Here is a 72,089-nt window from a genome sequence, read left to right on the forward strand (position 1 = left end):
TGGAAGATGATGGTTTTAAGAACTTGTGTAGACAATTATAACCTATGTTTGTTGTCCATTAAGGTTGACAATAACTAGAGATTTTTTTCAACTGTATATGGATGAAAAATTTAGGTTAAATGCATTCTTTAAGTCAGATTTTGTTAAAGTAACACTCACTATCAATTGTGGAACATCAATTCATATCTTAAATTACCCAACACTCATTGCACATTTCATAAACAATGATTAAGGGTATAAAAAGGATAATCATTTTTTCAGCCATACCTAATCATAAAAGGAAAACAATAGGTCAAAAAGTTGAATAAATATTAAAGGAATGTGAACTTTGGAATGTGTTCCCACTCACAATTGATAATGTATCATCTAACAACATGGTTGTTACATGTTAAAAAAAAGAATGAAGAATATAAGTGGACTAGTAATGGATGAACAATTTTTCTATATGAGGTGTTGTACTCATATACTAAACTGAGTTGTGAGTGATGACTTAAAAGAGTTTATCAATTCAATAACGAGTGTTAGGAATGTTGTTAGATTTGTGCAGTTTTCACCATAAAGATTGACCAAGTTTAAAGAGTATATAGAGTTTTTAAAAATTGATTGAAAAAAAACTATTGGCCCTTGATGTTATCACAAGATGGAATTTCATATATGTATATATACATACATATATGTATGTATACATATATATATATATATATATATATATATATATATATATATATATATATATGTATGTATATACATACATATATGTATGTATATATACATATATACATATATATATATATATATATATATATATATATATGGCTTAAATAGTCATTTGGTCCTAGTTTTGGTCGACTTTTTTTACTTTGGTCCTACTTTTGAAATTGTTTTCAATATATATATATATATATATATATATATATATATATATATATATATATATATATATATATATATTTATAAATATGTATATATAATTATATATATGCATATACATATACATGTATATACATGTATATATATGTATAGATGGAATTTCATATATGTATATATACATACATATATGTATGTATATATACATACATATATGTATGTATATATACATACATATATATATATATATATGTATATATACATACATATATATATATATGTATATATACATACATATATATATATATATATGGCTTAAATAGTCATTTGGTCCTAGTTTTGGTCGACTTTTTTTACTTTGGTCCTACTTTTGAAATTGTTTTCAACACTAACACAAAAAATCGTTATAACGTCACCCCTATAACGTCTGCCCAAAAAAAGTCCAACGTTAAAAATGATCGGTGGCATTTTTGTAAATTATCAAACTTTTTTAACGTCTGTCTATTCCAGGTCAGACGTAATTTAACGTCTGTCCGTTCCATATTAGACGTAATTTAACGTCTGCCAAAAAAACCCCGACGTCATTTAAAAAAGGACGTCAGACTATTGTTCCCCCGACGTCACTTAACGTCGGACTCCTTCACCACCGACGTTAAGTTTTACTTATCTCTACGCGAAACACAGAAACCCTACGCTGTTTCCGCGAGCGTTTTCCACCGGCGACTCCCATTTCGACTTTATCTAGGTGAGTTTCGAACGTTTTTCACCACCAAACTTGTTGGGATTTGATTATGAATTGATTTTAGGCATTTTGAACCGAATATTTTGCGTTTTCATTCCCATTTGCAGCGTTTTGAGATTCGTCCCACTTGCTCTTCATCCCCATTTGGCTAACAGCATGCAGAGACCTTAAAGCCACCCTCTCCAAGTTCGTCTTTCATTTGCTAGAAAGGGTTAGTTTTCCATTTCTAAATTTAGGGTTATTACTAAATTGAGCGTTAATTGTGATTACAATGGCATGATGCATACTGTAGGTAATTCTTTTCATATGTGTATGATTATAAGAAGTGTACCAAACACTCTCATGTGGATTGCCTCCTTTTAGACTTTTAATTATGCATGCCGTTTGAAATTGAATTAATAACCCGTGTATCTAATTTGGAGGGTAAATGTGTGATGTGCTGATCAATGTTGTGAACTCCATATGAAAATGAGTCATAATGAATTTAGGGTGGAGTGAATAATGAAGGATGACTCATTCCATGAACTATAAAGTTTATGTTTTCATTACATGAGAGTTCTTAGTATTTTTCTTTTTTATGAATAATGTTGAAGTGTTTACATTTCTTTAAACTGACCTCTAAGTTGCCTTGGAGTAATATTTAGGTGGTCACTCCTTGATCTTTAATTCTCCATTAAGAGGGGTGAGTGAGTTTTGTTATGAGACATCTCTTGTAATCTGCTAGAGTTATTTTCTTCTCTCGACATAAGATTAAGGTGATGGCATGAGGATAACAAATACCTAACAGATTTATGTAGTATAAACTATAGCTATGCAATATTGTTGTTACTCATTTTTTTTAAACTACAAGACATTTGATTCAATGGCTTTTTCTAGTTATTGATTAACTAGTAGTTATGGAATATAGAAGTTAATACTCTTAAGAAAAGCGTTTAGAAACTATTATGGATTTTTTCTGATTTTCAGGTGTGAGAATGTTGTAAAAACAACAAAACTTAAAAAAAACAGCACTGTTTGATGTTTGGTAGAACCTTGACAGACGTTATTTGACGTCTGACTTTCCTGGACCCGACGTTAATTAACGTCTGACTCTCATGGCCCCGACTTTAATTAACGTCTGACTCTCCTGGCCCTGACGTTAATTAACGTCTGCTCTGCTTTCCGACGTCAATTTTGACGTCACCCAATACGACGTCGGTGTTTGGACAGACGTCAAAGACCGAAAATATCAGACGTTAAAAGCCTTTTTTGTATTAGTGCAATATATATATATATATATATATATATATATATATATATATATATATATATATATATATATATATATATATACATATATATATATGTATATGTATATGCATATATATAATTATATATGCATATACATATACATATATATATGTATATATATATATATATATATATATATATACATATATATGTATATGTATATGTGTATATGTATATGTGTATGTGTATATATATATGTGTATATGTATATATATATATATATACATATATATATATATACACATACACATATACATATACACATATACATATACATATATATGTATATATATATATATATATATATATATATATATATATATATATACATATATATATATATATATATATATATATATATATATATACATACATATACACATACATACATACATATATATATATATATATACATATACACATATACATATACACATATACATATACATATACATATATATATATATATATATATATATATATATATATATATATATATATATATATATATATATATATATATATATTTTGAAAACAATTTCAAAAGTAGGACCAAAGTGAAAAAAGTCGATCAAAACTATGACCAAATGACTATTTAAGCCATATATATATATATATATATATATATATATATATATATATATATATATATATATAACGTTTGCATTTAAAAAACTTAACAATGAATACTCTAGCTATATTGATCTTTTTTTGGTGATGAGGGTCTCAACTTCTAATTATTGGAAACATGTCCAAGCTTTTGTTAACTTTTAAGAAATTTCTATGAAGCCATTAGAGTGTTTTCTACATCATTTTGCACTTAACAAGACAACCATAAATTTGAACCACATATTAACCCCAAGTGGTTGTAACATGAGGATGAAACATCACAAGTATTGGGGTAATGTTAAAACATCAATCATTTGTGGTGTTTTGGTGTCATTTTTTATCTTCGTTACAAGTTTGAGTATGTGATTTGGAGTTTAAAGAAATATATAAACATGATTCAAAAAAAGTTGTATAATTAACTAATTATATCAAGACAATTTGAAAAAAAAAATGTATCATTGGTACAAATTAATTTATAATGAACATCAACATAGACATGAGCAGCCACACGTTGATCCAACTAAATTTTATTTCTCAATGTAATACATCAATCGTTGTTGAAATTCATAAATATTTGGCAAGGGTTGGTGTTTTTATGAAGCATTTGAGAGAAAAATACTCCATAGATAAAAAGAATGACTCTTCGTATATGTGTATTTTTGTGAAATTTGTATACAATGAGGACATTGTCCAAACTTTGAAAATATGGTAGTATCATAGTACCAATGATTGCTATTATGAATTTATATACATTAACTATCAAACCGAAATGTATATCATCTTTTTATAATAATCAATTTGCCTTATTCCCATCTTTCACCCTTTTTCATACAAAGTAATATTGTTATGTTATTATTATGTATAACTTGACTTGAACAACAAATGGATTGATAATCAAATTCAAATACATGTCATTCATTATATTTCTTCAAGATTACAACTTGAATGTTGAAGGAAAATATTTCAAAGAAACTAGTTAAACTTGTAAATTTTTAGTCTCTTGTTATAAATAAATTGTTGGGTATCAGAGTACTAGCACAAGTACTCACAACTAAAATAAAAGATGAAAATAAAGGAAAAAAAATAGATAATAGGCAATGAATATAATTTATTCAATGAAAGGAAAAATTACATACCATTCTCTCTAATCCCAAGGAGAAAACAATGACAACCCCTCTCCCCTCTCTTGAAAATAGGAAAAACTAATATAAGGAGAACCTTAAAGGAGAAACTAACATTCTCTTAGAGAAGGAGAAACTAATATTCTCTCTTAGAGAAGAAAAAAACTAATATTCTCTCTTAATTCTTCTCTCAAGCAAATAAAGCAAAAAGGAATAGAAAGGGAGAGACTTTGGGATGATTTTATAAGAAAACATTTATAACATTAAAAGTAAGCTCCAAAGTAAGTTCTCATCGATGTGAGACTTCTTTTCTCACATAAAATTATGATGGTTGATAACCTTATTTGAATTATTAAATTTTACAAATTCAAATATTAAAAATATTTAAATATTTAATTTTAATTTTAGTATGATAGTTTGTTTTTGAAACTTTTTATTAAATCACATTAAATTATTTTATTTGTTTAAAATAAAAATAAAAATATTATTTTTTTAAAAATAATTTTATAAAAATCAAATCCAAATAATCCATCCACATTTACCGAAATTATTCATATCCGTTAAATCTGACAAATTAAACTATCGGGGTGAGTGACTTCGCTATCCTACTAGTTGCATAAATGAAAATAATCAAAACTCAAAAAATATAGCGAGATAAGTAGCCAACTCAGCTCAAAAAGTGTCCACATAAATTTACACTTTCCCTTTAAAGAAAAAAATGTGGATGTGGTATGTGTTTGGTTCTGCCACGTGGACCACACAACTCGCAAAGTGTTTTTGTTCTCTTCTTCGCAACACCACATTCTCTTGCTACATGCGTATTTCAGAGCTCAATTTGGTTCTTCATTGACTCTGAAATCTCAACTCTCTGATCACTTGCAAATGCTCCAAATTTAAGGCTTTCAGATTCGATTTAGGGTTTCGGCTTCGGTTTCCCCATCCATGGATTCCATCTACGCGAGCTCCTCGTGCACGGTTCCCCACCTTCTCCGTCGCGACACTCTGCTCTTGCCGCCGCGAACCTCTAATTTGACTGCTCCATCTTCGCTTCAGCGGACGAAAAGGGCGCGGCGCGTGCGGATTTCGAGTTCCGCGGCGACGAACGGCGCCGTTTCGAGGGCGCTGCAGGGAGTGAGCAGCACTGCGCTGGAGCAGCTCGATATCGAGCGTGGCGTCTGCATCCCTTTCCGCAAGTACTCGCCCGAGATCGTACGTACGCATTAGCCTCTTTCTCTCTGCGTTTTTAGTGCCTCGTCGTCGTTGTAGTGTGTTTGGATATCAGTTAGGATGAACTAAACCCGTGCCCTCGCTGGAAAGTGTAGGTGCATGTTTGGATTAAAGTCGGGAGACTGCAATCGTATTTTATTTACTCTCAAATTAACAAATTTCTCCTTCATTTGGTGCATTTGGATTTGTAAAAGTATTTTCCAAATTTTAATCCAAACATAGCCTAAAACTTCCGTTTAACATGATCAAATTGGTCTCCAGACATGCCTTTAGTTTTGAAGCATCTGTATCACGCGTAGCTGATTCTGCCTTTTTTGTTTCATTTGCAACTTGAGTTGTATCTTGTCTATTCATTAAACTAGTCTTTTATAATTTGGGTTTGACCTGATTCAGCTTCAAAACCTAGTCCATGAGTTGAACTGGTTAATGTGGGATTCGCATGCTCGGTACCGGACATTTTGATCGTGAAGTTTGCAAGACTAGATATGTGCATGTGGTCCAATTATGAGTTAATAACGGTTGTTCTGATAGGCCTAACATTAACTACTTACTGACACTATCTTAACATTTTAATTTTAGTGTAACTCAATTCCAAAAGTTGCTCCCTATACATTATTTGCCTAACTGAGCAGATGTTAAAGTAATTTATTTTAAACTATACTGTATGGTGTATGATGTTAAACTTCAGATTGTCTACATGACAACTGACAAGTATGTTACGCATGCTACTATAAAATGGACATAATTTGTCATAAATGGGGTTCAGTATCCCGTTTTGTGAGGGATGGTAGGTTTTCGAAGCCAGAGAAAAAAAAGGCATATCAATATGCTGGATTGTTATTTCTAATTTGAAGTTACTTAAATTTGATGACATTTTCCTTGTGGTTATTAGGTGAGGAATAAAGTGTTAGAATCAAGAGGATCCATTTTGTCACTTATGTTGCGGGGAGTGGAGATAGTTTGGAATCTGGGCTTGTACTGGTCTAACTTGGTGTATGATTTCTTGGTTGGAAGGGATGAAGAGGTTGTTCCATATCGTGCTCGACAGCTTAGGAACCTCTTGTGTGATCTGGGGCCTTCCTTTATTAAAGCTGGTCAGGTGTGTTTTATAGTTTTGTTCTCGTGGCAGCAAGGTTTAGTTTAGGGAGTTGATATCGTTTGTTTGACAGGTCCTTGCAAACAGGCCAGATATTATTCGAGAAGATTATATGAATGAACTCTGCATCCTTCAAGATGATGTTCCTTCATTTCCAAATCAAGTAAAAGTTACCACTTTGCATCAACTGTATATTTTAATTTTATTTATGCTAAGCATTTAGCACACTATAGTCACTTGGACATTATAATTCTGATGAATGACCTAAAAATGTCCTAGATTGCCTTCAGAATCATAGAGGAGGATCTGGGTCAACCCCTTGAAGCTGTTTTCAGCAAAATCTCATCAGAGACAATAGCAGCTGCAAGTTTAGGTCAAGTTTACCGGGCAACATTGCGTGCCACCGGCGAGGATGTTGCTATCAAGGTTTGTTTTTCTCATCTTGCATTATAGCTCAGTTTTAATTAAAATTGTTTGATCAGCTAATAGTTTTCAAATTATCCGCTAAATTATTTTGCTTAATCTTCTTTTTGCTGCATCTAAGCGATTGCCTTTACGTTATAACACTTTAATATCCTGCTGTGACCTGAATTCCGTGCTAAAAACATTGTGTTTACAACAGTTTTACATGTTTATTTTATTGGGTTGATTCATTGTTATTGTCCATACTTTTCCAAACCTGTAGACTTTATTTCTTTCTTTTTCATTTTCAATTGTATTTGACTCTTTGTCCATATTTAGCGATTAGTGATATATGATTTATGACTTTTTCCTTCTTTCAAGTTTCTGCATGTTTTCGCGTTTTACTTAATTTCTGTTGTCAAATTTGGCTTTAACTGAAATATTTATATGGTTTTATAATTAAAGTGCTGAAATGTATTGCTAAAATATAAACGAAGGGGAAAACATGAAGTTTTAGATATTAAATCAACTTCTGAAGACATTTGTGTTCTTGCAGGTTCAGAGGCCGGGGATAGAGCCTATTATATATCGGGATCTTTTCCTATTCCGCACTCTGGCTTCATTCTTAAATGGCATCAGTATGCAGAAGCTGGGATGTAATGCTGAGCTGATTGTTGATGAATTTGGTGAAAAGCTTTTGGAAGAGCTTGATTATACCCTGGTAACTTTAAGTACTGCCTTGAGTTTGTCATGGTAGTTTAATGGGGTGCTTTGAACTAATTAATGCACCCAATTGTGCTTATTGGCATTTTTAGTGTCTTTCACTTTATATTTGTTGTAAACAAATTTACGGATTTCCCTATCTATCTCAGGAAGCCCGAAATCTTGAAGATTTCCTTGAGAATTTTAAAAATGACCCTACAGTCAAAATTCCCAGGGTTTACAAACAATTTTCTGGTCCTCGTGTGCTGGTAATGGAATGGATTGATGGTATCAGGTGCACCAATCCACAGGTTTGTTTATTTGGATTAGGGATGATAGTACTATATGTTGTATCTTTTTGAAGCATCTTCGTTTGTTGTCTCGTGGATAATAATCCTCTCATGAATCAGGCTATCAAAGAAGCTGGTCTTGATGTAGATGGATTTTTAACAATTGGGGTGAGTGCTGCCCTACGACAATTGTTGGAATTTGGATTATTTCATGGAGACCCTCACCCTGGAAATATTTTTGCCATGCGTGATGGGCGAATTGCATATGTGGACTTTGGCAATGTTGCTGTTCTCAGTCAGGTAATTCTTCATATGGCAAGCATGTGGGGCAATGACCATTACTTTTTCACTCTCTGACCAATCAATTATTGTTTTGGTGTGCTACAAAATAATGGCATATAATGAAATGTTTAGTTGCAACTTGAATTCATTCATAAGTCGAATGTGGATTTAGGTCACACAAGTAGGTGGAGTAATAAACCATGCCGTTGTTTATTGTTCATCTCTGATAATATTTGCCATTGCATTATATGCCTAAATCTGTCATACATGTTAGTTTAAACCCACATGTTTCCGGTACATGTTATTTTTTGTAATGCATATGATCTCCCTTACCTTTCTTTGATGTGAGAGAAGAATATCATTTGTCTTGATGCAAAACTGCTATGAAATCGTGTTAATATTTTCTTTTCTCTATACTTCACCCATTCCCCCACAGTGACCCCCAAACATTCCTTTTTGAATATTTTTTTTCTTGTCTTTGAATATTGAGTTAAAAATACTAATTTAGCATCATGTGCTATATTTTCTGATTTTGGAGCAGAGTAAAAGACCTTTAAGGTGAAGTATAATGGTATAATTGCCAAATGTTTTAAAAGATTTTCATACTGCCATTGCCTTTTCGTTTGATTTTATTCCATTATATTTTGGAGGATTAGGGGGTTTTATGCTGCATTGTTTAAAGGTCTAACTTGACTCGGTACCAATAATGGATTTATTATCTTTGAAAGAAACTAATATTTCTCAAATTTATCCTGATTTAACTTTCTTCAAGTAGAACAGATTTTATTGCAGATTTCTTTTTTTTTAATAAATGTAAAATGTATATTAGAGAGAGAAAGATGTCAAGGGATTATATATTATTCTATTAAGTCAGAAGAAAATACAAAGAATGCTCTACCAATGAAATACATCATTATATTTAATAATTCCTGTTGAATGTACGACAGGGGTACTTCTTTGAAATGATCATAGGTCAAAGTATCACGCAGAACAGGAAAAGTAAAATAGGCAATTTTATTTCATAAAAGAAAAATATGCAATAATTTCGGCTCTAATATCTGCTGTTGCATTATGTAAGAACAGGACTAATTGATTGGTTTCTGTCTTGTGAGTGCTTCAAAATCAAATGAATTAACCCCTGAAGCATAAGTTGCAATCAATTGAAGATCCTTGCCTAGCAAGACCCTAGACCTTAACCAAGTACAAATACAAGTATAAACTACGTGCATTTACCCTGTGGTCTTTGACATGTGTAGTTCATATATTTTTGACAAGTTTCAATGCTTCTGTTATTGGTTACATGAGAAGGGTTTGTGTGGATATGTTTATGGGACCCAACTGAAATGTCGCACATACCCCCAGTGGATACACATTTTACCTTATGTTTTGCTTCGGTTGATTTTCTGTTCACTAAGATGTATTTAAAGGGAAAGTGCAAACAAAACACAAAAACCGAAAAGAATATTAAACATTAAACTTTCTGCGCTGTATTTTTTTTATTATATTATTGTTATATTTTTATATTATAATAAAATAAAATAAAATAATTTAATATTTTATTAACAAACACATATATATTTATATTACAGTAAAATAAATAATTAAAATAAAAATAATAAAATTATAAATAAAACTAATTAATTTAAATTTTGATATTTTCTGAAATAATTTCTTTTAATATATGTTTGTTTTGAAATATAACTTTTGATTTGATAATGATTTTTTATTTATTTTAATTTAAAATTTATTTTATGTCTAATTGATATTTTTTTAAAATTATCTTACAAATTATTATTTTAAATATATACCAAAAATTTATTTTATTACATTAATCGTGTCACGTCTACAACCATTTCACTCAATTTAAATAACCTCACTTCCTACTTCTTTCATTTTCTTTTCCACTTCCCCTTTAAGGATCTATTGTGCGGGAAAATATTTTTCTTTTAGGATGGCTTCCATTATAGTCTTGAGCATGGAATTTCCTTTGATTCGTTCTTCATGCTTGTTTTTTTGGCTGACATGTTGATCTGCTTCCATTTCTTCAGCAAAATAAACAGATCTTAATTGATGCTGTTGTCCACGCTGTGAATGAGGACTATGCTGAAATGGCTAATGATTTCACCAGATTAGGCTTCCTGTCACCAGGGACTGATGTCACTCCCATAATTCCTGCTTTGGAAGCAATTTGGCAGAACTCAGCCGGAAAAGGACTGTCAGATTTTAATTTTCGTAGTGTCACTGGTAGGCATTTTCCTTTATTATTTAATATAAATAGCCATTACTATAATGTGACCATTCAACCTAACTTCCAATGCTTAATGGAATAAATTTTCTAATTTGATATTGAATTGTCTTCTGTTGTTAAATGGGGTAGTTAAAGTAAAAAGCCACAATGAATACTTTCGGAACATGACGTATGGACTCGTAGTTACAAGTTGTTTGGCTATGCCGTTCCATCTTATTCTTATCATTTTCCCTCTGTGGAATTGATGGAGGTTGTCAACATATTTGTGGAGGACTAAATCTGTTTCTTATACAGGAATGACAAACTAATTACTTTTTATTTATTCTGAAGTACATGTTTGGTTTGGCAATTTAGCTTCGTATCGATTTTGGATGTAGAAAAAGGAAGTTCCTCAAAGTGGTTTTAATTCACACACACGCGCACACACACACATATCATGGATCCACATTTAGTTTGTTTCAACGTTAAACCAAACATGAACTCAAAAACACTTGTATCTCTATTGTGATTTAGTTTGGTGTTTCGAATTTCTTGTAATCTAGGAACACGTTATTTGCATTTAGACTTCAATTTTTTTCACGCCCTGATCAAATTTTAATGAAATATACTGCAGGAAAGTTTAACCAGTTGGTTTACAATTATCCCATTCGAATTCCAGAAAGGTTTTCACTTGTAATTCGATCCTTATTGACCCAAGAAGGCATCTGTTTTACGCTGAAACCTGACTTCAAATTTCTTGAGGTAAAGACTCCATTTTTCTGACTTGTCCAGATTTGAAGTTCATTTGATAACTGCATGCTATTTATTTTTAGAAGGCAACTTTTTTTTAAGTTGCATTAGAAGAAAGAAAACTGTATTATATGGTATCAAAAGTAATAAAGTTCTAAATACTTTTGTAGTTCATTATTGTAAATGAATCAGTTTGAGAAACTGTCAAAACTGTCGTCCTTTATCATTCCTTATTTTCCAGTCTAATATGATCACCAGTATTTTAAATAGGTTGCGTATCCTTATGTGGCTAAGCGACTATTGACAGACCCAAATCCAGCTCTGCGTGAACGCCTCATACAGGTTAGTAATTATGTTCAAAATTATGCACATAAATTTTATTCTGAATAATTTACAATCCTCAAATTAAAAGAGACTTATTTGTGCCAATTTATATTTAAAATTTTGAAACAATTTCAAGTATCATGAGGTAAGAAGGTTGGAGATGAAAGATGAAAAAGGGGTCCCATAGTGACATACTTCCATGAAGTAAAACCATTTTAATTTCTATATTTGAATTCATAAGCTAACGATATTGCCTTATAACGGCCATTGGAGAAAAGGGTAGTAGACACGACGAATTCAATTTTGAAGCAGATAGCTAGATTTGTACACTGTAGCATAATGTCTTTTGGTGTCTTTAGTCTGTTATCTTACATCATCTGTGTTATAGTGGTGAAAGGTGACTTTGTTATATTGGCTTATGGAATAGTGAGTCTTTTGGTATTGTATTCTCTGTTACACATACTTTATCTGTGGGCTAGGGCCCAATCTCTAGCTGCTATGATGAACTACCTAGATGAATGGAATGAAATAGGTTAGCTAGCCACGTATGATGCCCGCTGATCTACTGGAAGATATTTTACCTTGATCACTAGTCAAATTAAAGGGAGGTATAAGAGTCTTGATTTGAAGTAATAGCCTTATCGTGAGTATCTAGACTCTGTGGTATCCCGATTCAAAGACGTTGAGTTCCACTACACTACCTATAAAAAACTGTTTTTAAGTCGCTTTAGCTACTCTAGCCTCTATTGTGGATATGCTTCTGGGCACTGATTTGCAATCCTTTCCTTGATAGTGCAGAAAAGAGAAATACCAACTTTATCATTTTTATGGATCTATTGGCATAATTTATTGGAACAGAATCAATAAATCTTTCTTTCTTTCACCCTTCTCATTAAATTTTAATACAATTGAGTCAACTATTCTAGAAGCTTGATTTGCTGTAAAGTTCTGTCCATTTTCTCTCTTCTCTTTGCTACCTGGGTCAAAGCACAGTAGACCCCTATGTGAAATTTTCAGTCAGTATATGAGAGATAGAAAAATACCAACTGTATCCCTTTTATGAATTTTACCGCATAATATATTTGAACAGAATAAAAAAATCTTTCTTTTTCCACCTTTTTCTTTAAATGTCAATACAATTCAGTAAGCTATGCTAGAAGCATGTTTTGCGGCAAAGTTTTGTCCATCTTCTTTCTTCCCTTTCTCTGCTACCTGGGTCAAAGCACATAGGACCTCCATGTAAAATTTTCAGTACACTATCTAAGAGATATCTTTAGCAAGTATTAAGTAGCAACCAATAATTAATCCAAATTTCAATCGAAGTATTTTTGTGATTCTGTCTTGTTCTAAGACTGAATACTAAATCATACCTGCTATGCAATTGTAAACTTATGTTGCTCCTCATTTGATATACTTTGTTGTTTCAGGTTCTATTCAAAGATGGTCTTTTCCAGTGGAAACGGCTTGAAAACCTTATTGTTCTTGCAAAGGAAAATGTGGCGAAAATGAGTAACAATCCAGCATTGAAAGTGAAAGACACGTTCGTATTTCTTAAAACATTATCATTGACAAAAGAACACCCGCATGTTTGTTTTACTTTTAAGTCATTCAGTAATACTCATTAGAGGCACATCCATGCAGGCAAATCCAGAGAAACTGGAAAGTTGAAAGAAAATTGGACCTCACTGACACAATCAAAGATGGGGCTCGCCTCTTCTTTGTTGATGAAGGAATACGTAGACAGCTTCTTCTTGCTTTGACTGAGGATTCAAAGCTTCATATTGAAGAGGTTTGTGTTAATAGTATGACCCTTTCCACTTCCTTAAAGGTCCTTAATTTTGTTCTGGACATTTCTGACTCGTATTCTATACAGCTCGTCGATGTGTATAGGTTGGTTGAAGATCAGATAGACATCCCATCTGTGGCCGTAGAAGTAGCTAGAGGTAAAGATCTAGTGAAACTTGAAATTGACTTAATTCAACTACACTTAATTATGCCTCAAAATATAACGATTTTATCATTTGCTCCCTCATTGATCTTGTAGCTTTTGTCGTGATATTTAAAGTGACTTGAGAGAATAAATTTAATTTCTTTTCACCATTGTTAAGATTTCACTCTCACTCAACCTATCAGAAATTAGGGTAAAAACTTTTTGAGATGGTCATTTTAAAGGTCATGACAATATGTGATTAAAGATTTACATTGTAAATATATAAAAAGTCATGATAGATATAACGTTTAAGATAACTATTTTAAAATCTGACAAATTTAAACGTGATAATTTGTGACCAAATGACATTGTAAAAACTCTTGTGCTTTACTTTTTTCTCCAGACAAAAGAATTTTAATATTCAATGTATGGACAAACTGACAAAAGCCTAATAAAAAGTTGTATGAAAAAAATTCTTCGAAGACTGGATTATACTTTTAACACAATTAATCCACCAATACTGTATGAGTGCAAGATGCATGCTTAATGTGATATCTTTTTGGTGCAGACTTACCAACAGTTGTGAGGGATCTCCTACTTTCATGGAGTGAGTCAGTCTTGTCTGATAGATAGCTTAATCTCTGAGCTGCCTGCACATAGCTAATACAATACTACTGTTTTAGTCAGATGAGTATACTTTACACATCTTCTATATTTTCTTTCAATTCTTTCTTATATATAGGTCCCAAGGTTTACTATATATAAAATTTTGAATGAATGTGTAGAAAATCAGTACTACATTTGTCTAGGGAACAATATTTTGTTCAGTAAATATTAAGTTGTAATTTCACTGAGAAAACTCCAACAAATTGATACAATCGTTTAGCCTCCTTCAGCGTTATTTATTGTATAAATCTAGCTTCTGTTTGATTTTAATACTATTGGTGAAAGAAATGTAACATCAGTGAATAAAAATCATTATAATTATGAATATGATTTTAATGTTCATCCACTGCTAAAACAATTTTATATGGCGTGACAGTCAAGTAACAGTGTTCACATGTATACCCATGAACCTAAATTGACCAACTCAAATGCTTTCCTTAAATATTTTAAGTGACCAGTTCAAATCAAACTTAACTTAATCAATTTTATTATCTATTTGAGTTAGGAATTCTAACCTAATTAAACTCATTATCGATTGAGTTGGCACTGAATCAGCATGAAACCCTGCCTTTCACCATACCGGTGAGTTTTGTAACAGTTGGATGTTTTTAATTTTATTCTTTGCTTTTTAAAATTGATTGAGTCACCATAGGAGTATTTAATTATTTACCTTTATTACTAGTATTTTGTCATGTATGATGCAAATGATAGATATTAGTTTTTATATAATTAAATTCTATACAGTAAATATTTCATATAAAATGATACTATAATTAAAATTGTACGAAATAAACACTTTTAACATGTAAATTATATTTTTAATTAATGGTAAAAAATTTAAATTGAAATACTATTTTTTAAAAATTTATCATTAAAATTTAATTTAGTAATAAAAACGAAAATGTTAAATTGAATTTGAAATAGATAAATGGAGAGGAAAATCAAGTATGTAAATAGGTAAAAGGAGAGCTATTTCAAATAATTGAGAAACAAAATTTGGACTCGTCCAATTAAATTTAAAATTTATATTACAAGTATATTTGAAAAGTATTAAAAATTAAAATTGATCGTCCAAAATATATGATTAGGATAAGATGCACGGTTCAGTGAGAGATAAATATCTTAAAATTGTTATTATTTAAGAATAATTTTAATTTTCTTTTAAAATAACTCCCTGAATTGTTATTTGGAACTGCTAATTAAGGTTTATTCTAGTCTCAGTAGTATTTTAGGTCCTTATATTTTTAATAAGGATTTAATATTTTTTCTTTATTTATTTTTTATTCAATGTGTTTTTTATGTTTTTTTAAAAAGATTCAACATAGTTCATTCTTTATGTTATATCAGTATTAACCACACATATATCTATTAATATATCTACTATTTTTACGTGGTTATTGTCTAATGCAGAGACAAAATGAAAAAAAAAATGACGTGATATAAAAAAAGTCACATTAAACTTTAAAAAATATAAAAATCGCATTAAATTAAAAATAAATAAATGAATATTAAATTATTGCTATAAATTTAAAAAAAAAATTGCCAAACCTTTATTCTATATAAGAATATAGAATTCAGTGCAGCCTCACTTTCTATTAGACTTTTTTTTCGGGTTAAATATGTTTTTAGTCAGTGAATTTTAGATTTAGTCATTTTTGAAATTTTAGATTAATTTAGTCCTTCATTTCTCAAAATACGTGGATCTAATCTTTTTAATCAAATATTGTTAAGTTTATTTGATATTTTAAGTGTGTTTCATAATAATATTTGACTTAAAATTAAAACAAAAATGTGTCAAACAATATAAACAACTCAAATACAATTGTGAAATGCGTACGAAACATCAAATAAACCTAACAAAATTTGATTAACAGGACTAAATCCACGTATTTCAAAAGATGAATGACTAAATTGATCCGAAGTTTCGAGATAAACTAATTTCAAAATTTACTGAAAGTTAACGGACTAAAAACATATTTAACTTTTTTTTCTTCTTTGTTTTAAAATGCTAACAAGTTAAAACTGAGACAAACACTTCGTTACAGGAATTTGTTCCTGTATCCTGTGCCTTCTTCATACATCAATGAACATGTTGGAAAAGTTTTGGTTTTTATGGTGTATGATTTATGATTTAAGGTTTAAATTTTTACATTACAGAATTTGAATTCTTTTTTATTGTACAATGCAAAATGTATTTAAAATTTAAAATTTGAATATAATTTTGAATTTAGAAGTACATTTTAGATTTGTAATTCAAAAATGTATTTTGGATTTTTGAATTTCACAGTCTGGAAATGTATTTTTTTTTCAGATTACAAAATGTTAATGTATTTATAAAATGCGTAGTTGGGAAATACATTTTGAATTTTACAGTTCTTAATACATTTAAAAATTATATAAATATATTTATAAATTACACAATCCAAAATAAATTTCTAAATTACATAATTTAAATATATATTGGAAATTAAACAATTTGAAAATATATTTTGAATTATACAATTCGAATACATCTTTAAATTATGTAATCCGGTATATATTTATGAATTTTCGGATTGCACAAGGAATGAATTTTCGTGTTACACAATCTAAAATGTTTGTGACTCATACCTAATCTGGACTTTTCTAGATACACGAAGAAATATGGAATTTCAAAAGACATGGTCCTCAACTTTTTAGGTTTTTGCTTATTGTACTCCCTCTCTTTCTCTAATGCACCTTCAATACTACGAGAATCTCAAAAATACCCTTTCTTACAGTTTTATTAGGTGGTTTTGTCAAAAAAAGTGAAGAAAAGAAGGGCAGAAAATTCTTTAAAAAGAAGGCATACATAGCATGGGAAGACAATGCCTCAAGCTCATCAAATTCTAGCGATTCTGATAATGAAGAAGCAAATATATGTTTGATGGCTAATCATGATGATTCTGACTTTGAGGTAAATTCTACTTGCAATGAAAATGACTATGATGATATGTATGATGCTTTTCAACAATTACTTGTTAAATATAGTAAATTGGATACTGCTCATAAAAAGTTAAAATCTGATTTTAAAGATTTGCAAAGTAAATTTGAAAAATCTTTTAAAGAAGAAGAATTTCTGAAAAATAAAATTTCAATATTAGAAAATGAAGAAAAAGAAACTGTTGAATGTGCTTCATGTAAAAGTTACATGTTTGATATATGTATTTTGGAAAAAACATCTTGAAGATGCCTTAGAAAATAAAAACTGTGAAAAATTTGATCTCAAGAAAAATCCAAATAAGACCAAGCATGCTCATAATCATAATTTTAAAAATAAAACTAAAAGAACTCGTAGAGTTTGGGTAGAAAAAGGAACGTCTCGTTCTATGAATACATATGCATGTACTGCTACATGTTTTTATTGCATGAAAAAGAGTCATACTTCAAATAAATGCAATATTAAACATTTTGGTGTTCCAAATGGGAAGTATCATTGGGTGCTTGTTCATAAGTAGATATTTTTCTTCTAACCCCAAGGACCCAAACAAGTTGTTGGGGACCTAAATGAATTGTTTCCTTATTTTGCAGATGACTTCTAAATCTATAAGATCAGTGTGGTATCTTGACAGTGGTTGTTCAAGACACATGACTGGAGACAAAAAGAAGTTTAAGAACTTTAAAAGAAAGGAACAAGGATTTGTTACATATGAGGATAACAACAAGGGAAAAATACTTGGAACGGGAGATGTAGGTGGAGGAAATACTTTAGAGATCAAGGATGTACTGTATGTTGAAGGACTAAAGCACAATCTTCTCAACATAAGCCAATTATGTGATAAAGGACTCAAAGTAATATTTGAGAGTGACTTTTGCACTCATCAAAAGGACTCCAAAGAAGTATCCTTAAAAGGTATGAGACACAATAACATTTACTTGATTGATCTTGATACTGCATCATCTAGTGATATAACTTGTTTGGTTGTTAAAGAAGAAAATCCTTGGTTGTGGCATAAACAAGCTGCTCATATTCACATGCAACAATTAAACAAACTAATTTCTAAAGAATTAGTAATTGGATTGCCAAAAATAAAGTTTGAAAAATATAAACTATGTGATGCATGTCAAAAAGGAAAACAAGTAAAATCATCATTTCATTCAAAAAATGTGATTTCTACATCAAAGCCTTTAGAATTGTTGCATATGGATTTGTTTGGTCCTTTAAGGACAAAAAGTTTTGGGGGAAATTATTATGCTCTTGTTATTGTTGATGATTACTCAAGATATACATGGACCTTCTTTCTCACACTAAAAAGTGAGGCCTTTAAAGCTTTTAAGAAATTTACAAAAGTGATTCAAAATGAAAAAGATTTGAAAATTAAAGTTTTGAGAAGTGATCATGGTGGAGAATTTCAAAATAAATTATTTGAAAACTTTTGTGAAGAAAACGGCATTATGCATAATTTTTCTGCACCTAGAACTCCTCAACAAAATGGAGTTGTAGAAAGGAAAAATAGATCCTTAGAAGAATTAGCTTGCACAATGTTGAACGAATATGATGTGCCTAAATATTTTTGGGCTGATATTGTGAGCACGACTTGTTATGTATTAAATAGAATGCTCATTAGACCAATTTTGAAAATTACCCTCTATGAATTGTTTAAAGGAAGAAAGCCTAATGTAGGACATTTAAAAATATTTGGATGCAAATGTTTTGTCCTAAACAATGGAAAAGAAAATCTGGGTAAATTTGACTCTAAAGCAGATGAAGCTATTTTCTTAGGATATTCATTAACTAGTAAAGCCTATAGAGTTTTTAATAGAAGAACTTTGAATGTAGAAGAATCTATGCATGTTGTTTTTTATGAAATTGTGGACCTTGAAGAGAATCCTCTTGAGTCAATTAAAACAAATGCAGGTGATGAAGAATATTTTAAAGAAGCTCTTGATGAGATGTACCTAAATGAGAATCCATTGGCCGAACCTGAAGATCTTGCCAAAAGATGGAAATCACCTAGAGGATTGTCTTTGGAAAATGTCATTGGAGATATATCAAAGGGAGTAGTAACTAGAAATATGTCAAATTTTTGTATGACTATTGCTTTTGTTTCACAGATAGAACCCAAAAATGTAGAAGAAGCTCTTCAAGATGATCAATGGTGTATAGCAATGCAAGAACAGTTGAATCAATTTGAAAGGAATGAAGTTTGGCAACTCATTCCTAGGGATGATTCACACCAAGTCATAGGAACAAAGTGGGTGTTCAGAAACAAGCTGGATGAAGATGGAAACATCACTAAAAACAAAGACAGACTTGTAGTAAAGGGATACAAACAAGAAGAAGGTATAGATTATGATGAGACATATGCTCCAGTTGCCAAGTTAGAAGCTATACGTTTACTTCTTACTTATGTTTCTCTCATGAAATTTAAACTGTATCAGATGGATGTCAAAAGTGCTTTCTTAAATGGATTTATTAAAGAAAATGTGTATGTTGAACAGCCACCTGGCTTTGAAGACTATAAGTTTCCTAATCACATTTATAAATTGAAGAAAGCAATGTATGGATTAAAACAAGCACCTAGATCTTGGTATGAACGATTAAGTACATTTTTGTTAGAAAATAATTTTGAAAGAGGTAAAATTGATCTAACTTTATTTATTAAAAGAGTATATGAGCATATTTTGCTAGTTCAGATTTATGTAGATGACATAATATTTAGGTCTACTGATAGTTCTCTATGTAAGGGCTTTGCAAGTATAATGCAGGGAGAATTTGAAATGTCAATGATGGGAGAATTGACATTCTTTTTAGGTCTACAAATTAAGCAAATGGAAAATGAAACTTTCATTTCTCAATCTAAGTATTGTAAAGAAGTACTTAAGAAATTTGGAATGGATACTGCTAAAGAAGCAAGTACTCCTATGGGAACCTCATGCTATTTAGACAAAGATGAATCAAGAATAGAGGTAAATCAGACTATGTTTAGAAGCATGATAGGTTCTTTGTTATATCTTACTGCAAGTAGGCCTAACATTATGCAATCTGTATGTGTGTGTGCTCGTTTTCAAGCCAATCCAAAAGAATCACATCTTACTGCTGTGAAAAGAATCTTAAAATATTTAAAAGGAACTGTATGCTTTGGACTTTGGTACCCTTCAGGAGCATCTCCTAGTTTGATAGGCTATTCAGATGCTGATTATGGTGGTTGTAAAATAGATAGAAAAAGTACTAGTGGTACTTGTCACCTCTTAGGAAGTTCATTAGTATCTTGGCACTCTAAGAAACAAGCTTGTGTGGCTTTGTCAACTACAGAGGCTGGATACATAGCAGTTGGAAACTGCTGTGCTCAAATTCTTTGGATGAAACAACAATTAGAAGACTATAATATCTTTCTAAATCATATACCTCTGAAATGTGATAATACCAGTGCTATTAACTTAACCAAAAAATCCCATAATGCACTCTAGGACAAAGCACATTGAAATAAGACATCACTTCCTAAGAGATCATATAAATAAAGGGAACTATGAGATAGAATACGTAGATACAAAGCATCAATTAGCTGATATCCTTACCAAACCATTAGCTAAAGATAGATTTTATGAACTAAGAAGAGACTTAGGCATATTAGAGATCTCTTAAAGTGCCAAAAACTCAATTTCCCTCAAAAATACGAAAAATATCATCAATAATCAATTATCAATGTCAAATAATCGATTATCAGTCTCTCTTAAAATCCCAAACAATTATGGAATAATCGATTATCATTAATTTTGAGCCAAGTATCAAAACAACTCTGGAATAATCGATTATCACTTAGGATAATCGATTATCAGTTCGTCAGGATTCATGTTTTACACAGCTTTTGAAACAATAATCGATTATCACTTTCAGATAATCGATTATTACACGTCGTTGGACCAATTTATTTCAAAAACTAGCCATTGTAACGACTAGATTTACATTAAAATTCGTGTATATGGTCGTTAGAGACATTTCTCTATAAAGATAAGCCATTTTGGTCTCTGGTACTCTCTTTTCTCACCTCACAAACTCAAGAACCTCTCATTTTTTCAAAAACTCTCAAAGCTTTCTTCTCCTCCACTTAAACAATGGTTGAAGCTTCTCGTAGGAAGATTCCTACCCGCAGAAGAACTGCATCTCGTGCCCCTCAACCCTCAACCCTCAACCCTCAACTGCACCTAGGACTGCCTCCATTGAAGGCTGGATTTCAGATGAAGATATAATATCTGAATTCATCACTCTATGGAAAGACAAGCCTCTTATCACTCCAAAATTCATCAAATCTCAATGGTTTGTAAATCGGCATTTTACAATCCCTGCCTTTCTTGCTGAACAAAGGGTCAAATTCTTCACAGAGATGCAGGGCACCTATTACCCTGATCTGGTACGGGCCTTCTACTTCAACTACAAATTCAGAGATGGAGTGGGGTTTACAAAAGTGAAAGGTGTCGACATCATTCTGGATGATGATATTTGGGAAAATGTTGCTCAATTTCCCATTCATGATGACACATCTCCAATCCCCATTGTTGGCATTGAAGGATTCAACAGAATATTTGCCTATAGATCATTTATGCGAAGACCAGATCAAGAAATAGGCCGACAATTGCTAGCAGGACCTCTCAAGGTTGATGAGCGTCTACTTCACTATCTTATTGTCTGGATTCTATGTCCACATGGTACAAATCATGCACAATGCAGTGAAGTTGATCTCATGATTATTTATGCTATGCTCAATCACATTCCTATCCATTGGCCAAACATTATCCTTGACACAATGCTCAAAGCCAAGCGATTGCCTCAATATCCACTCCCATATTCTTTGCTAATCTCTCGCATTTGTGAGTACAAGGGCATCAACGTCTCCGATGAACAATCTCATAACACCACTAATGCAAACAAAATTGCAGAAAATTCCTTGAAGCAAATGAAATTTATTCCTTTTGGGAATACTTACATTCACAAGGATGATATGCCTCCCTCGGACCATGAAGAAGAAGAGAATCCTCCCACTACTCATATCCCTCCTGTTGACAGCAATATTGGCTCATCAAGTGGGGTTGGTGGCTCATCCTTTTCTTTAGAGGATCACATTTTAAACCTAAACCAGAGACTTGAAGAATTCTTTCTCATCTCCATTACCCGACATGAAGAAGTCATTGGTTTAATTAGAGGACTAGATTCTAGGACTTCTAATCTAGAACATGAGTTTGACAAATATGATGAAGAACATGACATGAGTCAAGAATTTTAAATGTCTACATCATTGTTATTATTTTTATTGCTATTGTAAAGTGTTTACCATTGTTATTATTTCTCAATAAAAGTCATTTTATTTACCATTGTCTAATTGAGGGGGAGCTTTTCTCTTAAACTTTTTTCAAATGATCAAAACAGGGGGAGAAAAAGTTTAAAAGTTTAAACCAAACAGTGCTACTAACAAATCTATTTGTGAGATTTTTTGATTACAGATACTTTAAACATATTGTTTTGATCATCATCAAAAAGGGAGAGATTGTTGGCAAAAGCAAATACAAGTCTAATGCTGAAGCAAGATTTTGATGATGATAAAAGAAGCCTAAAAGCCATCTAGAAGTCAATTTGAAGAACATGTATTTTTATGTTTAAAGCTATCTTGTAAATAGTAATTAGATTAGTTAGAATCAACATGCAAAGATCAAAAATCTATAATTTCTCGAAAAACCAATGTGATAATCGATTATCACTTAGGATAATCGATTATCCTGAGCTGAGTCAATTTTTTTAGGATAGCACTGGAATAATCGATTATCACCTCTGATAATCGATTATCTGCTCAAAACCTTGTTTTCAGAAAATGCACTAGAATAATCGATTATCACTAGTGATAATCGATTATCTTGATCAGTTGAGCGCGACTGTTCAGTTTTTAACCTAATTTTTGGAACCCCTATTTAAGGAACATCAGAGTTACTTCTAACTTACCTTTTTGAGAAGCTAGAGTGCTAGTGTTGTGACTGCAAAGAAAGTTCTTTGAGTGTTCTCAAAAGAAGCTTTGAAAAACCTAGTGTGGGTAGAGCGATAACTTTTCTTGAGAGGTTTTCTGGGAGATTGAGTGTTGTTGCTATTGCTAGGAAGGCTAAGGTCAAGGTTCTCTATGTGATTCAGAGAAAGGTGTTCCTCTCTTGTGTGTTCAAGAGAGGTGTTTTCTTTCCTTACTCTTTCATTATCCTATTGTAATCTGATATTTGTTAGTGATTTAGTTAATCTCTTTATTTGAAGAGATTAACAACTGGACGTAGGATCTTTTGATCTGAACCAGTATAAATACTTGTGTTCAATCTTCTTCTCTATCTCTTATTTCATCTATTATTGTGTTTAAAGAAATTAATATTTAATTTAATCGATAAAATTTTGGAAAAGTTTTAAAGTATTAATTTTATTAATTAAAACCAATTCACTCCCTCTTGATTTTTGTCCAAACGCTTAAACATTCCAGTGCGCGATACCAACATTACAATGATTAAATGATCTAAGAGTATATTTAGAATTTAAAATTTTTGAGGTGCAGAAAAAATCTTCTGCAATATTCTAATATGATTCAAAATATATTTTTATTCCCAAAAAGAAAAAAATTTGGATGGTGCAATTTTACATTAAGATCAAGTTATAATTTTTTATTTATTTAAAAAGTAATTAAATTTATTTTGCATAATGATGGTTACTAATAATAAATAAAACATCTGAACTTAAATGTTTGTTTCCTTTTAAAGTATGAGATAGATATTTCTAAATTTATTTTAATTCTATTATCCATTCAAATAGAAGTATCGTGCTAGGGTGAACAAGCTTGTTAAGGACAATTGAATTTTAAGGAACAGTTACAATAATTATTTTGTACTGTTCTAAAGACATGTACCCTTTTATAGGGTCAAGTGGGAAAAACATTAAGATTCACGTTGACAAAAAGGGAAATAATTGCATACAAAGTGCAACGTTATTCATGAGATTAGGTGTTATATTAATCATTGTTTCAAAGATATATTTAGCAAAAAATAAATAAAACTAACACACATTCACATGGTAGCAAAATTGACCAACACAAAGTCAACAAAAAACCAATTCATGCATGCCTTTATAGCCACGTCAATACTTCACTACTATGTCTATACATTTCATACTAAATCAACTAAAAAATTCACTAGTACACACCTACCAACAAAAATTTCCAAGTTTATTTTTTTAGTAAAAGGAGGGCATGATAAGTAGAGGAATTTTGACTTTCTAATTTTTTAAGTTTTTTTATTTATTTTCTGTTAGTTTTTAGTTTTTTTATTTTACATTTTTTTTTCAAGTGGTTTAATTGACTCTTTACAAGAACATGGTTTGGGTAATGTAGACTGGAATTTAAAATTAGCGGGAGAACTAATCTTTGGATATTTAAAAGAAAATTAAAACACGTTTGAATGAATTTAGTGTCCTTACATAAGATTTCGAGTTTAAGTTTAATATATAAGAAAAAATAATTAAAATGTGGTATTCTATTAAAGGTAATTTTGGTAAAAAATAATCACGAGCTAAATTGATAAATTTTCTCTACCAATAATCTAGTATAGAAAAACTATAGTAAATAACCCACATTTTCTAATTGATTTGACGCTACGTTAGTTTTTTTTTTTTTTTACAAAATAACAAACTCTAACTAAGAATAGCTTTTGGAGCTTTTCAAATCTTGCCTACCATAAACCAATAACAATTATTCTTTAACTTTTTCAGTTAAATATTTTATTTGAATTTTACTTTTTCAAAACCTATATTAAAATAGACAGTTTATATTATAATTTGCGTGAGACTTGCATTAGGTAAAATAAAATTGAATTAAATTAAATCAGTTATCAAACTCTTGAATGTGTTAAATGCAAAACTCGTTAATTGATTTGATACTTAACTAATGGATTATATGAGGATACTGCACTTATGCAGTGAAAATACACCCATGATAATCTATTAGGTAAATTCCTAATCTACTAATTACAACAGCATAACTCTGATATAAAAACAATTTTGAAATCATTTTTAATAAAGAAGAAATAACTGAATTACTGAGAGACGAACTGAGAAATTTCTTTATGAGATTAAGATTCACAGAGTTCTTGTTTTCTTGGAGATCATTCATTTGGATATTCAAGAGGATTGATGATGAACTCAATCTTGGAGGGTCAAGCTTGGATCTAGTATCAAGTGATAAATCTGCACATCCATTAGGTGTATTCGTTCCTTGCTTCTTTGTCTAGGTGCAATTGTGTGGATGCATTGCATCTAGGGAAAGTTTTTGATTTGTAGATCAAGCTCCTTAGTCTTTAGGGTCTTGAATTATATAGATGTTCTTGTAATTCTTGTAACTCTATTGATTTAATGGAATCCTCATAAGTGGGTTACTTAGGAGAAGACTGGACGTAGATTCATCTTGAATCGAACCAGTATAAAAATTATTGTGTTCTTTGTTTCTCTCATCTTTTATGCCTTTCCTAATTTTTTTAATCAGTCCATTAATACAGAACTGGAAAATTGGTTATTTGGAGTTATAAATATTAAAGAAACTTTCAAGATTCATTCAAAATCAGTAAAAAATTGAATAACCAATTCACCCCCTCTTGGTTGGGTTATATTAGATAGATCTATTTTAACAGAGATTTTTGGATTCTATGAAATTTATTTTCGTGATAATACTATTAACTCAACTACTTATATCCTTGGAAGCCATTTCCATTAGACTTGTTCAACAAGTGTATCGTCTAAAGTTTTCTAAAGTTTAAATTTTTTACTCTCGCTTAATGGATGATGGCTTGCCTAACAAATTTATCATCCATATATATCTCTGAAATTTCAATTTTTAACTTTCAACAGCTAGCTTATTTACTTAGTGTATTGTCCTTTAAGTGTTTCATCTACATAACTTATAAATATGATGGATTTTATTGATATGATATATTGGTCTCAATTGGTGTCTTATCCTTTTTTTTTTCAAGTCTCAGTAGATGCTTTTTATTTTTAAAATATAGTACATGAGTCAATTTACCAAACTAATATACCTATCAACAAATTATTCATCAATCAAATATAATCATTCAACTCACATATAAATTCATTCTCAACAAAACAATCAACAATACTACACATGATAAATTATTAGAGATATATTTCACATCATCAACTCAGTCAAGCACAACATAATAAAATAATCAAATTAAATAGTTAGTTTCCCTTACCTGAATTTGAACCATTTTCTCATAAAGTTCCACAAATTTATCTCACACAAGATAATGTATTTGTACAAAGAAAACTCTGATAAAAGATTTGAACACACCTTAGTAATCCTAATTGAATAAAAGTTCATGTTGAACCCCTTTTTGACACATGTATCAATCCAACATCCCTTACAAGCTGATTCTCAAAAAGGCTCAAGGAAAAGGCAAAAGGTAAACTTATTATGATTAAGATTTGATCAGATAAGATTATAATATTCTCTAACAATACTCTTATGATGCACTTTGATCTTCAAATTGATGGATGTACTGGTCAAAATCTTAAAAAATGTATAGAGAAAGGGAGAAAATGGTATTTTTTAAAGAGAAGTTAGCTTTTATAAAATGAACTTCACTTAATTGATTTTATATTTATAACTCAAACTTTTAATAATACCATAATTGAACATCATTTATAAAACCTACTTCTACTATTAGATATTTACTAGTTACTTGCATCTATAATTTAAATCACATATAAAAAAATTATTATTATTTTGAAGTTATTTAATACCAATGCATATATATATATATATATATATATATATATATATATATATATATATAATATGTATATTTATTAAAAAGTATTAAATATAAATTATTTCATCATTTTGTAATTATTCTTAAATTTTAATAAAATTTGATATGAATAATTATAACAATTTAAACCTATAATTTAATAGTTGAATGTTAAAATTTTACCTTTTATACAAATTTATTAACATAACCATGTTTTAAATTAGACTAGTCCCATAATACATGTATTTGAGACCATCTCGACTTATACATGTATTCAAGACCATCTTGGCCTATACAGTGGCGAATTGTATATGGAGCAGGGAGGGACCGTGGCCCTCCCAAAATATTTTTTATTTATTTTTTAATTATGTATATACTTTTGATTTTTTTAATTATATATATTTTTAAAATTTTGAAATTTTTTAAATTATAAGTAATGTATTTTAAAAATTGATAGAAATTTAAATTATCTTTTTAATTTTTTTATAAAGCATAATACTTAATAAATAATAAAATATAAAATTAAATATAATAAAGAGTAAAAATATTTAGGTTTAATTATTTTTTTTGTCTTTATTTTTGTCAAAAAAATGTCAAATTTCGACTAAAAAATTGGAACCAATTGAGAATAAATCAACTTGAGGACCAACTTACATTTTTGGAAACAAAAACCAAAATACTAATTAAAACAAATATTTATTAAGATATTTTTTATTTTATTTCTCATTGTCTTTTTAGGTTTTCACAAACTTGTACTCATCTTTCAGTCTCATATGTTTTCTTTTTGTTTTTTTAAGAAAAAAAGAAGTTAGACACAAACTCATTACTTTTGCTCTCATTTGTCATTTGTTCTCTTCCTTTCTTGAAGAAAAAAAGGTAACTCTCTTGTCTCACTTGAAAATGAACTAATAGTTTAATAGTTATTAACATTAATTTTTAGGCTTAAATAGTCATTTGGTCCTAGTTTTGGTTGACTTTTTTCACTTTGGTCCTACTTTTGAAATTATTTTCAATTTGGTCCTACCTTTCGTTAATTTTTTTCAATTAACTCCTTTTCGTTAACTCCGTCTAAATGGTCAACGGAACAATGGCCAATGTGGTTATTTTGTGTGACGTGGAGCACTGTTCAGTGACGTGTCTGTTATTTCACTGTGTTGGTCATTTAATTGTAATTGCAGAATCATTTAGGGTTTATGGTTAATTGAATTGGGTTTAGGGTTGTGTTTGTGGAATTGGGGATTTGGTTTCGAATTGGGGATTTGTTCTTCGATTTGGGAATATCCTTCAATTGACCATCTCAGATCAATTTTTGCCATCCAATATTGACGCTGATCGTTGAAGAATCGTTCGCAGAGGGTTGAAGGTGTTCATCGCGGAGGTAGATTTTGCTTTAGGGTTTGATTTTTGCTGACTATTGATTGTGATTAGTGTTGATGATTAGGGTTTATTGACGCTTTTGTTTATGCATTCGATAGATTATTTTAATTTGTAGTTGTTTTTTTCTAGCTATGCGCACCACTGCAATGTCTCTGTAACCGCAAATTGGGGGTAAGCCTGAAACCCTAGAACCACCATGGCATGAATTGCAAGTTCGGTGAACCCAACTATTGCAAGAAGAGGAAGATGTCCCACGAGACATTCCTTTTCCGCTGAAGATGGATGGAAGACAACTACAATTCAAGAACACACAAACCCTAACTTTCAATTATAACATCTGGTTTATGCATACAGTGGAAACGGACATGTCACTGAACAACAATCCACGTCACACAAAAGAACCACGCTGGCCATTGTTCTGTTAACAATTTAGACGGAGTTAAAGAAAAAGAGTTAATTGAAAAAATTTAACAAAAGGTAAGACCAAATTGAAAACAATTTCAGAAGTATGACCAAAGTGAAAAAAGTTGACCAAAACTAGGACCAAATGACTATTTAAGCCTAATTTTTATTTCATGAACTTTGTATATTCATTTTTTATGAATATAGAAGAAAAAATAATGTATTATGTGTTTTTTCAAACCGATTTTGTAACTTGATTATAATATATTTTTCTTTTAATAATTACGACTCTCAATTTCTCATTAGATTATGATAAATTATTTTTTAATATTAATTTTTTTAAAAGTATGTTGATGAAGAATAAAACCATAAATTTATTCTTTAAAAGTAATAGAAGAGAAGTTGTTGGTGAAGATGAAAACAAGATAGATTTTACTTCTACACATATTTTGAAGTATTATACTAATGATCAAATTGTTCAGTTAGATGAGTTATTTTTTTGAAGCATTATACTAATGATCCAATCTAATAATCAAATAATTATATTGTTTTGGCCTCTCCAAATTTTGTAGTCAAGATCCACCACTGGACCTATACATCAAAGACCATCTCAACGTATGCATCTAAAGTTATCCCAGGTCTCCTTGATATCATCTCGGTTCATCATGATCTCGACACATACCTACCTAGGATCATCTCGTGCAGTCACAAGTAGTGGCGGAGGGTTAGAAGGGGCAGGCGGGGGCCACGGCCCCCCTCCCCCAATTTTTTTTATTTTTTTCATTATTTTATATTTAATTTTTTTTAAATTATATAAATTTTTAATTTTTTTAAATTGTTTGTATTTTTTAAAATTAAATTATATTCAAAATTAATAAAAATGAAATTAAGTATTTTTTAAATTGTTTGTATTTTTTATAAATTAATTAAGTATTCTTCCATTGTTTTTTGAGTTTTTCATATTTTGTATTCTTCTCTCATGCTTATTTATTTTCTTTTGTTACTAAAAAAAAGTTTGACATAAAATCAGTATTTCTATCCTCATTTTTTTAATATTTTCTCTTTTATTATTAATTAAATAAATAAATAAGGTAAACTATTTGTTTAACATTTAACATTATTTTTTATCTCATGTCTTTTTTGTATATTCATTTTTTATTAATATAGAAGAAGAAACAATGTACTATGTCATTTTTCATAATCAATTTTTAATTGTAACTTGATTATCATAGTTTTTTTTAGTAATTATGTCTCTCAACTTTTGATTAGATTATAATAAAATATTTTTTAGTCTTAAACTTATTTTTTAAATAGGTATATTAATTAAAAATAAAAGAATAAATTTATTTTTTAAAATTGATAGAGAAACTACCGGTGAAGATGAAAACATGATAATATGGTTGCTTATCGCATAACAATGAAATGAAAGCTTGTGAATATTTTTTAAATCAAATGCACGTTAATAAAATGGAAGATAAATATTTTGCAGATAATATGGTTATTTACATCGAAAAAAGTTAACTGAAAAATTTAATTATAATTCAATTACCATGAGTTCAAAAATATGAAAAAATGATAGACATTCTTTAAAATATGTGTAATTTCTTTGATAATTATAAATATACTAGATTATGTATTCATTTTTATTGAATTAGTCACAACAATAGTAAATATATAAATTTTGAGTATATTATTTTGGTTCCGCTAAAAATTTTGGTGAAAATTCGTCATTCACAAGCACTTACAATGACCAAGTTGATATCGACATTAAGTGTGAGCTAGCAAAGGTTGGGGACTAAAACATATTAACATATCATTAGGCAGGTTAATTATGATGATTATCCACATGTACCGGATCCACCCAAGTAAGAGCCCATAATTATAGTATAAACGTGTACAATTTTCAAGGTAAGTAATTAGGTATTTATTAATGCGACATTTTTATCAGTTTTGCTTACCCCTGACTTGAGTATCAGAGTGGATTGTCTTCTACGTACACATCCCTTCCCAGTTTGGACTAGACCCAGATTTGAAAACATCTCAACAAAAAGTTTGAAAAGTAAAACAAAAGACGGAAGCTAAATCTTTGTGATGTGTTTCAATCCTATAAGAATAAGTACCATTTACATAATAATAATAATAATAATAATATTATTATTATTATTATTATTATTATTATAATAATAGTAGTAGTAGAAATTTAATTTTAAAAATTAAAATTTAAGTTTGTAAGTTTTACAAGAAGGAAGGAGAAACTAACCAAAATAATTAGAGAATTTTAATGAAAAATTGCCGAACGAATAGAATAAACAACAAACAATAGACCTATTAAAAAAAACGAGAATACTTCAAAACAACATATTATTATAGTAAAAACAGAAAGATAATTTGATTAACATAAAGTTTAGAAAACTATATGGAGAGATCATATTACTTTAAACATCTACCTTATACCAGTCAACAAAAACAGCTACACTGCCTTTTCAGAGTAAAATAATGATTTTAGAGGACTATCTTACATTTAATATCAATCTTACAAAACAGTTTATTTTACATACTCAATTTATTTTAAAAATTAATGTAATGAAACATTTAATTTATGAAATTTTGTTTTACAAATTAATACAAGTTTTAGATTGAGAAAAGATAACATTTATACAAAAAGAAAATTAAAGTTTTTATTTTACTGAATTTTACACTAGATATCTATTTTGATGGAGTATGATTTCTTCAATTATAAATAGACTATTTTTAAAAGGAAAGTTAGTTGATTTTTGATTCCTTTCATAAGAATTTAATGCTTTGATTGTTACAAATTTTGTTTAAATGGACTAGAAAACAAAAAAGCTATCAAGAAATTGACCACCACTGTCCTCTCAAAGGTTAACATTAATTAAGTCAATAAAGCTTTACAAACTTTATCAATAATGAATTATTGTATTTTAATAAAAATAAATAGTCTTAATTAAATTTTAATATTTATTCAAATTTATATTATTTTATTGAATATTTAAAATATTGTTCCATTTCTGTGTAATTATTTTGTTTTTAAAGATTTTTTTTGTTATGAATGACGTAATTGTTACTTTTTTTAATTTCTTTTAATTTGTTGGTGAATCTGTTTCTTTCTTTTTAATTGTGTAATAAAAAGGAAAAATACCAATTGATTAATAAGTTGGAAACATGAAATGCGAAATAGCAATTATATTATCCCGTTAATGACATAATTAGATATCATAATATTTAGATGAAAATAAAATATATTTTAATAATTAATTAAATAATTTTTAATATAAATTTAAGTAAAAATACTTGAATTTACAAAATATTTAAAATTTAATTACCTCAAATAAGATTACAGTTAAAAATGAGTTTTTTTTATTAAAGATTGTATATATTTTTTATATAACAAAGTTGATAATTTCATTCGGAAATCGTATTCACAGAACCATATTTTTGTCGTGATTACGAAGTATATTTAAAATATTAAAAAAATAGTTTGACTTTAACTATATGGTCATTATAGAATTTTCATTTGCATAAAATATTAATGCTTTTATTAGGTAAAAAAGAAATCGTTAGATTAAGATTCAAATCCAATCCCAACACCTAAAGAAAACTTCAAATCCAATTAAAAAATGATATGAAGAAATTGATGTTGAAAGAAGAATATTAAAGTTTACTTAAGTACTATTTATCAAATCTTGTTTTTATATTAAAGATGCAATTATTAATCAATATTATACAATTAAATATTTTATTTTTTTTAATATCAACACATAAACTGAACAATTATTCAATTTATCTGTTAATATAATTATAAATAATCTTCAAGTAACTTTAGTTTTAAAAAGTGCTTTTTAACAATAGTATAATAATAATAATAATAATAATAATAATAATAATAATAATAATAATAATAATAATAAATGGTATCAGTAACTAAATTTTACCAGTGTAATTTTAAAAACAATGTCTGTATTTGAAAAAAAAAAATTACATTATTAATATCTTCACTAAAATATAAATTTATTTTTGTTTTATTTTTCTAAAAAAGTTAAGATCTTCGATATTTTTAAGTTTTTAATTGTTCAGTTAATATCACTTTATTTTAAGATTTTCTTAAATGTTTTGCTTCCGAGCAAAAGTTTTTAAATAAGTTACATTTTTATCATCTTTAACTAACATCCCAAATTTTCACAACTTAAATCAATTTGTTATATTTTATTAACATTAAAGTTTGTAACTTTATTTATGTTTCACAATTTTAAATTTAAGATTTTTTACCTTATATCAAGATACTTTTATAAGAATTTGTTTTATTACATTCATATAAACTGTTGGCAGGAAAAGCCGAGAACGAAGAGAAAGAATTATGCATACCAGGTATTCTATATAATATCTCAATGGTATATTATTTTCAACAACATTTACATTACATAAAGTAACTCTTTAGTTTTAATTACTTAGAAGATATCCACCTTGGTAAAGGTGTGTTAATATGGTACTTGATTTAAAAAAAATGTTAATTGTATCCTAACTTTTGAAAAAGTATTTCAATTATGTTCTTTTTAGACAAAAATTATTAATGTCGTTAACGACGTACCACGTGTCAGTCTGTGATTTTTTTTTTTAATTTTCTTAAATTTTTTTTTTGCAAAAAAAAATGTCATGTCCTAGTGTAACATGTGACATTGTTAGTGTCACGTGGTAATGTAATGTCATATATCAGTGTCACTACCAAATGTTATTGTGTTGATTTCAATTTAGTCTCCACCCATGTCTTCGTGATTCAATTTAGTCCCTACTTATGTGTATCTGATTCAATTTTGTCCCAATTTTTTTTAATGATTAAAATACTTTTTATTTTTCAATTTTGTCCCTACCTATTACATTACCACGTAGGGATGGCAATTAGGGCCCGGCCCGCGGGCCCGCATAAAAAACCCGGGGCGGGCCAGGGTAGTGAGCCCGCAGGCCCGCGCGGACCCGACCCGCAAGCTCGCATAAAATTAAAAAAAAAAACTTGCACTTGTCTATATTAATTACTTCTTTTATGGACTCTTGTATTAACGTTTCAAATTCTTGTATAACTGGAAAAGACAAGTATTATGTAATTTTTAATGTGCTAAAATTTAAAGAATACATTGTGTATGTCATAGTATGAATATGATGAAAATGTTGAATTATCAATTTATCATCTAATTTCCCAAAGTCTTTACTTAATTTTGTGAACTTCTTAAAGTTTCCCAATTTTTAAACATTGAAAGTTTTATCATAAAAAAAATTAAAAAAAAAAGCGGGCCAGCCCGCGAGCCAACGTATATGCGGGGCGAGCCAGAGTATGCGGCCCGCAGTGTGCGGGCCTTATGCGAGGCGGGCCTAAACGCGGCGGGCCAGCCCGCATTGCCACCCCTATTACCACGTGACACTAACAATGCAACGTGAGGGACCTAACATGTGACATTTTTTTTTTGAATTTTTTTTAAAAGTTAAAAAAAAGCACAGATTGACACGTGGCACATCGTCAACATCGTTAGTCATCTTTGTCTGAAAGGAACCTAATTGAAACATTTTTTTTTCAAAAGTAAGGATGCAATTGCTACTTTTTTAAAAGCGAGTACCATATTGACACACATATACCAAAGTGAGTACTATCTGAGTAATTAAACCTAACTCTTTATACGTAGTTAGCCGACACACTAACAAAAAGTTAACTATGTTGAATTATAATAGACACAACATTCTCCTTTAATTCAATCTTGTGAACTAACCACACCTAGCTCAACTCTTAACATCTCAAACCTTTCCTTCTTCAAAGGCTTGGTTTGTCAGTCACTTGGATTTGTGTTGGACTACATATCAACTTCATCTTCCCATTATTAACTTCCCTCGAAAAATGGAATCTAGTTTCTATATGTTTACTTCTTCTATTTGATATTTGGTAGTTGGCCAGATTTTTTGATTTGTTATCAACAAACAACTATATTGGTCTCTCAATCTTCACCCTTATTTCAATCATAAGAGAATCAAGCCACATAGCTTGACATGCAACATTTGAACTTGCGATATATTCAACTTCACAAGTGGATAAAGCAATAACAAATTGCTTCTTGCTACACTAAGAGATTGATGCACTCATGAACTTAAAAACATAGCTAGTAGTACTCCTTCTATCATTACTATCACCATACCAATCTACATCAAAAAAGCCAAACAACTTCCCTTACAACTGATCAGTTTTAGGAAATAAAATCCCAAAATCCAAAGTTCCTTTGATGTACCTTAACACCCTTTTTGCAGCCAGCACATGCTTCTAACATGGTTAGTGCATAAACCTATTGAGTACTCTAACCTGAGTGATCCAACCATCTATTCATAGAGAGTGCCATCAATTTCCTCTCCATCATTTTTTGATGTTGCGATATTTACCTTAGTTGGTGTTACTGCAATGTTGTAGTTTTCCATACAAAATTTCTTCAACATCTTTGTTGCATACTTTCTCTGGTACAAAATGATTCCTTGACTGAGTTCAATAAACTTCATTTCAAGGAAGTATCTCAACATGCCAAGATCAGTCATTTTAAACTCAACCATAAAAAATTCCTTAAATTTGCCAAATTTTGTTTGATTGCTTTCCATAATAAGCAAATCATCCACATATATACACTTCCTCTTCAAGAAGACCATTCAAAAATGCAAATTCCATATCCATTTGAAAAAAAGGCTATCCTTTTCCTTTTTCCATTGCAACTACTAACCTTATAGTTTCAATTCTAACTACAAGAGCAAACACCTCCGTGTAGTCTAGACCTTCTTTCTGTAGAAAACCCTATGTCACTAATCTTGCATTTCTCTTGTCAATGCTTTAGATTTAGCTTCAATTTATAAACCGACTTAACATTAATGAGTCTTTTATTCAGCGACAAATCAATCAGCATTCAAGTCTGACTTTTCTCAATTGAATGTAGTGCCTCCAACATTACAGCCTTCTAGTAAAGCAAAGTGAACCAAATCACCCTCATCATTCACCGCATTATCAGGATATACTTCAAAATCAACCAATGACCATGGCAATCTTCTTTGTCTTGGTTGTCTCGTTTCTCTTTGTGTTTGTTGCTTCACATGCATTGTGTCATCACCTTGAATGCCACCATAATTTTCTTGATTGCCACCAGAATTTCCTTTTCCATTTCCAATAACTACTGAGACACTATGGCTTCCTAAATCACCATTCAGATTTGTCCAGTCCCATGAATTTTCCTCATCCAACACTACATCTCTACTTATGTAGATTTTGTTGGTTACGGTATTGTAAAATCTATAAGCTCTAGTAGGATGATATCCTACCATTATCATAGCTGCACTTTTGTCTTGTAACTTCTTCTTTCTCCTTTCATATGGCACATGTTTGTAACAGCAGACCCATAAATCTTCAGATTATTTACCACTGCTTTCCTGCCAAACCATATATCCTTTAAAACCTTACTTTCCAAAATATCTATTCTCTCCCAGTGAAGGTCACATATTAGAATATACAACATGTAACACACATTTAACTCTCATATTCATACATAAATTAAAAGCATTCATAGGTTGTTTTCCCATCAAACATTCCTCACACAATTTCATTTAAATAGACACCTCAGGAAAGCCAATCACCATACTCTTAGAAGCTAATTTCTTTATGCACCAAACCTTTTGTGCCACAACCAACTCAATTTGTCTGTGATTGTGGCTGAAAGATAGTGTTGCTCAACAGGATACAACCCTGTATGAAACGTCCTATTTTTTGACAGTGGGACTTCAATACCAATTTTTTTTTTCTTGTAGCATATACCCCTAATATATCTTACTGCATTGTCGGAGAAAAACCCTTCTCAACTAACTGTCCCACACTCAAGATATTGCACTTCATTCCAGGAACCTACAACACGTTTTCAATCACTGTAATCTATTTCCCATCTTTCTTGATTACAATGTCACCAACTCCTTCAACCTCAATCACATTGTCATCTACAAGCCCGACTTTATTGGTTTTGCTTGTCCTGTCATATGGTTTGAGCACCCTATGTTGAGAAACCAATTCTCAGTTATGAATCCTTCTTCACTTGAAGTAACCATCAGCACCACGAGTTCCTCATATGAATCATCTTGGGAAAAATTTTGTCTCTTCTTCAAATTCTTTTTTTTGCTTGCCTTAGCCATGCCAACAATCTGTAGCATAGTGCTCCCATATCTCACAACTATAACACTGAATTTTTCTGTGATCTTGATTCCACTTTCCTCCTCTTCTGCCAAAATTGTTTTCAACAATCTTTATTTGTTATATACGTTGATCATTTCCTCCAATATCTTGTTGATTTAAAGAACCACCATCTTTAACAAAATCACCACCATTTTTATTATTCTTCCACCCTTTTCCATGCGAACAACTACCTTACCAGTTTTCATAACATTTCTTGACAAGAGTTAACTCATGAGCTTCAAACGACCCCTGCAACTCCTCTGCTGTCATCTTCTCTAACTCTTTCATCTCTTCTATTGTCACCACAATGTAATCAAATTTGGTTGAAAGTGTGTGCAATATTTTCTCTACCATATTGTTTGTCACAAATTCTCCACGTGCTCACATTGAATTCACCAAGAGTTGCAGTCGGTTAAAATATTGTGCAACATTCTTTGACTCAAACATAGATAACAACTCATATTGCCTCCTGAGGACTACAATTTCACTTGGTTTTCTTTGCTCCTCTATGCACCTCTGGCAGAATATCCCAAGCCTCCTTTGTTGTCTTTGGTTAGGAGATCCTTTCAAAATTCACCGTATCCACACATTAATGTATAAGACACCAGGTCTTGCAATCTTTCTTCTTGTTTGCAACTTCGTCCTTCTCCTTTGCACCAACTTTCATAAAATCCGCCAATTATTGATAACCAAGAATGAATTCCATTCTTATAACCTGGTGATTATAATTCTTGATATAAAATAGGGGTATATTGGACACATATCTTTAACTAATAATATTATTTATTTTTTCAATAATTTAAAACTTTTCTTATAAATATTAAAGTAATTCACTTTTCTATTTTTTATAAGAATAATATATATATATATATATATATATATATATATATATATATATATATATATATGAAAGACCCCCTTTTTGTTTTAAAAAGGTTTGGGCTGGTTTTAATAAAGGGCCTAGGGTCAATCCACTTGTTACCCCCATAATCCCCCTCCCAGCCACTCACTCTCACTATGTCTCCTTTCCAGAAACAGTTCCCCTTCTCATTCACCGTTATGAAGCAGAAAGTTCTGCTAGGGCATAAGCTTTTTCCTCCTCTGAGCTTATTGAACGCTCTTCCTCCACGTAAGTCAATCCCTAACCTCTGTTCCACTTTCATTTTTTTTCGTTCCAAAGCTTTGGTCCTATGTTGTCTCTGTCTTGGTCTTATTTTCACCTCCCTTGGTTCTGTTTTCCAGCTCCGTAAGCTGTAGTCGTGTCATGGTGCTCTTATTGTGTTAGCATCTTTCAAGGTAAGGGAAGCTATAACTCCTTCTTTTTCTTTGAAATAGAGTATACTTATTTTCATTCTGGAATGTGCGGAGTATGTTTGATTGATGATTGCATTGAATGAGGATGAATTTCATGTTTGGGTATCTATGGGTTAGAAAATTTTAGGTAGTTTAAAATGCAATTGGAATGAGAGATATTGATTGTTGCAATTGTTCAGTTCGGTATCATCTATAAACCACTTTGAAATGAGTTTGAGAAAATAAAAGTGCAAGATACCAAATTGTGCAGTGGAACAAGTCAAAATCTCACAACAAAGAAGCATATGGTGTGGCACTACCCATTTTTCCTACACTGCACATTTTTCCTAAAATGAAGGTTTCTACTTCGTTAACCGTTGGATCGAACTGAAATTTTAACAGCTGATCTTTAGCACATAGTTAGTGACTTTGGCTGGTCGAATCTTGAATCAGAGCTCTATAGTGAGATTCGTTTTTATCGCAAGGTCCCTGTAGTTTGGTTGTTGACAACATTGACCTTTGTTGCTTGTTTGGTGCATAAATTTCTCTATAGTTATTCAATTAAGTTGGTTCTTGTTGCATTTGGTTCTTGATTCAATAATCTTTAATTTGAATATAAATACAAAGTTTTTGGAGTTTTACACAAGCTGCAATTTTATTTCTAAAATTCCAAATCATTTGCATAATGTGTTTTTAAGTTGGATTGGATAAAAATTATTAAAATTAGTTATTTTCCAAGAGAGACATATGTTGTATGATTTTTAATATGTGTTTTCAAATGCTTGTGTGAGAATATAGGAGATTCCATGAGGGAAATCCTATTTGATTTAATTAGTAATGTGATCATTGATGTAAGGAGTCAGTACTGGAGGTTTATCCTGATACTCTAATGCTCATTCAAGACTCATGTAGAGTGGAATGAGTGATGTGGTGAGAGGGGCAGGAGGTCTTGTCTTTAAGAACAACCCCATGTAGAGTGGGATGATTTTTAATATGTGTTTTCAAATGCTTGTGTGAGAATATAGGAGATTCCATGGGGGAAATCCTATTTGATTTAATTAGTAGTGTGATAATTGATGTAAGGAGTCAGTACAGGAGGTTTATCCTGATACTCTAATGCTCATTCAAGACTCATGTAGAGTGGAATGAGTCATGTGGTGAGAGGGGCGGGAGGTCTTGTCTTTCAAGGTAAGGATGCTAGAACTCCTTCTTTTTCTTTGAAATAGAGTATACTTATTTTCGTTTTGGAATGTGCTGAGTATGTTTGATTGATGATTGCATTGAATGAGGATGAATTTCATGTTTGGGTATCTATGGGTTAGAGAATTTTAGGTAGTTTAAAATGCAATTAGAATGAGAGATATTGATTGTTGCATATGTTCAGTTCGGTATCATCTATAAACCACTTTGAAATGAGTTTGAGAAGATAAAAGTGCAAGATACCAAATTGTGTAGTGGAACAAGTCAAAATCTCACAACAAAGAAGCATATGGTGTGGCGTTACCCATTTTTCCTACACTGCACATTTTTCCTAAAATGAAGGTTCCTACTTCATTAACCGTTGGATCGAGCTGAAATTTTAACAGCTGATCTTTAGCACATAGTTAGTGACTTTGGCCGGTCGAATCTTGAATCAGAGCTCTGTAGTGAGATTCGTTTTTATCGCAAGGTCCCTGTAGTTTGGTTGTTGACAGCATTGACCTTTGTTGCTTGTTTGGTGCATAACTTTCTCTATAGTTATTCAATTAAGTTGGTTCTTATTGCATTTGGTTCTTGATTCAATAATCTTTAATTTGAATATAAATACAAAGTTTTTGGAGCTTTACACAAGCTGCAATTTTATTTCTAAAATTCCAAATCGTTTTCATAATGTGTTTTTAAGTTGGATTGGATAAAAATTATTAGAATTAGTTATTTTCCAAGAGAGACATATGTTGTATGATTTTTAATATGTGTTTTCAAATGCTTGTGTGAGAATATATGAGATTCCATGGGAGAAATCCTATTTGATTTAATTAGTAGTGTGATCATTGATGTAAGGAGTCGGTACTGGAGGTTTATCCTGATACTCTAATGCTCATTCAAGACTTATGTATAGTGGAATGAGTCATGTGGTGAGAGGGGCAGGAGGTCTTGTCTTTAAGAACAACCCCAGGGTTCTTGTGACGATTAAACAGACCAACCTTGTGTGGTATGGTAAAACCCATTGACGATGACTCTATAGGTAGTAGAGGCCACCACAAGTGCAAAAATCACCAAGAATCATATATCAATGTCTAGATCCGGATAATTGAGTCTAGAGTGTCATCATGTGTGATGAGTTAGTTGATATTGCTTAGTTTGGTGTAATTCGTGCATTGTTCTGTAATTCTTTTGACTATTATATATATATATATGTAAATATTTCTTTTTCTTTTTGCAACTAGCTTACCCTTTCTCTCTGTGTTTACTTCTTGTTTCGCTTTTCTTTTTGCAATGATCACCAATCTTGGTGTGAGCAGATGTGAAAACTTCTGGTGATCATGGGAATGGCAGAGACGGTGGTGTTTAGTGTAGACATGTTTGTTAACACTCTTTTAATAACCATAGAAGGTTGATTCTCATATACATCAGTCGCGTGCTCTAATTTATATTATAATATGAAATGTCTTATTTTAATAATTTTATACTATTAAAATAAGATGTTACGAGATATATATATATATATATATATATATATATATATATATATATATATATATTTAATGAATTAAAGTAAATTTATCATTTTACGAACTAAAACATTTATTTATTTATTAAACTCTTTTAATTTTAAATCCAAAACTATGTGTATGGCACTGATTATTTTTTATTAATAAGCATTCCATTGAAAGTATGTTAAAAAAAATTGAAAGAGATCAAGCTACATGATTAATTTTGTAATAAATAAAAATAAATGTAAAGGGTCTTTTGAAATAAAAAATACTCGTTAATCAATATGTTAAGTTAAATTGACGAGTCAATACTCAAAATAATATAATATATATATATATATATATATATATATAAAAGTAAAAGATTATTAATGTAATAATTAATAAAATAGACTTAATTTATATTTATATTTAATATTAAAATTATTTTTAATCAATATGGTATCTTTTACTTTTAAAAATTTGATATCTAAATTTGTATGTAACCAAATTCGAATTATTCTATTTAAAAATATAACTACAAAAGTTAAAGTAACATTATTGATGTATACTAATTCTAATAATATGTAATTACAATATTTATTATTATTATTTGTTTGAACAATAATATTGTATAATGATATATATGAAAAATGATTGATTATAAAAGAAAAATAATATTTTTATTTTATTTTACAAATACAAAATTAAAAAAAAAAAAACACATCACTCATACATACGCACGATATAGCACTAGTTTTATATATATACATAATTTCTTGCAGACTATAATAACAATCTAAGATTTATAGATGATAATAAATATATAAATTTTACTTATAAAATATAGACTAGATAGTGCATGTATCGAATACAAAAGTTTTAAAATTATTATTTGATTAAAAATAAGATTCTAAAACAATTTTTAATTCTGCAAGGAATTACAATGATATCAAATAAGTTTTATTTGTTGGCAATATAAATTTTGAAAAAATAGTCAAAACATCTGATTGTTCAACTACAAACTATTACATATAATGGATAAATATGTTAAATTTAATAATTATTATGTTGAAAATGGTATAAACATGATTTCTAATTAATTCTTACTAAAATATTACTCTTTCAAAACATAGTCAGTAAATTATATTCTTTTACAGTTGACAAAAATTAAAATCTAAAATATAACGCAGACCAATAATAATTTTTTCGGAATAAGTTGATTGTTATAAGTCTTTCCCTTTTGTATATTATTATTATTATTTATTTACTTATTATTATTATTATTATTAGTATAAAAGAAAAGAAATTGAAGAATTGTACTTTGAAGGGAAAGAGCAGGCAGAGAGGGAGAGAGAGAAAGCGCGTACCTTTTCACATTAGTGCTGAAACTGGCATCCCCATTTGCACCAAAGATCGCAGCAGCAGCAACTACACTTGGAACTGAAACACCAATCCAACCCCTTCGTACGAGGTTTCTCTGTTCTGTTATGAATTCTCGTGTTTAAGGTTTGGTGGCCTTGTCTTTCCCCTTGGACCCTGTTTTTCAATGTACTTTGATCACTTTTGTCTCAAAGTTTGTCACTTTTTTGCTTCTTCTTTTATGGGTATTTGATTATTTGCTGGGTCCGCTTCACTATATGTCTTCCTCAGGTTTGAGTTTTATCATTTTTTTACCATCGCTCTGGGATACTCTTTATTTCGGATTGGTCAACTTGGTCATCTGTGTATAATGATAATAGTAATAATGATAAATTTGGCTGTCTATTTTATTTTTCTTCAAAAATGGATGTTGGGTGTTTTTTGTTTGAGTTCTTTAATTCGTTGTATTTGTTAGGTGGGTCTGTGTTTTGTATCCATCTGAATCACCTGCTTCGTTATCTGGTAATTATGTGTTTTAGTATCAATATGGGGTCACTTTGTTTTATTCTGTAGGTGGATTTTCTGCTACTTTATGCGTTGACAGGTGTTCTTCTTTGGTTTTTTCCCTAAAATTTCAGATTTGGATGAAGTATTGTTTATGAAATTTAACTTCTTATGATCTCTTAAAGTGACAGTGTTCTCTGGCTTTTGGGTTGTTTCTGTATATCAGTTTATTGGTCAATCAGTTAGTATTAGGGCACTTCATCTCTGAATTTTGATTTTGTACTAATTTCTCTGAGGAACTTAGAGGAATACGTAATCATGTAAGTATATCTTTAGACCTGAATAAGTTCAGGTTTTTGATAGGGCACAGTTGAGAACTAGGAGTTTGGGAGAAAAATGAAGCTTCAGAAATTACTCTCATCTGAAATGCACAAAGTTTGAGAAGTAAACCTACACCCTGGGGCCCTATATGGTTGACAGGTACAGCAAAAAACAGCTTTACAAGAAAATATTCTAGAAGACAATAATAAACTTTTTTAACACTCCCTTCAACCTCGAGCATAAATATTAGTATGCGCCAAGCATGTAGCATATGAACTTCATTTGAGGCCCCCTTATAGATTTAGTCAACACATTTTCAACTTGATCATTAGAGCTGATAAGTTTAGTACTAATTTCTTTCAGAATGTCAATTGACTTCTATGTGTCTGGTTATTTCATGGTACACACGATTTAGAGGCAACGTGAAATGCATCTTGGTTGTCACAATACAACTTCGTTTGTGGAATGTCACAATTTCAGTTCTTGGAGAAGTTGTTTGATCGACAAAAGTTCATGTGTGACTGAAACCATTGCCCTATATCCAGCTTAAGCACTAGATCAAACAACAATGTTATGTTTCCTGCTCTTCTATGGTGTTCTTCTAGGAAATGTATTGTCTCCAAGAGATATATACTACCTAGTTGTGGAAGGCCTATTTATAGCTTCTACACTAGATCAGACAACATTGTTATGTTTCTTGTTCTTCCATGGTTGCTCTTCTTGGAAATTATATTGTCTCCTATAATATACAATACCGAGTAGTGGAAGGCTTATCTATAGGATACCTTGCCCAATCAGCATCACAATGCCCAAAAAATTGGATATTTCCTTTATCTTCATACAAGATGAAGGACATTGAGTAGAATGAATACCCTTGGGAAGAGCAATTGGGCAATGAATCTCTTCATCATTACTTGGAACCGTTTTATGGATAGATAGATGATAGAGAAGGACATGGAGCAAAATCACCATACAAACTTGTACTAGCTCCTTGTATCCGACATTGGTAAGGAATGAGAGGTGGTGAAGGTGGTAAAGGCTTGGAATCTGTAGGATAATGACATGGAGTTGTATCCAGTTGAGAATTTTAGGAGGAGAAGTGGTCAATGACTGGTAGAGGTTAGACTTGTTGGACAAAGGCAACATCTCGCATGGAAGAAGAAAAATAAAACAGTCTCTTCAAAGCTGACACTAGCCAACATGTAATACTATTTAGCAACACCCCTTTCATAGCTAAGAATAACCAAGAAAAACACATTTGATTGTTCTTGCAGAAGTTTATCTAGCCCGGAGACAAGACTACATGATGAAACATGAAATAAAAGTTTATTTGGAAAAAAGAACGGAATGAGGAATTTTGCCTTCATTAACATTTTGTTGGAAGCGTGTTGGATTATGTCCAAGAAGTGTTGGAGTCACAAAAAAGGGTCTTTTAAGTTTGCCACTTTAACAAAGTGTCTGGCATGAGTTTGTATTGGACAGAGACACGACATTGAAGAGTTGTGTGAAAGTTTCATACCTTTCAGATGATCTATTAATATAGAAAATTATGCAGTCTGAAATAGAAAAGGTTGATAAGAAAACCTACACCCTAGGACCCTACAGGTACAACAAAAAATAGCTTTACAAGATGTTCTATAAGACAATACTAAAATGTTTCTAACAAGCACGTTCAAAAACATTTTTTTTGTAGGAACATTGTTCTGATTGGTTTTATGTGTTTGCTTGCAGCACACTGAAATATTTAAAGGTGTTTAAATTCGAAGTACCTTTGCTATCCATTCTAAATTATATTGTTTTTGTCTCTTTCCAGGATACGGTTTTCTTGATACATTTTTAAGTTCATCTCCAGGTTTTGATCTTGAAGAATAAGGAGCATGTAATTGACTAGCACAAATATGGTTTTGTTATAACTGAGCTGTATATGGTTTGAAAAAAGCATGGAGGAGATTGAGTTGAATATGAATTGGGACGATGTAGTCTGTCCTATATGTTTGGATTTTCCTCATAATAGTGTTCTTCTCCAGTGTTCATCCTATGATAACGGATGTCGTGCTTTTGTTTGTGACACAAATCAATTGCACTCTAATTGTTTGGATCGCTTCAAAAATTCAAGCGGCGTGCCAGCCTCTCTGGTGTCTTCTACTGCTTCTGCTGAAAATACTGAAAATAGCAATGCTAAGGAATCAAATGGTGAATGCAATCTGACTTGCCCCTTGTGTAGAGGTGAGGTTTCTGGGTGGATTGTTGTCGATAAAGCTCGTGGTCATCTTGATGAGAAGAAGCGCTGTTGTGATGAGGTGCGATGTGCATTCATGGGAAGTTACTTGGAGCTACAAAAACATGCTCAGCTTGAACATCCTCATGCACGCCCATCAAAAGTTGATCCGGCACGCCAACTTGACTGGGAGAATTTTCAACAATCATCAGAGATCATAGATGTTCTAAGTACTATTCATTCAGAAATTCCCAGAGGGGTGGTTCTTGGAGATTATGTGATTGAGTATGGAGATGACGATGCTAGAGACGAGTTTGAGGACTTCCCTGGAGATGAGGGCAACTGGTGGACCTCATGTATTTTGTACTTTGACAACTTCAGAAGATCAAGAAATAGAAGAAGAGCAAGAGTCAGTCACACAAGAAGGGGTAATCGCCGTTTAAGTTATGATACTTCAAATTCTGATGAAGGTTCCGTCGCATCTGTGGAGTATCCAGATTATAGGATAGAAGAGACTGATGATGATTTTGTTAGTACAAGTGGCTCTTCAAGGAGTAGTGCTGGTTATCGCAGGTGTATAGACTTTTCTTTCTTTGTTCACTTTTACAACTCATGTCTTTATTTTCTGGCTTGTCAAGCTTTGATGAACTTGCATGTATAACCTTTTCAATGTTTCTTTTGGTGCCATGATAAATAGTGTTCTGTTGCTAAAGATCCATTCTTTTGAAGCTTAACATTCTAAACAAGTTACCATTTTAATTCTTGTTACAATCCTCCAATGTCAATACTCTAACTTTCTAATCGAATGGTGTTTCATCTGCACTACTGCAAAGCGTGTGATTACTCAATTGAAAAAGAAACATGATCTTATGCATTGTTAGCAACCTGAGTTTTTGTGGTTTCATTCAAATGTTACAGTTGTAAATTAATGTACTAGTTAGCTATTTCAGGTTATTTTGGTAGTTTTTAACATGCTATTGTATTAAAAAAAGAGCATGGTATGGTGCTGCATTTTTCTTTTTCCAATGTTAGTTTTAGAAGCTACTTTCTTTGACACTTTCAAGTGTTTGCACATGTTATCATTTCCCAGTTATTCAGTATGACTTAAGGACCGACTAACTGTATTAGATTAAGTGTTTTATTTTGATGTTTGAACTTTGAATTATAATTTCAATATCCTTATCTCAATCTTGTTATTCACAGATCCCATAGACGCCGGTCCCGCTTTTATGACAATTAGGTATGTTTTGGCTGCTCAAGATTTTGTTTTTGTTAAAAGTGCAGAACTATGGTGGTAATTGTAGATTTCCTTGTCTTGAAAGTGCACAACAAAACAATGGTGCTGATGGCTTTTGTGAATTTTATGAATGTTTGCAGACAGTGTGTGAAAGCAAAACTTGAAGGAACATGAATCAGACTGTGATTTGTCATGCAAAGATTACATTTTAGCTCCTCTGTTGCTTGTAGCCTGAGATATGATGATTGGAGATCTCTGTAAATTTGATACTTGCATGTGGTCACATACTCAGTTTCATTTGTTTTATACATTTGCCTATTAATTTCCTCATAGGCAGCCACAGTGATATAGCTAGCATTCTGCTGCATAACTATGGAATAATGAATTTTTTGATCTTATTTTGGCTGTACATATAGGATATAGTAAATTGATTGTGATATGTGGAATAACACAGATGCTAGCTTCTCTGTCACTGAAAAAGTATTGTATGTTATTTCACATTTACTAATTGCTTATGTCACTTCAAATGTTAGCACTTACATTTCTGTTTGAATTCAATTTGGTTTCTGTTTGTTTGTAACTATGCATAGTTGTTTATGTCAAAATATCTTACAAAACCATTTTTAAGGTTTTTGTGCAGATGTAAGAATTGTGCAGTCTTTGCCTATAGCAGTTATATAGATTTGTAGAATCAATTCCTTACACTACATTTCAATCTCAAATCTATAATTTTGGTTAATTTAAACTTGCATATCATTATCCCAATCATGTTTAATGGTGCAAAATTAATTTTATTAAAAATAAATTCAAATAAACTTTAAAACAAATAGTCCAAGTAAGAGCATATCTGGTTTAGGTCAAAATTAGTTCTACATACTCTGGCGTGTTTTATTACAAAATCTTGTGTTGAAATAATCTAGGGGATTTCTTTTTGCACCCCTATGTTATCCTTCTACACTCATATATATGAAGATTTTCACTTTGTTCTTCTAGTTTAAAGACTTTCTTAGGATTTTGCAATTCCGAAACCTTTTAGGTTGTGCACAGAAGTCAACAGTGTTTTTTTGAATTATATAATCCAAAGTAATCTTTTGTATACAAAAATAAATTTTGGGTTGGGAAGTCCAAAAGTCTTTTGCATAAAATATGTAATTTAGAATTACATAATTAATATATGGTATGTTGAGTTTTCTAATTGGAGAAAATGAGATAAAAATATAGAATCAGAAGAAGACATGAGGAAAGACCATCACCGATGACAAAACGGATCATCTTTTACATATCTTCATAGTGGTGCAAGAAGAAACCATTGGTGCAAAGAAAAAAAAAACCCATCATCTAATTGTTTAAAATCACATTTTATATTGGATTGTTAATGGTGTGGGAATTAATATGGTTTATAACAGTGAAATTTGGTTTCTTCTTTTGCATGCATGTTGAAAGTTTTAAATTATTTTCTTGTATAATATTTATACTCAAATGTAATAAATAACAAATTTTAATATAACCAATGCAAATATTTCTAGAATTTGGTGATATATTTTTTTAAAAGAATGAACTGAATTATTTCGATGATATATAAATACTTTTCCTTTTTTAGAAAGAACAAACTAGATTATTTTGGTAATTTTTTTTTCAAGTAGCACTCAGTGATAAATTGTTATGTCCACTAGCATTATTGATTCTTATAATCTTTAAGTATATAAATAATTGCAGTTAATTGACCTCAGAACATTTATTTTACTACTACTATATAATAAAATTAAAGTAATCAAGGAAAAACCTTCAGTTATGTGACCGAGCAATTTCTCATATGTTGACCTTTAACTACAATTCATGGGTTTCAAAGTACAGCATCACATCACAGTTGAAACAATATCATTTTAAAGAAAGCAAATCCGGTAACATTTTCATTTCAATTTTGGAATCCGTACTACATTTTTCTTCCTATTTGAAATCCATATGGTTTGATGTCATAAAATCACAACTTGGATTTTGGAAAAAGGAAACCAACACATGATTTATGAAAATGAAACACTATCTAAATTATTCTCAAAAAGCTTAAACAAGAAAAAGAGAAGTAAACAACCATCAAAATTGAAAATTGTAATTCCAACAGGATTACAACTAAAACTCCCACTCAATATGATCCTATTGTTTTCATGTCTACAAATATCACCAATAAACTATGTTTCCTTGAAATGTAACCCACTTACCTAAAAACAGCACCAATTAAAGGTGTCCTTATGGTCCAGATGTTGATGAAACCAACAACAAAAAAAACATGTAGAGTACCTACTGTCTCTCATTAGAAAATATCAAATCACTCTAGTTTCTTGAGATTCCTTGTGGATGATTCATGAGATCAATAAATTTAAAACTGCTTCAGAAAGAAAACTGGTAGCAATGACTACCATACAGCACCAATTAAGTATTGAGGACTAATATGGGACATTCTTTGGCAGGTTTCGGATAACATTACTCTTCATTGCTATCTTGGTACGCATATTCTCCACACCTGACCTACTCATTTCCTTCAGCACTTTCATCCTCACAATTTGCTCCCTTGATTGGACAGTGGTCAAGCCCATGCTCCTGTACCTGAAATAAAAGAGAAAAAAAGAATCGCTCATCATCATGTGACTATGATTTGCTTTAATCATCAAATGTCCTTCAGCATTACAAAGAAATAGAACACAATGTTTGGAAGGTGAACCTTGAAGCCAACGCAGCAGTAATGGCCATACTATTTGCCGGTGATGGACGAGGTTTCTGACGATAGTAACGCAAAAATTCTCGAGAACCAAGTGTTCTGGTTGATGTTCTATCACCAGATTTTCGGGTGATTACGAGCTCAGACCCACCAACAAGTTCTACATTGTTACCTGTTTCACCAGATACAATGATCTGCTTGCCCTGATCATCCACATAACTGAACAAAAAAAATTCTACATTATACATTGGAGATTGATGTATAAGCCTTGCCATATATATAGAGATAGTTAACAAAGAAGGGTGAGATTAAAATCAAAGCAGTTGGAACTGTACTAACCTACTGCTGTAGTCATAGAACTCCTCTAACTCTACCTCCTCCTCATCATCACCATCACCAAAATGCACTTTACAATGGCTTTTTGCTACCATATGTTTCCTGACTGCTTCTAAGCTGCTGAAAGGATAACATCGATCATTGCAATACAGACACTCGTAGTCCCTTTTGACCTAGAAAATGAAAAAGAGAAATTAGGACCAAACCAAACTTTTATTTTGTTTGTATGTGTGTGTGGTAGGGGTAACAGAAATATACCTTAAGGCCAAGATATGTGAGGAGGCCTTTTGGATCCTTCAAATACTCAACATCTGGAATGAAGAATCCGTGCTGCTTGTGCATGTGAACCATGCAGTCTTCAATTGTTTTGTGCTTTTGATCACACATAAAGCAACATGAAGGGTCTAACTCAAAGTCATCCTCATCGTTGTCATCTTCATCTTCATCTTCATCCATATCAACATTTTCACCTTGCTCATTCACATTCAAACCTGTCAAGGACTTTGCAGCCCCATCAGCCAAATCATCTTCGGGATCAACCTCCTCCCATTCATCCTCACTTTCTTCATTTTCAGAGTTATCTACCTCTCTTCTAGGAGGAGGTCTATTCACAACACGTTGTGCAAGTGGCTTAATTATTGCCTTCTCATCTGCATCACTAGTTCCTTCAGAGGCCCGCATCATATGACCACGAGATTTAAGGTGCTCAGCATGAGCTTTTGAACTTTTATAATCCTTTCCACAAAGACCGCAGGTATACATCATGGGGGTCTCACTCAATTTGTTTTTCTCTTGAGCAATCACAGATTGCCTAGCCAGAAACAGTGCTTCCGTCACACCAGGAACACCAGCCACCTATATGTATTAAAAAAATTAACTTCAATTTAAAATTTTCAAGGAAACAAACCAAGCTCTCCCTGGTAAATTGAATACTCACCAAATCCTCCCCTCCCTTATTGGAGGGTTATATATAGTTAAGGTACGATAGGAGTATATCTTAGTTATACAACAATCACACATAGATGGATAAAATTATCTTAATCACCCATTTCAATCACATGGTTGAAATTTGCTTCCTAACACTCATCTCTTTTTCAAATGATCATATATGACCATTAAATAACTCCATAATCCTAATCATATGAGATAAATTTACTCCTCTAACTTGACATCTCATATATATGTGTGTGTGTCTCCGTTTGCAATATACCCTAATCTGCTAAATATTTGCAAGCTTGACAACCCTATTCATATAATTTGGTAAGCACTGAACTTCTCCAAGAACCTAAACTCAATCAAACTAAGCACTGAACTTCTACATCAGTTTTCTCATCTAACTTCTCTCAATAAAGAATTACATAAGTTGATTTTAGCTTACAAGAAAACTCAATTAATTTTACTTTTTATTTTCTGCTCATAAGTGCTCCAGCATATTATCCAAACAGAGTCCAAAACCCCCTCATAAACATACCACAACAATTACTCCATGAAATGTTAACACAACTGCTTCGAAGCAGCTTAACCCAGCCCAACATTCACCGAAAACACATTCCATATTACAACACAACTCACCCAAAACAAAATTTACGAAACAATAACAAATAAATGAATGAATAAATAAATAAATAAATAAAACATAACCCAAGACGCATCTCTCCAAAGAATTCAGCAAGTAAAATAACAACCCTAACAGAGAAAACCTTATTTCATTGCATATTCTCAAAGCTTTTAATCTTTGGGGATTGAAGCATACAAATAAATACATAAATAAACAAAGAAATCGATCGTGAAAGTTGAGAAGAGGAATAGAACCTTGCGTTTGAGATTGTAGCGGTGCCACTCGGACTTGTAATGGAGCTTTTGCTCTGTGTCATCCTTGAACTCCGTGTTGCAAGCGTTGCACGTTAACCCTGGCATGCTTCGGAGATGTTCACAATGTTTTTTTTTTTTCGATTTTTTGATGAAACTGAAAAGGCGAAAGCAGAAACAGAGTGTATATATATAGACTCACACACACACACACACACGCGTGAGCAAGAGGATTGAGGAACGGTCGGCGAAACGGCGAAACGATGATGAAGAAGGTTTTGCTCTCAGCGCTTGCGTCATTCGTTTAGGACCCGTTTAATATTCTTAATGGGTCTTTTCTTTTGGGTTTTTTTTTTCTTTCTGCACTTCCACAATTTCTTTATGCACTCCCAGTTGTAAAAAGTGACTTCAGGAGAGGCTTTTCAAAATTTTCAAAATATGTTTTTTGGAATGAAAATTTTGAGGTGGATAATGGTATTTTCACGTCCAAATTTTTTTACACCAATTTGATACTATTTTCTATTACTTTTCACTTTTTTTTTATAATGCAAATTTTCTTTTATGTCAAACAATATTTTTCTTTCAAGAATTAGATTTTTGGAATACATAAAATATACTACAAGACTAACTTTCATACATAATACCTTTCAGAAGGAGTTTTCAAAATGCTTTTTCTTAAAATAAGCCTTTTGAAACATATTAAAAGCATTTTAAAAAGAACTTTGTAAAATGATTTTTTTTTCCACGTGTTTGTTTCTCTCTTCTCTTCTTCCTCTGGAGTGGTGGTGGCATGGCAACCTTGGTGGTTTGGTCTACTAAGACAGGTTATTTTAATCTGCCAGTGTGGGGTGTAGAAAGCAAAAGCCTTTCTTTTTTTTTTCTCTTAGTTTGGGGCTTTTCCTATGTGCACGTCCCAATATCTTTGAAATGACCAAATTGTCCTACTACATTTATTGCTAAAAAATTATTCCCTTCAGAATATTCCAAAAACATCAAAATTAACTTTAACAGAATAATTCTAAAAACAACCATACCAAATGTATAATAAACCATTTCACATATATTAGTCTAAAATTTCTAAAATGTTCCAAAATATTAATTCTAAAGATAAAAAAATTAGTCTGAAATGTTTCAGATTATATAATTTGAATGTAAAAAATATTTTCAAATTGTAGAATCTAAAAGTAAAAAATAGATTGTATAATCTAAAAGTATTTTTAACTTTATACCATTCATAACTCATTTTTTAAAAAAGAAAATGACTTTCGGACTAAACACTAACAAAGTCATTTTTTACTTTAAAATTGTATAAAAAATAAAAAAAGTTTAAATATATTTTTGTTCATTAATTTTTATATGTTATGTTTTGATTCACTAAAGTAAGTACTATTTACTCATATGGAAAGACAAGTGTGAAAATGTTTGGTTCATGTGATTTGCATCAAAGTGTGGGTGTTGATTTGCGAATGATCTCTGAATTTTGGCATTCCCTCAATAAAAGAGATATGTAAGGAAAGTCAGGTCATCTCGTTAAATTTACGTGATTGTCCTTGTAATTTAACCCACTACAATTAACTTTTATTTACTTTTTTTTTACTATGCATGAAAGAGCTTAGCATGTGATGGTATGCAATTTCGTATGCAGAGAAAGATTTCTTTCTTTAATGAATAATAATAATATTAATATAATAATAAAAATAAAATAAAATAAAATAATTAAAAATAAATTTAATTTTTTTAATTTCAAATTACAACTTCAATTTCATTTTAACATTAATTTTCCTTCAAAAATCAAATTTACATTACATTTATCATAAGGGCAAAATTGTAATCATACAATTTCATCTATTAAAAATAAAAATTAAATAAATATTATCAATCACATCATGCAAAAATTTTCTGCTCACATTCACATAAATCATATTGTTTTTTCCTTAATCCAAACAACTCATTTTTATCTACCAAACAACTCATTTTTATCTACAAATCAACTCAAATCAATGCAAATTCACACCCAATCCAAACACAACATCAGTGGAAATCGGAATTAGTCATTCTTTGAAAAATTGACTAAGTTTAGTGCCTCAACTTTATAAATACGTTAATTTAGTTATTTTAATCAAATTTTGTTAAGTTCATTAATGATTCAAACACGTTTCTCGGTTAATATTGAAGCAAAAATATATCAAATGGTATAACAAGTCAATGTTATCATGAAACACATTTGAAACGTCAAATAAACTTAAGAAAATTTAGCTAAAATGATTAAATCCACATATTTTTATAATTGAAAGACTAAATTGGATCAAAGGTTTGAAGAAAGATTAATTCCAATTTTTTCTTAAAATTAAAGAAAAAAAAGACATATTTAACTCGAGATAAAAAAATGATTTTCCTTTTTTCTTTTTACAGAGAGTGCAGGAAAAGAAATTGGTCGTAGTATGCGTTATTTACTCTAGGATCAAAGAAGGCCTTTTGTGTTTCTTTGGCCCAATAAATCTTCGATTTGTTTTTACAGAAAATAATAGCATTTGGCTAATATTCTTAGTTTTCCTGAAACATATCTAAACAGTATTTAATTTTAAGTTTTTCAAATAAATGTTATTTGAGTATCTAAATTTGTTAGACACCCTTATAGTTGTAGCTGAAATTAGAAAAGTGAAAAATAAATATATGAAATTGAAATTTGTTAGTGAAGTTAGTTTTTGCTAGTTAGTTTCTTTAGAATGATAATAAGTTAAAAATTTTAGCCACTGTTATAATAATAATAATAATAATAATAATAATAATAATAATAATAATAAGAACAAGAATTTTATAAACTAAATATTATAGTAATATCAAAGTACAACATGCTCAAAAGAATTTTCGTACATAATTAGTTCATGGCTATATCTATATGTCAATATGGTTAATATATGCATGGTGTGGTGCAATGTGTTATTATGCAGTTAGTAACCAGGGAGGTGCAGGAAGAAAAACCTTTATTTCTGTTTGATTTAAGCAGAGCATAGAAAAAGTTAGTTTTGTTAGAAAGTAATAAAATACTTTTAAAATATAAATATGGATTGTTTTAAATTTTGTTGGTTATATTATGTTTTAAGTTAACCTTTTTTAACCTTTCTTGTTGTAAATACGATTTTATCTACCCAAAAAGTTAATCAAATTTGTTAATTTTTAACGCCACTCTCTTCATCCTTAAAATTTTTTTTGGGTCAAATTGGGTATGCTACTTTTTCTGAATGAAAATAAATATCAAATGTAAGGATAAAAATATTTTAAAAACTTTTGGTAGTCAAATTTTATTACAGGAGAGGAGACTGAAGTGAAGGTCTAAAAACCTGTCTATGAAATGCTTATTTTTTTCTTTAAATTCAAAAACTGCAAATAAAGGTGATTAGAATATTATCAAAGTGATACTTACAGAAAACGAAGAAAAAGTGTCTTCGTGGTGTGGCTGTAGCTTTCAACACGTGAAAATGACACTGACAAATTGATCAACAAAGTAACAAGTTTCATGTCCTTAGTAAATTAAAATATAAAAGAAACTAAAAAGGGAGATAGAAAAGTGAGAAAGAGACACCCACAAAAACATCACTCAATTTTTAAATATATTATTTTTATCGGGTGTTAATTTTTAATATTTTATTAGTGGAGGAGTTGAAGTCACAATCTTTTTATTTTTCTTTCAAAACCTATCAAATTCATCTCATATCTCTAAAATATTAGTAAGAGGAGCTAAACTCAACCTCTTTCTCTTTTTTCTTTTACTGTCTTAGTGAATTTTTAAGTATCGTAAAAGATACATAATCTAAAATTATCTAAATTTAACTAATTTTATAAAATCGAAGTGAAAAATAAAGTTTACACTCACTCGTAAAACTTCAATTAGCTCTGCTATTATTTTAAGAAACGAATTTTAAACCTAACTCAAATTTATAGAATTAGTTTGTAAAATGAGATTATCTGTTTGTATAGTGTAAATTTGTCTCGATCGGAGATCTCCAACCCAATGAGCTTTTACTATAAAATATATATATAAATGGAAAAAGAAAAGATGCATAGAAGAAGAGGGTTAGCATTGACCTTGTGGGGGTGGCCATTGAAACCGTGGTATCAAACACTCCCCCACACACAAATGATGAATTTGTATACGGATCTATAAGGATGTTGTGTGGTTCATAGAGAAACAAGAAAAATCAGAAGACTCTCAAGGGAGTGAAATTTCTGGTCTTGAACACCCCTTTGGTAAGATTTTCACATGCAAAATTTTTAGTACACACACATATATTTATACACAAGTCTGAATGTGATTATCTTTTGCATGATAATTGATATTATAATGATTTGTAGGGTTTGAGAAGACGTAGGGTACAAAATATTGTTGAGCATGAGATCCCACTAAGAGAGCAAAAGGCCAAGAGAAAGAGGAGTGAGGAAATGATGAAGGCACTTTTGTTATGGGTTTAGTGGGATTTTAGGCTTTAGTGGGTTTTTGTGGATATTGTGATAGAAATTATGAGTCCCATGACTCTCTTTCACACACACATTGACACCACCAAACTGTCAAGTTTTACAGAGGGGGTTTCACCGGGGAGAACAACACCAATGAGACCTGAGCCCAACCACATAAGACATTGACACCACTCTCAACCCAAAACCTTAAGGCAATGGGTTTATGGGTCTTTATTCTTATATAGTGCTCTACTTTCTCATTTCTGGTCAATGTGGGACTTAGACTCACACTTGAATTCCTAACAATCTCCCCCTCAAGGGTGAGTCCCTTCAACCACATTGGTACACTCCCCCTCCAGCGGAAGCTGCCCAACCACGAGTACTCCTTTTCTGCCCTTTTCAGTACCGCCGTTCTTTTTAACGGGACACGCTTACCTGGAACCCTTATCTGGGACCCTTACCAGGAAGACTTTCGATACTAGAGAATGCAGCGGATATAATTTCCCCTAACTTGCAAGAATCTATGAGGAGCAATAATCAAAGAGCAGCAATAATAAATCACCAAAAGCACAAATAAAGGCACCAAGATTTTTAACGTGGAAAACCCCTCAAATCAAGGGTAAAAACCACGAGTCGTCCAGACCAAAGAAATAGCTTCACTATGATCAACAAGAGTACAAAAGAGTCTCAATCAATAGCACAAATTAGTGCCAACACCCAACCAAATAACAAAGCAACAAAGCTTTCAAATAGAGAAGAACAAGAGAGGAAAACCTCTACAAATCACTGCTGCAGTGCGAAATTAATATCTCCCAACTCAGACCTCGTATCAAAGATCCGACCGGTCAGAATGAAGAGCAATGAGTTCCGAACCTGCTGTAAAAATTTCAGCCCGATCCAACGGTGAACGAATCCGCAGCGCCGAATTTACTGCGACAGCTCTATGAAAAACGTGAACAGAATTTTCCCTCTACCTCTCCCTCTATGTGTTAGGGCTTTCAGTGTGTTCTTACTCTATTGTTCTGCCTCTCTCTTTATTTTATAGCCTCCTCTCCACTAGGTTTAAGTGAGACATGGGCTTCTCAAATTTTGGGCCTTTTCTCCACATAGGAAGGGAGCCCAATACCCAACAAATCTCCCCCTCACAACTATGTGGAGATAACCGCCAAACCGGCGATCTCACAACAAACTTCAAACTTTCCTCTTGGCAATGCTTTAGTCATCATATCAGCACCATTATCATCTGTATGAACTTTTTCCAACTCCAACAACTTAGCATCCAAAGCATCACGTATCCAATGATACCTCACATCAATATGTTTGGATCTAGAATGAAAAGTTGGATTCTTACCAAGATGGATAGCACTTTGGCTATCAACAAACAATGAATAGTTATCTTGCCTAAAACCAAGCTCCTGCAAGAATTTCTTCAACCATAACACCTCCTTGCATGCTTCAGTAATAGCAATGAACTCTGCTTCTGTAGTAGACAACGCTACACACCTTTGTAGTCTTGATTGCCAAGCCACAGCTCCCCCTGCAAACTTTATCAAATAGCCCGAAGTGGACTTTCTGGAATCAATATCCCCAGCCAAATCTGAGTCTGAGTAACCCATCAAAGTAGGTTTATCACCTCCAAAACAAAGCTTCATATCAACTGTACCATGAAGATACCTCAAAATCCATTTCACAGCATTCCAATGCTCTCTACCTGGGTTTGACAAAAATCGACTAACTGTACCAACAGCATGTGCAATATCTGGTCTTGTACACACCATCGCATACATCAAACTGCCCACCGCAGATGCATAAGGAACTCTACTCATATTGGTCTTCTCAACTTCATTTGAAGGACTCTGTTTAACACTCAGTTTAAAATGAGTAGCAAGAGGAGTACTCACAGCTTTAGCATTTTCCATCTGGAATCTCTGCAACACCTTCCTAATGTATTGCTCTTGTGATAGATAAATCTTCTTTTCTCTCCTATCACGTGAGATATGTATGCCAAGAATCCTTTTAGCAGCTCCCAAGTCTTTCATGGCAAAAGACTCGCCAAGTGTCTTCTTTAACCTGTCAATTTTGGAAATATCTTTTCCAACAATAAGCATGTCATCAACATATAATAACAGGATAATAAAGTCATCATTAGAAAAACTTTTAACAAAGACACAATGATCAGAAGTAGTCTTCATGTAACCCTGCTCACACATAAAAGACTCAAACTTCTTATACCACTGCCTTGGAGCCTGCTTCAAACCGTATAGACTCTTCCTTAGTCTACACACATATTCTTCCTTGCCTTTAACAAGAAAACCATCAGGTTGCTTCATGTATATCTCTTCCTCCAAATTACCATGAAGGAAAGCTGTCTTCACATCCATCTGCTCAACCTCCAAATCAAGAGTAGCAGCTAAACTTAGCACAGTTCTGATGGATGACATTTTCACCACAGGTGAGAAAATCTCATTGAAATCAACACCCTTTTTCTGTCTGAAACCTTTCACCACTAATCTGGCCTTGTACCTTGGAAGCGTAGAATTTGAATCTTGTTTCACCCTGAAAATCCACCTAGTTTCCAATGCCCTTTTGCCCTTAGGCAATTTCACCAAGTCGTAAGTGTGATTATCATGCAAAGATTTCATCTCATCTTGCATTGCATCCAGCCACTGTTTCTTCTCTTCACTATCCAAAGCCTCTTCAAAACACTCAGGTTCTCCACCGTCAGTCAAGGTTATGTACTCATCACAGGAATACCTTGTAGAAGGTTGTTTTTGTCTATTAGACCTCCTGAGTTGGACTTGAGGTGATTCAGGTATATCACCAAGATCGTCATCATCATCATGTTCCTCTTGAGCATCATCAATTGGAACCTCTACTCCACTTCCAAACTGTTGATCATCAACATCACCATGTTGCTCATTGTCTTGAGCTTCCGTTTCAACATTCTCCAAATTGTGAGCGGGCAACCTCATCGGATTACCATCAGTGAGATTACTATCTTTCTCGGGTGTGGTCTTCTCCACCTTATCAATGTCTTCAATGGTCTGGTCTTCCATGAATTGTACATCACGACTTCTAACAAGCTTCTTCTCAACAGGATCATAAAACCTGTAGCCAAATTCATCCTCACCATAGCCAATAAAGATACATTGCCTTGTCTTTTTATCTAACTTGGATCTTTCATCCTTAGGAACATGAACAAATGCCCTGCAACCAAAGACACGCAAATGATCATAGCTAACATTCTTACCAAACCAAATTTTGTCTGGCACCTCAGTATTCAAAGCAACTGCGGGACTGAGATTAATAACATGCACAGCTGCAAGCAATGCCTCTCCCCAAAAGTGCTTAGGCAACTTTGCTTCTGAAAGCATACATGTAACCCTTTCAGCCAAGGTCCTGTTCATCCTCTCCGCTAGACCATTCAACTGAGGAGTTTTAGGAGGAGTCTTCTCGTGTCTAATACCATGCTGCCTGCAATAAACATCAAAAGGTCCACGGTACTCACCACCATTATCACTACGGATGCATTTCAGCTTCTTGCCTGATTGCCTCTCAACCATAGCATGAAATTCCTTGAACTTTTCAAGTACTTGACCTTTCCGCTGAAGAGCATAGACCCATAGCTTCCTGGAACAATCATCAATAAAAGTAACAAAGTAAACTGCACCACTAAATGACTTTACCTTTAATGGGCCACAAACGTCAGAATGCACCAATTCAAGTAATTCTGACTTCCTTGAGGGTGGATGCTTCTTAAAAGATACTCTGGTTTGTTTACCAGCCATGCAATGAGAACATTTCTCCAATTCTGCATTTCTCAATCCCATAAGCACATCCTTTTTAGCTAAGCAGTTAAGCCCTTTCTCACTTATATGACCAAGCCTCTGGTGCCACAAAGATGCCTCCATATACATAGCATTCACACTGTCTTTAGCAACCAAAGCTTTAGTCCAATACAATTTAGATTGTTTCTCCCCTCTGGCCATAACCAAGTTACCTTTAGTGAGCTTCCATTTACTAGAACCAAAGTGATTGTCATAACCACAATCATCAAGCAACTGCACAGAGATTAAATTAAAACGGACATCTGGAGCATGTTTGACTCCTTTAAGCAACAACTGCACTCCCATGTTGGTTTGCAGGCAAACATCACCAACACCAATCACTTTAGACTCACCATCATTACCCATCTTCAACACTCCAAAATCACCAGAAGTGTAAGATGTGAAGAACTCCTTCCTAGGTGTAACATGCAGTGTAGCACCACTATCAATAATCCACATGCTCTCATCAGATACAAGATTAACGGACTCAAAGTCACGAAGAAGAACAAGATCACCATCTGTAGCAGTAGTGACACGATCATCATCATCATGATCATTCTCTCTCTGTTTGCCCTTCTTGTCTTTGTTCTCCTTTTTCCACTTAAAACAGTATTTCTGAATGTGCCCAGTTTTATGACAAAAATGGCACTCTAAATTCTTGTATCTTGACTTGGACTTGCTCCTACTCTTCTCTCTACCACCTTTATGTTCCTTTTTCTGACTTCTCCCCCTAGCTTCTGTAACAAGCATCTCAGACTGAGATGAAGAACCATGTGCCTTCCTTCTCATCTCTTCATTAAGAGCACCGCTCTTTGCCATCTGAAAAGAAACAACACCATTCGAGGCAGAGTTTGTAATTGAAACCCGAAATACCTCCCAAGACTCTGGTAGAGTATTAAGCAACCATAATCCCATAACTTCGTCATCAAACTTTATGCCCATTCCTGACAATTGATCTAGGAGCCCTTGAAACTCATTTAAGTGATCAGAAATAGAAGAATTCTCCCTGTACCTCAAATTCATCAAGCAATTTAACAAATACAATTTATTATTGCCCGACTTAGAAGCATACAAAGACTCAATCTTCTCCCACAAAGCTCTGGCATGTGTCTCATTAGCAATATGATTATAAACATTATCTTCAACATATTGCCGAATAAAACCACATACCTGTTGGTGCTCAAAGTCCCATTCTTCTTCAGACATAGAATCTGGCTTCTGTGTAGCAAAGACCGGAAGATGCAATTTCTTGACAAATAATAAATCTTTCATCTTGCCCTTCCACAAATGATAATTTGTACCATTCAAAGCAACCATCTTTGCATTTGCCTCCATCATTCAAGCAAGTAAATATAGCCCAACCAAGAGCTCTGATGCCACTCTGATGGGGAAAACAACAACAAACAATATACCAGAGAATGCAGCGGATATAATTTCCCCTAACTTGCAAGAATCTATGAGGAGCAATAATCAAAGAGCAGCAATAATAAATCACCAAAAGCACAAATAAAGGCACCAAGATTTTTAACGTGGAAAACCCCTCAAATCAAGGGTAAAAACCACGAGTCGTCCAGACCAAAGAAATAGCTTCACTATGATCAACAAGAGTACAAAAGAGTCTCAATCAATAGCACAAATTAGTGCCAACACCCAACCAAATAACAAAGCAACAAAGCTTTCAAATAGAGAAGAACAAGAGAGGAAAACCTCTACAAATCACTGCTGCAGTGCGAAATTAATATCTCCCAACTCAGACCTCGTATCAAAGATCCGACCGGTCAGAATGAAGAGCAATGAGTTCCGAACCTGCTGTAAAAATTTCAGCCCGATCCAACGGTGAACGAATCCGCAGCGCCGAATTTACTGCGACAGCTCTATGAAAAACGTGAACAGAATTTTCCCTCTACCTCTCCCTCTATGTGTTAGGGCTTTCAGTGTGTTCTTACTCTATTGTTCTGCCTCTCTCTTTATTTTATAGCCTCCTCTCCACTAGGTTTAAGTGAGACATGGGCTTCTCAAATTTTGGGCCTTTTCTCCACATAGGAAGGGAGCCCAATACCCAACACAAACCAACATGCCTAAGATTTAGATTCTTGTGTGATATAAAAAGTGACACTTTGAGAAGCAAAACGGTCCACGCCTTAATGGTGTTGGACATGTTTGTGTGCAACCCTAATAGTATGTGACAACCTCACATGCCACTTAGACCACACATCCAACACCCCTATCCTTTCTCTTTCCAATTTTAGTGCATCGTATAGGGTTATGTTCTTACAACCAAATTTGTAGCTACACCAACATTAAATCAAGATCGGTAGATATAGTTTATTAGGCATGTTGTATTAGTTTTCATTTATGATAATCTAAATGAATTTATCAGAGAAAAATCTATTTTAATATTATGCAGTTAGAAATCACTTGTTTTCGAGGATATTTATTTGAGAGATATAATAATTCTAAAGGTACCATTTTATTGTAAAATGCTAAATTTTTTAATGTGTAATCAATGGAAGATTTAGATTTATTTTAATTTCTACAATCTCTCATCAAGGAGCTCTCTTTCTTGAGAAAAAACATTACAACCACAAGTACCACATGAGTGAGCTTCTAATTTGTCTACAAGTAAGTGTAATTAGTGACATATTCGTGGGTTAGTTCAAGGGTTGTACTAATGTGAAAGGATTTACACTTCAAAAAGAGATTATAGAAAATATAAGTACAAGTTTAAGTCCTACATTGAACAAAAATGAGAAAGTTGAATATTATATATAAAAAAAGACTCAAATTCATTGACTTAAAGTTTTGGATTAGAAATAACGCCAATCTCTTATATAAATTTGATTAGTATTTCATTGTAAGATGAGTCAATAACCTAAAATCATAAGTCTTTCTTATAAAACATGTCCAATTATAATATAAGAGTAATATAAAAAAAAATCATAATTGAAGACACCCTTAAGAAATTATTTTTGTTAAAGTACATATTATATAGAAATAAGATTCTATGTATAAACAAGATATAAATTTTGGGAATCCTTTATATTTATTATAATAGAAGATTTTTTAAATATATGTGTGACGTATGATGGAATCCTTTACTTTTAATAGGAGATAGAATAGTGAGTATGATGGGAAAGTTTGACATAATAGAAGAGAAGATGAAAGTGGTAGAGAGTGTAGTAATTGAAAGCACATAAAATGTTTTTTCACTTTGTGAAAATTGTTATTTGTCTCGTGTTTAGTGCTTTTCCATCTTGTGACTACTCTCACTCACGAACTTCACAACTCATCTTCTACTTTTGGGTTTTCCTCACACTCTCGTGATTCTCAACTTTTCATTTTCTTTTTCTTCTACACAACAAATAAATTAAAAAATCGATTCAACTTTTAATTTTTAAGTGCCATTTTTAAGACACTGTTAGCAAAATAATCTATTTATCTATCACTCATCTTCATCTAGAGTTGATTTGATTTACAAGCAAAATTATCCATTATAAAAAATATAAAACATAGATTAAATCAAATTTATTTATTTAACTTCCATTCATCTTCTATTTCTCAAAATCCAATAAATTTGTGGTGTATATATATATAACAACACACATGAACCCTAAAACTACTTGTGTCAAAATCAACTCTACCTAATAGCACATACATTATCAAATACCTGACAAAAAAAAAAATCCAAATTAAAGGAAATGAAACAAGGGTATTTTGAGGGATCATATAGACAATTAAACTAAATGTTAGGTTTATTCTGTTAGGTTTATGGAATCTCATTAAAAGTGATAAGTTATAAAAAAAATCCAATTATCCATTGGGCGTTTCAAACTTAAATATAAATTCTTTGCTGGATTTGATCTGATTTGTTTTCAAAACATATTTATTTTAATATATTAATTTTTAGGTTTTTTTTAATCTGGTATAAAAAATTATGTTTAGTTTTCAAACTAAATTATAAATTATATTATTTCTAACCTTTATTCTAACAAATTACATTTAATTATAACATATTGTTTATTAAAAAAATATTTGATACGACTTTCATAAAATTTAAATACGAAATGATTTATAATTTAAATTTAGAATATATTTAAAAATATTAAATTGAATATATTTTGATAAAAGAATAAAAGGCAACACCAAGATTAAAAATCTTAAGCAAATGAAAGTGGCAATTCAGAGAAGAGTATTTATGAAGTACCTAAAACAGGGACATTTGCCTAAACCTAAGCCCCTTTGAACTTGACAGTTAGGGTCCTTTCACACTGCATCATGTATCTTCCAGATCCAAGTGGGGTTCTTAATAAGGATCAGTTTCCATCCACATTCTCAATATTTTTTTTTTTTGTGTAATTTATATTGTGATTAAAATTCATGCCAATCATATTTTTAAATAAGTAAATTATGTTCTGGGTTAATAAAATGAGTAATTTAATATTTTTGAAATACATAAGCAAACTTGTTTGGTTATACCAAAACTTGGGTATTATTTGTTAAAATCATGGGTGACTTATTAGGTAATCTTTTGATGAAGACTTTTGTCTAACTATGAATAATTTTTTTGACCTTAACTTACCCTTTCACATTGGAAACATCTTTCCCTAAAAGACTATTGTTGTTTATAAATTATACCACTTTTGTGAGGTTGCCACTTGATGTATGTTTTTCTCTAATAAATTTTTTTCTTGTCAGAGGATCCATTAAATTGAGGTTTAACAAACCTTTTACTACTTTAGTTTTTTCCAACAAAGTAGGGAACTCTCCACAACAAACATTACAATCACCCTTTATTTGATCTCATGCCGTAATCCATTCTAAAAAATTTTGTACCTCCAAGCCTTAGAAATAACTTATATATATATATATATATATATATATATATATATATATATATATATATATATATATATATATCACTACAAAAAAAATTGTTAAATACGACAGTTATTTGGAATATAAAATGGCAGTTATGATTGTCATATTTTGCGCAAATGGTGGGTATAGTTACCGCCATATATCCTGTCGCCACAATGAATAATATGACGGTTTTGGGCGAAACGCCGCAACACCCGTCATTAAATGCGCTGTGCAAATAATGACAGTTTTGACTGTCATACTTTGTGTGCAAATAATGGTAGTCAAAACCGTCGTAATTTGTTTATTTTAAAGGAATTCTAATGTGAAATACGACAACTAGAAATGGCATTATTATCACTATATTATCATGTTATACGACGTTTCAACTGTCATAATTTGAATCTAAATTTTATTTTAAATCATTTTTATTTAACCTGCTTTCCATTATTGTTTGACCTGTTTTTTATTATTATTTAACTTGTTTTCCATAAAATTAAAAAAAGTAAAAAATCACATAGACAATATTTTAATCATTAATATTTTCATTCGTAATTCATATTAAAGAAGTTGATATTATGGAACACCATCCAAAATCTACTAAAATAAGCACAATTACAGGCATGCTTTACTTATCTAGTATGTGCATGGTTGTGAAAAGTTTTAAGATGTTACAACATATGATACTAAATCAGCCTAATTTGGATATATAGATATATGACCCATGTACTGTCACTACAAGAATGTTGAAAAATCTCGTCGGCCAAAACTGGATGCAAAAAGGCAAAAGCCCACGCCAATGTTGTGATGGCGTCAGTTCAACGTCAAGGATTTGGATCGCGCGAATACAGTGGATGCAAAACCCACGCACAATCCTGTGATTTTGAAAAAAAAAATCCTCTTTCAAGGCACATCCCAGAACATGCTTGTCATTCCCAAAACCTGCTTTTCATTACCAATTTATTAATAACATTTCGAGCAATGTAGAATGTCATATAATTCATTTAAAATTAAAATTGGAAACATAAAATTAATTTACATTGTTAATAGCTAATTAAAGGATTGATGACTTATTAAATATGATAGGTCAACTTCTCTAATTAATCACAACTAAGATAGATAAAATAATCAACAAGCCACAAAAGAATGCAACTGTGATTTTGAAAACTAAAAATCTCTTTCAAGGCACATCCATTAAAGACCAACCTAGTGGCTATCAACACACCCCTTTAACCCAAAATCAAAGTTTACGAAAGACGAGTCTTAGCACTAAACCAAAAATATATCAAGAAACATTAAACACACATGTACTACAAAGAAACAAAATTAAAAATCTTCTAATAACCCCATTGCACACAAAATAGAGCATAATGTTTATTAGATAAAAAAATGTAAAACTTCAACTAGTATCCATTGCAAAATTGTCAGAGTAAACAAATTAGGTATACATGCTTCCGATTATTTTCACAATTTAAGTTTGAAAATCCCATCCTCAGTGTATTAAACTGAAGCAGGACACCGAAAAATACTTATTAATCAATGACTTGCAAGGTGAAACAAAGCCCACTAAAACACCATGCTTCAAACTCTTTTGCATAACTTCATCAGGAAAAAAGGAAAAAAGGAAAAAGGAAAAGAAAAAGAACAACTAAAGCTTAAAATCCTAGAAACAAGAAATCCAAGTAAACTATTATATATATAAATAGGTATTTAAACCCATGTACATACTCCACTACAAAAAAAAAAAATGGATATTTGTGGAGGTTAAAATTACAATTTTTATCGATTAAAAATCGTCACAAATGATATTTCTAACGGTTTTAAAAACTCTTAGAATTACACATGTCAAAAACAAGTTGTGAGGTATTGTTGTCAGAAAAGAAAAAAATAGCAGCGGTTAAAAACCGCTACAAAATGTAGTCTAATTTGATTATATTTTATTATATTTTGATGGTTAAAAAGTATCATAAAATGCATGATTTTTGTACGGTTAAATACTGCTACAAAATGCATCATATTTTGACGGTTATAAATTGCCACAAAATGCAACATATTTTGACAGTTACAATCCGACACAAAATATAACATATTTTCACAATTAAAATCTGCCAAAAATTATTTGAAATATTTTTAAAAGTCCAAAAAATAATTTTAGGATTATATAAATACAACATAAACAATCAAATGCATATACATATATAACAATGCGTGAATCAAAGCTGCAAGAGATTAACAAAGAAATAAAAGTAACTAGTTGTTAAGAATCTAGATGAAAGACATGTTTCTCTTCTTCACTTTCACGCATTAGGTCCCAACCATCACCTCCAAGTTTCAAAATTTTCACTCTAACTTGCAACATTACTAACTTATTCTCCATGTTATTTGTCTTTTTCTCTACATCTTTTACAAACAATTCAGATGGGATAATAATTCATTATTTACGGACTATAACCACTATAACCGCTATGTTTTTTTTATCAGTAAAGGATTATAACCACTATGTAATCCATACCTTACATGACCCCAATTGTTGAAGCATTCCAAGGTTTATCATTGTTATAATTACTACATGACTATAATTCTTACTTTCAGGTGAATATATATCAGATGATATACCTATAAATATTATTTACAGAAGCCAAAATTCAGAAACCAAGTCCTTGTCTTCTCTAGTAAGTTGAAATGTTTTTTCCACACACTGCATAGGGTTGGTTATGAACAATTTAAACAAGAATATGGTTAAAGTAGTCAAGTAGAAAGCCACATTGGAAATTATATTTTAAACATAGAATAGATAATCTTTTCACAAGGTCACTAATTTGTGTATTGGAAAGAAAATGAAGTTTACCAAACTAGCACCACCTAACAAGAACTTAGTGAAACACAAAGAGATACAAAAGAGGAAAAAAAGAAGAAGAAAACATACACTTCTTTAGTTTTCAGTTTAGGGTGCTCCAAACTCAGTTTCGGAGTAGACTAAATTATGTGACATGTGTGGTTATTCAGCAACTCCTTGTTAAAAAGCATGTCTCTTTCGTTTATAGCTCCAACATCATCTTCACTGAATAGCACACCTAATGTTTTACCCCTAAATTAAAACAATCATGAAAGGATTTTTTCCCAAGGAATAAAAGTAATGGAAGTTACAAAAATAACCAATACAATAAATGTTATTATCCTATAAATAGACATCTACTTGACATACAAAAGTAAAATGATAAAAGAATTTTGAACGAGTACAAAATCTCAACTTAAATTTCAAGTAGACAAGCACAAATCAAACCTTAGTGGCAAACTAGATCTTTTGCATAAAGGTTTTTTCTTCCCTGAAAAGTTGTTCATTGAATTTCATATTGCGAAAAGAAAAACAAACCCAAGGTCAAAGCCTAAGATGTCAGGAACCAATAAAAGAAATGAGAAATAATTTTATAGAATAAGAGGAAATTAAGAATAAGAGAAAAAAATCTCCTCCATGGGTTTCCCTTTCCACAAAGAGTCAATTCAGAATGTCAATAAATCTGAATTTATCTAATCCTTCCTCTCTTGTTTACATCTAACAATCGTTCTAACTAAATACCTCATTTATATTTAACTATCTTAATTAACTTAATCTTCTCCTTATATCCTAACCATTATTTCGTTCATAGTATTGAAATATCAATAAAATTAAAAAGTACATTTGCATGACTTATTTGCTCATTGATAAAGCACAATTCCGTGTTAGAGTGTGTATTCAACCAAAATTAAATTATGCCTATTTAAGTTTAGGAGGATTATGCCTCATAAATTAATCCAAACTTAAATAAATAGACTGATGGCCTATTTAAGTTGTCGTAGTTGTCATTTTGACAATCTCCAACTAATACAATATTGACTTATGCTAATGTGATATAGTAACAACTATGCTACTAAAGTGCAATAGCTATAGTCTCAATTGTTGACATGTGTCATATATAGAAAATTTGGGGGAGGAGGGGTAAAATGTTTAGGGAATTGAAACACCATCTTTTACCATATTCCAACTTTCAAAGCAACTTTCATAGCAATAAACATGCACAACAAAACAAACAAAACCATTTTCCCGTGTCTTTTTAAGGTACAACATGCTTTGATGTCAAAACTTTAACATAAAAAAACCAGTAAAGATATACAAACATATTAACTTATTTTCCATAAATAAATACATAAGGCTTTCAATATATTATTTTCAAAACATCTAGAAGGATAAATATTTGGAGAACTTCTTCAAATGTTTCAATTCTACACAAATTCTAATCTTATACACCAAACCAACTCCTATTAAAATTCTGAATTCCATATTAATATAATTGTTCTTGAAAGGCCGAAATATACTCTATGAAGACCTCTGCAAACAACTCTTCAAGCGTACTCCCAACTCCAACTTCACACCTTTAAGCCAAGATATCTTAGTTCCGTGTCTCCTCAAGATCGAGATGGGGTGTGCTTGTAGAAGACAATCCAACACTCAAGTCAACTAAGTGCACAAGATGATAATAAATACTATAAAAGGGAACATCATTAATTTACCTCGTGTATTATGCTATTTATATTACGTTTGAGTTCTTACTTGAATGGACCTAATCCACACACTTAATCACCTTGATTAACTTACTTAATACTTTGCTAACATGTTTTAGCTATTTATCTTAACTTAATCACAATCATCCTTGTTGTTGTCTTGGTTGACATCTTGTTATGATATCCGAGTACACTTAGGCCGAGATCATCTCAGACCAAGTAACTGAGATGTTCTCTGAGATGATCTTGGGTGTGTATACTACAATTATAATTATCTATAGCTTCCCTTCCCTTAATTCTAATGTTTTTTCAAAAAATTTCTTGAAAACTTAACAAATCTAGTAAAGTTATAATTTGTTTTCTAAATACTTTCATAAATCGAACTCGTAAATGTAGTGGAGATTTATTTATTCTTGTGCATCACATCAGACATTATACATGTAATAACTCCAACCTTTTACATGCAAGAAAAAAATAAAATAGATAGCTTTTAATAAAAGGAGATAAAGAGAATTTAGTTAAAATCAAAGTCTTAATAACTTTGTCTTATACTCTACTACCTTCTATTCCATGTGCTCTAATTGAAGAAAAATAAAAGACAACTTCAAAAATCTTAAAAAAGGTAAAAAAAAAAAAAAAGCTTTATAACTTAGAGAAATAAATATCTTAAATGAATAAAAAAATAAATAAAATTATACATTATCTTTATAACTTTTAAATAACAAAATATTCATTCTATCTAACTTAAACTTTCTCCTATAAACTAACAAAAATGATCCTTATATCCGTAAAGCTGAAAGATTAAGAAAATACAATTAGTTAAAATAAAAATATAACTTTCTTTGATTCCCTCTCACGTATAACAACTTATTAAGTAATCTTTTCTATGTGATTTTCGTTTCCTTTTCTTTCTTTATTCTTTCTTTCCAAATTTTCTTTAATATAAGAACTTAATTTTTTTTCTAAAACTAAACAAATATTAAATATTTATTATAAAATTGAAATAAAAATACTCATTTACTCCTACAAATTTATGTTTACTCAAAATACATAAAAATGACCCCTTTTAACTTCTATACATACTATTTTTTTTATCTCTTTAGTTTCCATGTTAAAAAGATATAATATAATAATAACAATAACAATAATAAAAGAGAATTACAATAACATATGTAAATACTAAAGTAAATTATTTTAAAATATAATATGGATTGAAATTATATATCACAAAAATTATTTAATTATTTTTAAATTCTAAAATAATTAATATGATTTACTGTGTGCACAAAAGTATTCTTGGTGCACTATTTTCTGAAATATTAAAGATGCTAAAACATTTCTTTAACAATGAATGATAGCTGTACCCAAAGACAGTTGGTGCAAAATGAAAAGAGAAAACAACTGCACCAGATGAGTTCACATGTATTGAAATTGAAGTCTTCTGATACTGATTGTGCCATTAATCATCACTACCACTGAAAATAATACATTTATTTCCCTTTTTCTGCAATTTTTCTATTTGAGGCCATTGCATTTTCCTATTATGATATTCTATTTAAGCGGCTGAAAAAAGAGAAGAAAAAAAATATAATAAAGCAAAAATACTGGTTTTTAAAATGAAAAGAAACAAAAATAAAAATAAAAATCCTGAATGTTGGTTTTAGAACATTATTTGAGTTCAATCTTTGACAGAAATAATCTTCAATAAAATTTTATTCCCGTTTAAACAAGATTAATTTGAGGTGAAATAAAAAAAAAAAATGAGAACTTCTTTGTTTTTCTACCTTTTCCACATTCTACTCATTTCACCTATTTTGTTAGAACTAAAAATATTGTAATTACTATGCATCAAAAGCCAAGGACCACTTGAAGAATATATGTACAAAATATTAGGCAACAAATGCAAAATGGTCATTGACTTGTATGTGTACCATCATACATCATATCTATGCATTATGACTCTCCATTTTCGTTCAATCTCAACCACTTCTTGCATTGTACAATTTTATTCTATCACTAAAGATACCTAAGACTTTTTCCTTCTTTCTTTTGAACCATAAGTACTCACATATGATGAAGAATGTGTCATGACAATGGAAACCCTAATTAATATAATAAAATTTAAGGCTTCTCATTGATGATTTCCAACCCTAATTTGAGTTAAGATTGTTGAGAGAGATAAAACATGTCTTTGCTAAAGCAACACAAATCATATTCATTGTATTTTGATCATACTCATTGTATTTTGATTATTCATTTGCATTTTGATGCTTACCAATATGTTGAATTAACTAGAGAGAAAGTTCTATGTTTTGTTTGGACGAGGAAATTTAAAAGGATAATTCATTTATTTCAAGAATTTAAAATTTTTTATACTAAAATGACTTGTTTGGATAAAATAATTAGAAAACAAATTAAAATTTAAGGAATGTTGAAAGGTATTTCAAATGAATAAAATAGAAAAAATTTCAAATACCCTCAAAAGTATAAGAAATTTGAAATTTCACTCCATGATCACTCCATTCATGATGGTCGATCTAATTTGACCTTGGCCGAAGGTCGAGCAGAGTCGTGCCAGTCCAGGGTGAACGTCGTGTTGAGT

At 31.1% G+C, this 72,089-nt stretch overlaps 4 protein-coding genes across 6 annotated transcripts; 3 read left to right on the top strand and 1 right to left on the bottom strand.

Moving 5' to 3' along the window:
- Window positions 1-5,429: 5,429 nt before the first annotated feature.
- ACDO1 (Protein kinase superfamily protein) lies at window positions 5,430-14,773 on the top strand. The gene is made up of 14 exons (XM_028082923.2): window positions 5,430-5,838; window positions 6,749-6,955; window positions 7,026-7,115; window positions 7,232-7,378; window positions 7,911-8,075; window positions 8,227-8,367; window positions 8,467-8,646; window positions 10,677-10,872; window positions 11,490-11,617; window positions 11,876-11,947; window positions 13,357-13,469; window positions 13,571-13,718; window positions 13,803-13,872; window positions 14,428-14,773. Exons 1-14 carry the CDS (start codon window positions 5,572-5,574, stop codon window positions 14,490-14,492), a joined length of 1,989 nt encoding a protein of 662 aa, XP_027938724.1. The 5' UTR covers window positions 5,430-5,571; the 3' UTR covers window positions 14,493-14,773.
- A 1,454-nt stretch (window positions 14,774-16,227) lies between these two features.
- On the top strand, window positions 16,228-22,765 carry LOC146884104 (uncharacterized). Its single transcript, XM_085665854.1, has 5 exons — window positions 16,228-17,460; window positions 18,075-18,396; window positions 19,402-20,044; window positions 21,850-21,956; window positions 22,053-22,765. Exons 1-5 carry the CDS (start codon window positions 17,431-17,433, stop codon window positions 22,763-22,765), a joined length of 1,815 nt encoding a protein of 604 aa, XP_085521980.1. The 5' UTR covers window positions 16,228-17,430.
- Window positions 22,766-42,626: 19,861 nt separating this feature from the next.
- LOC114194449 (E3 ubiquitin-protein ligase, putative (DUF1644)) lies at window positions 42,627-47,471 on the top strand. Of its 3 annotated transcripts, none has more exons than XM_028084666.2 (4): window positions 42,627-42,818; window positions 45,310-46,287; window positions 46,918-46,954; window positions 47,092-47,471. In XM_028084666.2, exons 2-3 carry the CDS (start codon window positions 45,437-45,439, stop codon window positions 46,952-46,954), a joined length of 888 nt encoding a protein of 295 aa, XP_027940467.2. In that variant the 5' UTR covers window positions 42,627-42,818; window positions 45,310-45,436; the 3' UTR covers window positions 47,092-47,471. The 3 variants fall into 3 exon arrangements, with proteins under 3 accessions (XP_027940467.2, XP_027940469.2, XP_027940468.2); XM_028084668.2 differs by having other exon boundaries at window positions 45,349-46,287; XM_028084667.2 differs by having other exon boundaries at window positions 42,632-42,776.
- Window positions 47,472-49,032: 1,561 nt separating this feature from the next.
- On the bottom strand, window positions 49,033-52,088 carry LOC114195269 (Zinc finger protein 622). The gene is made up of 5 exons (XM_028085675.2): window positions 51,813-52,088; window positions 50,259-50,855; window positions 50,004-50,173; window positions 49,668-49,883; window positions 49,033-49,552 (listed from the first exon to the last, which is right to left on the bottom strand). Exons 1-5 carry the CDS (start codon window positions 51,915-51,917, stop codon window positions 49,393-49,395), a joined length of 1,248 nt encoding a protein of 415 aa, XP_027941476.1. The 5' UTR covers window positions 51,918-52,088; the 3' UTR covers window positions 49,033-49,392.
- Window positions 52,089-72,089: the final 20,001 nt, after the last annotated feature.

Source organism: Vigna unguiculata, chromosome 8, assembly GCF_037176805.1.
Source record: "Vigna unguiculata cultivar grain cowpea cultivar isolate G323 ecotype 2 chromosome 8, ASM3717680v1, whole genome shotgun sequence".
In the NCBI taxonomy this organism is placed as follows: domain Eukaryota; kingdom Viridiplantae; phylum Streptophyta; class Magnoliopsida; order Fabales; family Fabaceae; genus Vigna; species Vigna unguiculata.

Coding starts and splice junctions, on each gene's coding strand:
- ACDO1 (XM_028082923.2), top strand. CDS start 5,572: ATGGATTCCATCTACGCGAGCTCCTCGTGCACGGTTCCCCACCTTCTC. Junction 8,368..8,466: donor TCAGGTGCACCAATCCACAG/GTTTGTTTATTT, acceptor CTCATGAATCAG/GCTATCAAAGAAGCTGGTCT. Junction 11,948..13,356: donor TGCGTGAACGCCTCATACAG/GTTAGTAATTAT, acceptor TTGTTGTTTCAG/GTTCTATTCAAAGATGGTCT.
- LOC114194449 (XM_028084666.2), top strand. CDS start 45,437: ATGGAGGAGATTGAGTTGAATATGAATTGGGACGATGTAGTCTGTCCT. Junction 46,288..46,917: donor AGTAGTGCTGGTTATCGCAG/GTGTATAGACTT, acceptor TGTTATTCACAG/ATCCCATAGACGCCGGTCCC.
- LOC146884104 (XM_085665854.1), top strand. CDS start 17,431: ATGGCTAATCATGATGATTCTGACTTTGAG. Junction 18,397..19,401: donor CAAAGAAGTATCCTTAAAAG/GTATGAGACACA, acceptor AAACAAATGCAG/GTGATGAAGAATATTTTAAA. Junction 21,957..22,052: donor GGGGTTTACAAAAGTGAAAG/GTGTCGACATCA, acceptor TTGGCATTGAAG/GATTCAACAGAATATTTGCC.
- LOC114195269 (XM_028085675.2), bottom strand. CDS start 51,917: ATGCCAGGGTTAACGTGCAACGCTTGCAACACGGAGTTCAAGGATGAC. Junction 50,174..50,258: donor TCACATATCTTGGCCTTAAG/GTATATTTCTGT, acceptor TTCATTTTCTAG/GTCAAAAGGGACTACGAGTG. Junction 49,553..49,667: donor ACTGCTGCGTTGGCTTCAAG/GTTCACCTTCCA, acceptor CTTTTATTTCAG/GTACAGGAGCATGGGCTTGA.